The sequence below is a fragment of the Bos indicus genome, chromosome 3 (genome assembly GCF_029378745.1).
Source record: "Bos indicus isolate NIAB-ARS_2022 breed Sahiwal x Tharparkar chromosome 3, NIAB-ARS_B.indTharparkar_mat_pri_1.0, whole genome shotgun sequence".
Lineage (NCBI taxonomy): Eukaryota > Metazoa > Chordata > Mammalia > Artiodactyla > Bovidae > Bos > Bos indicus.
This window is the reverse complement of record NC_091762.1, coordinates 11492176-11564264: the sequence shown is the minus strand read 5'-3', so window position 1 is coordinate 11564264 and position 72089 is coordinate 11492176. Positions and strand designations below refer to the sequence as shown.

Genomic DNA, 72089 nt, shown 5'->3' with positions numbered 1-72089 from the left:
CAATCTTGAGTTCATCTTGTGCTTCATCCAGCCTGGCATTTCCCATGATGTACTCTGAATATAAGTTAAATAGGCAGGGTGACACTATACAGCCTTGCGTACTCCTTTCCCAATTTGTAACCAGTCTGTTGTTCAATGTCCAGTTCTAACTATTGCTTCTTGACCTGCATACAGATTTCTCAGGAGGCAGGTGAGGTGATTTGGTATTCCCATCTCTTTAAGAATTTTCCACATCTTGCTGTGATCCGTGCATCAAAGTCTTTGGCATAGTCAATAAAGCAGAAGTAGATGTTTTTCTGTAACTCTCTTGTTTTTTCAATGATCTACTGGATGTTGAGAATTTCATCTCTGTTTCCTCTGCCTTTTCTAAATCTAGCTTGAACATCTGGAAGTTCACAGTTCATGTACTGTTGAAGTCTGATTTGGAGAATTTTGAACATTACTTTGCTAGAGTGTGAGATAAGTGCAATTGAGTGGTAGTTTGAGCATTCTTTGGCATTGCCTTTCTTTGGGATTGGAATGAAAACTGACCTTTTTCAGGCCATGACCTGAGAACAATAGCTGCTTTTATTTATTTTTTTTCTGCGTCTATTGAGATTATCTTGAAGTTTTATCTTCTATTAATAAAAGATAAAACTTCAAGATAATCTCAATAGACACAGAAAAAAAATTTTTTATTATTTATTAATAATGTATTACATTGATTGAATTTCACATGTTAAAGCAATCTTATATTCCTGGGTTAAATTGCACTTGATCAAGATGTATATTCCTTATACACTGCTGCATTTGTTTTGCTAATAATTGAGAAATTTTGTGTTTGTGTCCATACAAATGCTGTTTTATAGTTTCCTTGTCATGTCTTTTCCTGGTTTTGACATTAACATAATACAGACCTCTTACAATGAGTTGAAAAATATTTCTTTCATTTTCATTTTTTTGAAAAGTTTGTGAAGGTTTCATGCTAATTCTTTGGGCATTTGGTAGAATTCACCATTAAACATTCTAAACTTTTTTTTTTTTTAACTTTGTGGGTAGTTTTTTGATTAGTAATTCACTTTATTGTTGTCATTTTAGATCTATTCATATGTGCTATTTTTCTTAAATCTATTTTAGAAATTTGTGTCTTTCTAGGAATTTGTCCACTTCATTTATAGGTCATATAATTGGTTTAGATAAAAATTTTAAAGTATTTCCTTACAATCCTTTTAAATTTCTTAAGGTCAATAGTAATGTTCCCTTTTCCATTCCTGATTTTAGTAATTTGATATTTTCACTTTTTTTCCTTTGCCAGTCTAACTAAAGATTTGTTAATTTTGTTGACACTTTTAAAAGGATTTAACTTTTTTTTTCAAGTTTATCTGTTGTGTTTCTGCTCTCTAGTTCATTAATTTAATTGATTTTTTCCTAATCTTTAGTATTTCTTGTAGTTCAGCCTTTCTAGGGACAATTTGTCTCAATATTTATTCATCTGTGAATAAATTCCTTTGTTTGAAAAGTTACTTTGAAGTATAAATAAGGCAGAGATTCTTAGTTGGTGAAGTATAAGCAAGGTAGAATTGTTGGTTGGAAATCCTTTCCTGTCCAACTGCCTTGTAATCCCCATGGATTCTTATAGTAAATAAGGTTTTAATCTTATTGAGAATCCATTGTATGCAATGATTTGCTTCTTTCTTCCTGCTTTATAAGATTCTGTCTTTTGGCTCTTAATAGTTTGATTATCATATGTTTAGATATGAATCTCTTCGAGTTTATCTTACTTGGAGTTTGTTTAGCTTCCTGAATGTATTGATTCATGTATTTCTTCAAATTTGAAATGCTTTTGGCTTTATTTCTCCAAGTGTCTTTTTCTCCCCCTTCCTTCTTTCCTCTTCTTATGAGATTCTAATTATCAATATTTAGTGCTATTCTTGATAATGTCACAGGGATCTCTGGAGTGAAGTTTATTTTTATTTATTATATTTTTATCTCTCTTCCTCATACTGGATATTCTCAATTAGCTTATCTTTGAGTTTATTGATTCTTCTGCCAGCTCAATATACTGTTGTGAGTCTTTTAGTGAATTTTTAATGCCAGTTATTGGATTATTCAACTTCAGAGTTTTGACTTAGTTTTATTTATTTATTTTATTATTTATTTATTTTTTTTTTACTTTACAATATTGTATTGATTTTGCCATACATCAACATGCATCGGCCACGGGTGTACACGTGTTCCCCATCCTGAACCCCCCTCCCACCTCCCTCCCCATACCATCCCTCTGGGTCATCCCAGTGCACCAGCCCCAAGCATCCTGTATCCTACATCAAATCTGGACTGGCCATTTGTTTCTTATTTATATTATACATGTTTTAATGCCATTCTCCCAAATAATCCCCCCTTCCCTCTCCCACAGAGTCCAAAAGACTGTTCTATACATCTGTGTCTCTTTTGCTGTCTCGCATACAGGGTTGTCATTACCATCTTTCTAAATCCCATATATATGCGTTAGTATATTGCATTGGTGTTTTTCTTTCTGGCTTACTTCACTCTGTATAATCAGCTCCAATTTCATCCACCTCATTAGAACTGATTCAAATGTATTATTTTTAATGGCTGAGTAATACTCCATTGTGTATATGTACCACAGCTTTCTTATGCATTCATCTGCTGATGGACATTTAGGTTGCTTCCATGTCCTGGCTATTATAAACAGTGCTGTGGTGAACATTGGGGTACACGTGTCTCTTTCAATTCTGGTTTCCTGGGTGTGTATGCCCAGCAGTGGGATTGCTGGGTCGTATGGCAGTTCTATTTCCAGTTTTTTAAGGAATCTCCACACTGTTCTCCATAGTGGCTGTACTAGTTTGCATTCCCACCAACAGTGTAAGAGGGTTCCCTTTTCTCCACACCGTCTCCAACATTTATTGCTTGTAGACTTTTGGATCGCAGCCATTCTGACTGGCGTGAAATGGTACCTCATTGTGGTTTTGATTTGCATTGCTCTGATAATGAGTGATATTGAGCATCTTTTCATGTGTTTGTTAGCCATCTGTATGTCTTCTTTGGAGAAACATCTATTTAGTTCTTTGGCCCATTTTTTGATTGGGTCGTTTATTTTTCTGGAATTGAGCTTCAGGAGTTGCTTGTATATTTTTGAGATTAGTCCTTTGTCAGTTGCTTCATTTGCTATAATTTTCTCCCATTCTGAAGGCTGTCTTTTCACCTTGCTTAGAGTTTCCTTTGTTGTGCAGAAGCTTTTAATTTTAATTAGATCCCATTTGTTTATTTTTTGCTTTTATTTTTGACTTAGTTTTAAAAAATAATTCTAAACTCTTTTTTTGATATTTTATATCAAAGCCAGTATCATGACTTCTTTTAATTCTTAAGCATATTTATAATATATAATTTAAAATATTTGTCTATGAAGCTCCATATTCATGCTTTTTAAGAAACAATTTCTAGTTACTACTTTTTTTCTGTGCAGGTCAAACTTTATGTTTCTTTGCATGTCTCATATTTGATATTGTTGTTGCTGAAAACTGGATATTTTAAATTTGGTAACTCTGTATTTCATACCCCTCTTTCAGAGAAGAAGGTAGAATGATTATGTGACTGGCTGGCATAAGCATAGCTGAGAAACTAGCCACTCAAGTGGTTTCCATTAGTCATATCTGTACCTTTCTGGTTATAAGTACATGGTTGTAGATATGTCTTCTTATTGACATATCAGATTTTCAAGGAGGAGAGCATATTGATGAAGAAGTGCATGAGCATGGCTAATCTAGAATCTGCCTGAACTACAACAGTGATAAACAAGCTCCCTGCCAGGATGAGAAGACAGATGCACTGGGTGTCCCCAAGAATGAAAGAGTTCACAGGGGTCCTGTGGTAATGAAATCAGCAAAGAAGAAAATTTAGAAGTCCACATGTGGATGACATAAACCATGATTCTTAGGAAGGATGGAAAAAGTGAGATTAGCCACTTCAATATTCTTTTCTTCAGAAATTTTGCCAAATTCAAAAGTATAGAATATATGACACCGAAAATAACTTTCACATTATTAAACTAAGTCATCTCACTTTTTAAAAGAGGAACTGTAGACCAAAAGGCAGAAGTGGTTTGCATAACATCACAGCCCATTGCTGACAGAGTTGGAGTCCAAGTTTCCTGATTTACTGTCCAGCACGATTTTGATTGTGCAGAATGTGACACCAGCATCTTAGACCACAGGATATTTTCCCACATACCCCACAAGGAATCAAAACAGATAAGAAATTTTTATGCTCTTCTTACAGTCCAAATGAAATATCCTATGACTTTAAATCATCCATATATATCATATCCCCTGTATCCAATCATCAGTTGTATTTAGCTATGGGAAAAGGAGACATATTTTTCTGAAATATGACAGATAAGTTCCTTCATAGAGCCTCTCTGGAATTCAGGAATGCTGTAAAGGCTGAATGTTATATGGGCTGAAGGAAGAAGAGGTGAGACAAGAAAGAAATGTGAACACTCTGGGAAGAATCCCTCAAAGTCCAGAATGATAGGGCACCACAGTAGGCACAGTGCATTCTGAGTAAATATTCCCAGAAGGAATTATGTACTAGGAAGTCTCTAAAGTGTGTATGCGCCTATTTGTGTGAATTGATGAAATCATGACTCTCTAATGTTGGTATGAAGGGCAATACTATAACATAAAACACATTCTCTTTAGGAATTGGCTTTCTAAACTTGCTTTGCCACTAACTCAAAATGAAAATTGAGCCTGGCCATTGTTCCTGTCTTTACCTCAACTTGTTCTCATCTAAAATGAATTTTGAATAGATGTCCTACAAATCCCCTTATAGTCTTAGTAGTCTGTGGTCTTCTAAAGTTACTGAAAAATATTTTAAGGATGAGGATGGAGAAAGGAGATCTATCCTAATGTCCCAAGAGCTTTCTTCCTACATCTAACAGACCTCACATAGGAAAGGTCAAAGTCCTCTCTTAGTCCTCTTCTTCAGCTCCTCTCATCTGTGCTACACCATACCTGACCATTACCTGACTGCAGGTGCCATTAAGTCTTATAGCTTCTTTTTCAGTGTCCTTTTATCTCTAGTACACTCCCCTACAAATAACTTTTGTTGCTAGAAATTTTGGCTTCCCAGGGGCTCTTTGCTGTGTTTCCTGGGGTTGCTGGGTATTGCTAGGACACAGCAGAAGTCCTTCTGGGACAGAAAGTTGGGCACAGGAAAGCAAATCAGAGTAGCGCTATTTCTCAAACAACTTTTCTCAACTCTGCAACCCTGATCATAGGGCTCTCGAATTCAATCTCAGGAACATTGTGTCCTCTGGACAGCTAGAATTTTTGCAAATTCCATACAGCTTTCTATGGTAAAAGATAACTCACTTTGCGTAAATGCACATTTTAAGAGTCACACATTGAGTACTTAAGAAGTGAGCTTCATCTTTAAAAAAATTCCTGCAAGAATGCAGCTCTTTTTCTGATTACCACTACATCCAAAGACAAAGAAGAAGCCACAAAGAGATGGCAGGAGGGGTGCAATCATGATAAAATCAAATCTTTTCATACCAGGTAGATGACTCACAGATTGGAAAATAAGTATACCAAAGAAGTTCTTCCATGGGAGTGAAAGTTCTGAACCCCATGTTGATCTTCATAGCCTGAGGGCATGACAACAGAAAGAGGAGTCCCCAGAGAATCTGGCTTTGAAGGACAGTGGGGATTGACTGCAGAAATTGTGCAAGACCGGAGGAAACAGAAACTGTACCCTTGGAAGATGTACACAGGGTCTCATACCCACCAGGACCCAGGGAATAAAGCAGTAAGTTCATAAGAAATTAGGTCAGAATTCCCATTTAGTATTGGAGGGTGCCCTGTAAAGATCAGGGGCAGCTGTGGCTCACTGTGAGAGCAGGGACACTGGCAGCAGAGGTTCTGTTGAGAATTCACTGGCATGGGTTCTCTAGGAGGCTGCCATTTTCTCACCAAGACCTGACCCCAACCAACAGCTTGTAAGCTCCGGTGCTGGGATGCCTCAGACCAAACAAGCAACAGGGCAGAAACACACCCAGAAGTAGACAGGAAGCTTAAAGTATTCCTGAATAAACTGCTGCCTGATAATAAACATAACCCCAGGCATGGCCTGCCTACCATAAGGACAAGACCTATCTCCACCCACAATGAGTGGGTACATCCCTCCCACCAGGAAACCTGCATAAATCTCATAGATAGCCTCATTCATCAGAGGACAGGCAGCAGAATTTAGAAGAACTACAACCCTGCAGGCTTCTGAAAGAATCTGTAATCATAGAAAGTTACACAAAATGAGACAGACAGCAGAGGAACATGTCCCAGATGAAGAAACAATATAAAACTGCAGAAAAACAACTAAGTGTAGTAGAGATAGGCAATCTACCTGGAAAAGAAATCAGAGTGATGATAATAAAGATGATTCAAGATCTCAGAAAAAGAATAGAGGCATCAATCAAGAATATACAAAAATGTTTAATAACCACATAGAAGAACTAAAGAGCAAATGAACAGGGATGAACAGTATAATAAATGAAATGAAAAACACACTTAGAAGGAGTCAATAGTAGAAGAACTGAGGCAGAACAGATAAGTGTCCTAGAAGACAGAATGGTGGAAATCATTGCCACTAAACAGAATAAAGAAACAAGAATGAAAAGAAATGAGGACAGACTAAGAGACCTCTGAGACAACATTATTCATACCAACATTTGCATTATAGGGGTCCCAGAAGAAAAGATAAAGAGAAAGGACCTGAGAAAATATTTGAAGAGATAACAGCTGAAAATTTTCCTAGTATGGGAATGGAAGCAGTCGCCCTAGTCCAGGAAATGCAGAGAGTCCCAGGCAAGAAACCCAAAGTAGAAAGCACTGAGACACATAATAATAAAATTGAAAAAAGTTGAAGACAAAGAAAAAATATTAAAACAACAAGGGAAAAGCAGCAAATAGCATACAAGAGAACTCTCATAAGGTTATCAGCTTATTTTTCAACAGAAATTCTACAGGCCAGAATGGAGTGGCGATATTTTTAAAGTGATGACAGGGAAGGTACTATTAATACAACCATGAATACTCTACCCAGCAAGACTCTCATTAGATTCAAAAAAGAAAACAAAACTTTTACAAACAAAAAAGCTAAGAAAATTTAACACCGCCAGACCAGAATTGAAACAATGCTAGAGGGAATTATCTAGGAGGAAAAGAAAAGGCCACAACTAGAAACAAGAAAATTCTGAATGGAAAAGCTCACCAGTAAAGGCAAACATATGTACACAAATATCATATCAAAACCAGTAATGGTAAGAAGTGGATAGCACAAATGTAAGCTATTGGAAATGTATTTGAAATTAAAAGGCCAGTAACTTAAAACAATTCTATCTATATATAGACTGCTATATCAAATCCTCATGGTAATCACAAACTGAAAATCTACAATAGATACACAGAAAAGAAAAAGGAAACCAAGCACAGCACTAATGTTAGTTATCAAATTACAACAGAAGAGAACAAAAGATAAAGGGAAGAAAAAATATCAACAAAAGCCAATCCAAAAACTAAAAAATTAAAACAACATCATTTCAGTTCAGTTCAGTTCAGTCTCTCAGTCGTGTCCAACTCTTTGCGACCCCATGAATTGCAGCACCCTAGGCCTCCCTGTCCATCACCAACTCCCAGAGTTCACTCAAACTCACCTCCATTGAGTCGGTGATGCCATTCAGCCATCTCATCCTCTGTTGTCCCCTTCTCCTACTGCCCCCGACCCTTCCCAGCATCAGAGTCTTTTCCAATGAGTCAACTCTTCACATGAGGTGGCCAGAGTACTGGAGTTTCAGCTTTAGCATCATTCCTTCCAAAGAACACCCAGGACTGGTCTCCTTTAGAATGGACTGGTTGGATCTCCTTGCAGTCCAAGGGACTCTCAAGAGTCTTCTCTAACACCACAGTTCAAAAGCCTCAATTCTTCAGCACTCAGCTTTCTTCACAGTCCAACTCTCACATCCATATATGACTACTGGAAAAACCATAGCCTTGACTAAGTGGACTTTTGTTGGCAAAGTAATGTCTCTGCTTTTGAATATGCTATCTAGGTTGGTCATAACTTTCCTTCCAAGGAGTAAGTGTCTTTTAATTTCATGGCTGCAGTGATTTGGGAGCCCAAAAAAAATAAAGTCTGACACTGTTTCCACTGTTTCCCGTCTATTTCCCATGAAGTGATGGGACTGGATGCCATGATCTTCGTTTTCTGAATGTTGAGCTTTAAGCCAACTTTTTCACTCTCCACTTTCACTTTCATCAAGAGGCTTTTTAGTTCCTTTTCACTTTCTGCCATAAGGCTGGTGTCATCTGCATATCTGAGGTTTTTGATATTTCCTCGGGCGATCTTGATTCCAGCTTGTGCTTCTTCCAGCCATTACCTTAAATGTAAATGAATTACATGCTTCAACAAAAAAACATAGAGTGGCTGAATGGATACAAAAACAAACAAGATCTGTATATATGCTGTTTACAAGAGACCCACTGCAAATCAAGGGACACCAACAGACTGAAAGTGAAGAAATGGAAAAATGTCTTCCAAGGAAATGGAAATGAAAAGACAGCTGGAGTAGCAATAATCGTATCAGACAAAATAGACTTAAAAATGGAGACTACTATTAAGACACAAAGGAGGATACTGCATTGTTGAGGTCCTTTAATGGATTGGAACCTGGTGGTCTGGAGTCAACCGATAAGAAAGTAAAGGAGAGAGAAAGAGGCTGATATTCCTTGGTTTACACAGAAGGCAAATAAAGCCCCTGCACGGGGCTTGTTCTGTTCATGAAGGCCTCAGGCACCCTCTAGATGGGGTGAAGGCACAGAGCGCTTTCTCAAGAAGGTCTTAGAAGCCCAGGCAAGGAAATAGCCTGAGAGAGAGATAAAGAGAGAGAGAGAGAAAGAGAAGAGAAAAAGAAAGCAAGACACGGGAACCAAAGCTCTCATGGAGCAAAGGTGTTTTAATCAACATGGTGTGGGCATATATACTGTCTTACAACGTAGTTATTCTCAGATAAAGATTAAAATTCCAGACTTACAAAAATAGGTGATCCATATTAAAGAGAGAGGGTTGTAAATAATCACTTTTACCATATGGTTCATAAAAAGGAAGAGAGTACTTATCACCGTGTAGAAAAACTAACAAAGGAAATGCCTGGATTCCTCAGCCCCCGGGAGAGGCTTGCCTCTTCTCTTAATTCCTGAATATTCAGGAATTAATAAAGAACAGAGAATTCCTGACAGATCTAAAACAGCACACAGGAAACCTCCTGTTAAATGCTTTCTGACACTGCATAATGATCAAGGGATCAATCCAAGAAGATATAACAATTTTTGATATTCATGCATGCACACAACATAGAAACACCTCCCAGTTTATAAGACAAAAACTAAAACCATACAAGGAGATATGGATAGTAACACAATAATAGCCGGGAATATTAACGCCCTGGATTCATCAATGGACAAATCAACCAGACAGAAAATCAGTAAGGAAACACAGGCCTTAAATGACACTTTAAACCAAATGGACTTAATTGATATTTATAGAGCATTGCATCCAAAAGCAGCTGAATATACATTTTTCTCAATGGCACATGGAACATTCTCCAGGATTGATCACATGATGAGCCAGAAAGCAAGCTTTCATAAATTTAAGAAAATTGAAATCATATCAAGCATTTTTTCTGACCACAGCACTCTGAGATGAGATTAGAAATCAGATACAAAGAAAAATACTAAAACACACACACACACACATGTGGAGGCTAAACAATTGGCCACTAAACATCCAATGGATCACTGAAGAAATCAAAGAGAAAAAAAAGTACCCAGAGACAGATAAAATCAAAAGCATGACAATCCAAAACCTATGGGACACAGAAAAAAACAGTTCTAAGAGGGAAGACTATAGCAATACAATCTTACCTCAGGAAACAAGAAAAATCCCAAACAAACAAGTTAACGTTCCTCCTAAAGTAACTAGAGAAAGAAGAACAAACCAAACCCTAAGTTAGCAGAAGGAAAGAAATTATGAAGATTAGAACAGAAATAAATGAAATAGAGATGAAGAAAACTGTAGAAAAGGTTAATGAAACTAAGTCAGTTCTTTGAAAAGATAAACAAAGTTAATAAACTTTTACCCAGACTTATCAAGAAAATGGAGAGGACTCAAATCAATGTTAGTCACAAAAAGGATAAGTTACGATGGATACCACAGAAATACAAAGGATTATAAGAGACTACTATATTATCACAAGCAACTATAGCCAACAAATTGTTCAACCTGGAAAGAATGGACAAATTCTTAGGAAGATACCACCTTCCAAAACCCAAACAGAAAGAAATAGAAAATACGAAAATTCAAATCACAAGCACTTAAATTGAAACAGTGATTTAAAAACTTCCAATGAACAAAAGTCCAGGATCAGATGGTTTCACAGGAAAATTCTATAAAACATTTAGAAAAGAGTTAACATTTATTCTTCTAAAGCTGTTTTGAAAAATCTAAGAGGAAGGAACACTCCTAAACTCATTCTGAGGCCACAATCACACTGATTTCAAAATCAGATACATAAAGCACCAAAAAAAAAAAAAAAAAAAAAAAGGAAATCATAGGCCAATATCATTAATAATAACCCTGGAGAAGGAAATGACAACCCACTCCAGTATTCTTGCCTGGAAAATCCCGTGGACAGAGGAGTCTGGCAGGCTATGGTCCATGGGGTCATAAGAGTCCAACACGACTTAGTGACTAAACAACCACCACCATCATTAATAACCATAGATGCAATACTTCTCCACAAAATACTAGCTAGCCAAATTTGACAATATATTAAAAGAATCAGACACTATGATCAAATAGGAATCATCCAAGAGATGCAAATATTCTTCAATAACTCTAAATCAGTGTGGTATACAACATTAGCAAAAGTGAAGTGAAAGTCATTCAGTCATGTCCAACTCTTTGCAACCCCATGGACTATACAGTCCATGGAATTCTTCAGGCCAGGATACTGGAGTGGGTAGCTGTTCCCTTCTCCGCGGGATTCCAACCCAAAGATCGAACCCAGGTCTCCAGCATTGCAGGTGGATTCTTTACCAGCTGAGCCACAAGGGAAGCCCCCATATTAACAAACTGAGTAATAAAAATTATATGACTGTACTTCCCTAGTGGTCCAGTGGTTAAGAATCCTCCTGACAATGCAGGGGACACAGGTTCAATTCCTGTTCCAGGAAGATTCCACATGCAACTAAACCCATGTGCCACAAATACTGAGCCCTTCCTCTAGAGCCTGCTAGCTACAACTACTGAGCCCATGCACGACAACAACTGAGCCCACAGGCCGAGACTCCATGCTCTGCAACAGCAGAAGCCACTGCAGTGAGAAGCCCACACACTGCAACTAGAGAGTAGCCTTCACTCACCACAACTAAAGAAAGCCCTCATGCAGCAATGAAGACCCAGTGCTGTGAAAAATAAATAATTAACATTTAAATATTAAAAAAAAATCATGGCATCTCAATAGATGCAGAAAAAGCTTTGACAAAATCCAACACCTGTTTATGATTAAAAAAAAAAAAATCTCTTTCAAGAAGTGGGCATAGAAGAAACATACCTCAGCACAGTAAAGGCCAGATAGGACAAGCATATAGCTAACATCATACTCAACAGTGACAAACTGAAAGCATTTCCTCTATGATCAGGAACAAAGTAAGGAATTCCACTCTCACCACTTTTATTCAATATAGTTTTTGAACTCCTAGTCATAGCAATCAGTGAAGAAAAAGAAGTGAAAGGAATCCAAAGTGAAAAGAAGAAGCAAAACTGTCACTTTGCAGATGACATACTATAAATAGAAAATTCTAATAACACTACCAGAAAAGTACTAGAGCTCATCAAACAATTTGGTAAAATTTCAGGATACAAAATTAATGCATAGAAATTTCTAGCATTCTTATATGCTGACAATGAAAGATGAGAAAGAGAAATTAAGGAATCCCATTTACCATCATATCAAAAAGGATAAAATACTTAGGAATAAACCTACCTAAGGTGACAAAAGACCTGTACTCCAAGAACTATATGACACTGATGGAAAAAATCAAAGATGACATGAACAGATAGAAAGATACAGTATATATAAAGATATACTTAGATTTTAATAATAAATATTGTTGAAATAACTATACTATCCAAGGCAATCTACAAATTCAATGCAATCCCTATCAAATTGCCAATGGATTATTTCAAAACAAAAAATATTAAGTTTGTAGGGAAACACAAAAGACCTTGAATAGCCAAAACAATCTTAAGAAATAAAAAGGGAGCTGGAGGAATCAGCCGCCCTGACTTCAGACTATACTACAAGGCCACAGTCATCGAAATGGTATGGTACCGGCACAAAATCATATAGATCAATTAAACAAGGTGGAAAATCCAGAAAGAAACCCATGCACCCATGGTCAATTAATCTGCAATGATGGAGGAAAGACATTTAATGAAGAAAAGACAGTCTCTTTAATAAGTTTTGCGGGAAGAACTTGGCAGCTACATGTAAAAAAATGAAATTAGAGCATTCTCTAATACTCACAAAAAATAAACTTAAAATGTATTAAAGACCTGAATGTAAGACTCAATAATATAAAACCCATAGAGGACAACATAGGCAGAATACTCTGCTGTAAATTTCAGCAGTATCTTCTTGGATCTGTCTCCTAGAGACATGTAAATAAAGATAAAAATAAACAAAAGGGACTTAATTAAAAGCTTTTGCACAGCAAAAAACAAAACAAAACAAAAAAAACATAAACAAAATGAAAAGACAACCTACAGAATGGGAGAAAATATTTGCAAGTGATGTGACCCACAGGATTTAATCTCCAAACTATGCAAATAACTCACATAGCTTAATACCAAAGAAACAAACAACCCATTCGAAAAATGGACAGAAGATCTAAATAGACATTTCTCCAAAGAAGGCATACAGTGTATGGAATGGCCAAACAACACATGAAAAGACACTCAGCATTACTAAGAATGGGAAATTATTTGAATTGCTAGAGAAATTCAAATAAATACAGTGTGGTATGTATCACCTCACCAGTCAGAATGACCATAATCCAATAGTCCACAAATAATAAATGCTGAGTAGGATGTGGAGAAAAAGAAGTTATCCTATGTGTTGCTAAGAATGTAAACTGGTACAGCTACTATGGAAAACAGCATGTAGATTCTTTAAAAACTGAAAATAGAGCTATCATACAGTTCTGCAATCTTACTTCTGGATATTTACTCAGAAGAAAACCATAATTTGTAAAGATACATGCACCCTAATGTTAATTCAGCACTATTTAGAACAACTGAGATGGAAGTTACTTAAATGTCCACTGACAGATGATTGGATAAAGATGATGTGGTTTATTTATGCAGTGATAAAGTGTTCACTCATTAAAAATGTATGAAATAGTGCCATTTGTAGCAACATGGATGGACTGAGAGATTTTTGTATTAAGTGAAGTAAACCAGACAAAAATAATATAATGTGATATTGCTCATATGTGGAATCTAAAAAAACGATGCAAGACACTTATTTACAAAACAGATGCAGACTCATGGTCTTAGAGAATGACAAGGGGCAAAGGGTTGGGGCAAGAAACATATTGGAGTTTGGGACTGAAATGCACACACTACTCTATTTAAAGTAGATAACCACCAAGGACCTACTATGTAGCACATGGAATTCTCTGTTCACTACTCTATAATAACCTAAATAGGAAAATAATTTGAAAAAGAAGAGGTATATGTAAATGCATAACTGACTAATTTTGCTGTACACTAAAACTAACACAATATTGTTAATTAACAACTTTAATATAAAATAATTTTAAAAAAATAAAAAAAAGACACAATTATTGTGGCTGCACCATAGTAGTGTAAGATATTATTACTTATAAATATATAAGCAGACCTGAAGCTAACTGTGGCTCAGATCATGAGCTCCTTCATGAAAAATTCAGGCTTAAATTGAAGGAAGAAGGGAAAACCAATAGACCATTCAGATATGACCTAAATCAAATCCCTTATACTATACAGCCTAGATGATGTACAGAGTCAAGGGATTCGATCTGATGGAGTGCCTGAAGAACTGTGGACAGAGGTTTGTAACATTGTACAAGACACAGTGACCAAAACAATCCCAAATTAAAAGAAGTGCAAGAAGGCAAAGTCTGAGAAGCCTTTACAAACAACTGAGGAAAGAAAGACAAGATGCAAAAGACAAGGGAGAGAGGGAAAGATATACCCAAGTAAGTGCAGAGTTCCAGAAAATAGCAAGGAGAGATAAGAAGGCTTTCTTAAATGAACAATGAAAAGAAATAGAGAAAAACAATAGAACAGGAAAGACTAGAGATTTCTTCAAGAAAATTGGAGATATCAAGGGAACATTTCATGAAAGGATGGGAACGATAAAGGACAGAAATTGTTATCACCTAATAGAAGAGAAGAGGTTTAGATCTATACAAGAAAATCTTGAAAATGAAAGTCACTCAGTCATGTCTGACTCTTTGCAACCCCATGGACTATGCAGTCCATGGAATTCTCCAGGCCAGTACTGGAGTGGGTAGCCTTTCCCTTCTCAGGGGGATCTTCCCAACCCAGGGATTCAACCCAGGTCTCCTGCATTGCAGGTATATTCTTTACCAGCTGAGCCACAAGGGAAATCCCAAAATCCTGGAGTAGGTAGCCTATCCCTTTTCCAGCGGATCTTCCCCATCCAGGAATTTAACCAGGATCTCCTGCAGTGAAGGCGGATTCTATACAAACTGAGCTATGAAGGAAGTCCTTTAAAGACCTGGATAATCACAAAATTGCCACTCACCTAGAGCCAGACATTCTGAAGTGTGAAGTCAAGTGGGCCTCAGGAAGCATTACTAAGAACAAAGCTTGTGGAGGTGATGGAATTCCATAGAAATTAAATAGGATTTTAGTTATTTAAAATTCGTAAGACCAGAAACTATAAAACTCCTAGAGGAGAACATAGGCAAAACACTTTCCGACATACATTACAGCAGGATCCTCTATGACCCACCTCCCAGAATATTGGAAATAAAAGCAAAAATAAACAAATGGGACCTAATTAAACTTAAAAGCTTCTGCACAACAAAGGAAACTCTAAGCAAGGTGAAAAGGCAGCCTTCAGAATGGGAGAAAATGATAGCAAATGAAGCAACTGACAAACAACTAATCTCAAAAATATACAAGCAACTCCTACAGCTCAACTCCAGAAAAATAAATGACCCAATCAAAAAATGGGCCAAAGAACTAAATAGACATTTCTCAAAAGAAGACATACAGATGGATAACAAACACATGAAAAGATGCTCAACATCACTCATTATCAGAGAAATGCAAATCAAAACCACTATGTGGTACCATTTCACACCAGTCAGAATGGCTGCGATCCAAAAGTCTACAAGCAATAAATGCTGGAGAGGGTGTGGAGAAAAGGGAACCCTCTTACACTGTTGGTGAGAATGCAAACTAGTACAGCCACTATGGAGAACAGTGTGGAGATTCCTTAAGAAACTGGAAATAGAACTGCCTTATGATCCAGCAATCCCACTGCTGGGCATACACACTGAGGAAACCAGAAGGGAAAGAGACACGTGTACCCCAATGTTCATCGCAGCACTGTTTATCATAGCCAGGACATGGAAGCAACCTAGATGTCCATCAGCAGATGAATGGATAAGAAAGCTGTGGTACATATACACAATGGAGTATTACTCAGCCATTAAAAAGAATACATTTGAATCAGTTCTAATGAGGTAGATGAAACTGGAGCCTATTATACAGAGTGAAGTAAGCCAGAAAGAAAAACACCAATACAGTATACTAACGCATATATATGGGATTTAGAAAGATTGTAACAATAACCCTGTATATGAGACAGCAAAAGAGACACAGATGTATAGAACAGTCTTATGGACTCTGTGGGAGAGGGAGAGGGTGGGAAGATTCGGGAGAATGGCATTGAAACATGTATAATATCATGTATGAAACGAGTCGCCAGTCCAGGTTCAATGCAGGATACTGGATGCTTGGGGCTGGTGCACTGGGACGACCCAGAGGGAAGGTATGGGGAGGGAGGAGGGAGGAGGGTTCAGGATGGGGAACACATGTATACCTGTGGCGGATTCATTTCAATATTTGGCAAAACTAATACAATATTGTAAAGTTTAAAAATAAAATAAAATTTAAAAAATAAATAAATTAATTAAAATTCTAAAAGTTGATGCTGCTAAAATGCTACACTGAACATGTCAGCAAAATTGGAAAACTCAGCAATGGCCACAGGACTGGGAAATGTAAGTTTCCATCCCAATCCGAAAGAAGGGCAAGGCCAAAGAGTATTCAAACTACTGTACAATTGTTCTCATTTCACTACTAGCAAGGTTATGCTCAAAATCCTTCAAGCTAGGCTTCAGCAGTACATGAAACAAGAACTTGCAGATGTACAAGCTGGGTTTCAAAGAGACAGAGGAACCAGAGACCAAATTACCAACATCCATTCAATCATAGAAAAAGCAAGGGAGTTCCAGAAAAATATCTAATTCTGCTTCATTGACTACACTAAAGCCTTTGACTGTGTGGATCATGACAAATTATGGAAAATTCTTAAAGACATGGGAGTATCAGACCATCTTATCTATCTCCTGAGAAACATGTATGCTGGTCAATAAGTAACAATTAGAACTGGGCATGGAAGAAAGGACTGGTTCAAAATTGGAAAAGGAGTATGTGAAGGCTGTATATTGTCACCCTGTTTATTTAACTTATATGCAGAGTACATCATGCAGAAGGCCAGGTAGGATGAATCACAAGCTGGAATCAAGATTGTCAGGAGAAATATCAATAATGTAAGATGTGCAGATGATACCACGCTAAAGGCAGAAAGTGAAGAGGGACTATATGGCCTTTTATTAAGGGTGAAAGAGGAAAGTGAGAAAGCTGGTGCATTGCTGATCCTGTTCACAGCGTCAATTGTCTCATTGAGTCTACTGTGCACACAGTTTGCTGAAACCATGGTAGGCAAGGTGCAAGTTAAGAGGCTGGAAGAAAATGCAAGGAGCCATAGGAACTGAAACGTGTTTATTCTCTCCTGGCTGGCACAGCAGCTGTATCTGCAGATATAACATAACACAACACAAAACTTCAGGGTTTTTCCTTATTGTTCAGTCTCTTAGTCATGTACGACTTTTTGCAACCACATGGAATGTAGCATGCCAGGCTTCCTTGTCCTTAACCATCTCCCAGAACTTGCTCAAACTTATGTCCATTGAGTCGGTGATGACATCCAATCATCTCACCCTCTGTGGTCCCTTTCTCCTCCTGCCTTCAATCTTTTCCAGCATCAGGGTCTTTGTGAAAAAGTAGGCTCTTCTCATCAGGTGGCCAAAGTATTGGAGCTTCAGCTTTAGCATCAGTACTTCCAATGAACATTTAGGATTGGTTTCCTTTAGGATTGACTGGTTTGTTCTCCTTGCAATCCAAGGGACTCTCAAAAGTCTTCACCAACACCACAGTTCAAGAGCATCAATTCTTCAGTGCTCAGCCTTCTTTATGGTCCAACTCTCACATTCACACATGACTACTGGAAAAACCACAGCTTTGACTATACAGAGCTTTGTCTGCAAAGTAATATCTCTGCTTTTTAATATGCTATCTAGATTGGTCATAGCTTTTCTTCCAAGGAGCAAGTGTCATTTAATTTCATGGCTGCAGTCACCATCTGCAGTGATTTTGGAGCCCAAGAAAATAAAGTCTGCCACTATTTCCATTGTTTCCCCTTCTATTTGACATGAAGTGATGGGACCAGATGCCATGGTCTTAGTTTCTTGAATGTTGAATTTTAAGCCAGCTTTTTCACTCTCCTCTTTCACCTTCATCAAGAGGCTCTTGGGTTCCTCTTTGCTTTCTGCCATAAGGGTGTGTCATCTACATATCTGAGGTTATTGATCTTTTTCTCAGCAAATTTGATTCCAGCTTGTGCTTCATCCAGCCCAGCATTTTTCGTGATGTACTCTGCATAGAAGTAAATAACCAGGGTGGCAATATACAGCCTTCATATACTCCTTTTCTGAGTTGGAACCAGTCCATTGTTCCATGTCTGGTTCTAACTGTAGCTTCTTGACCTGCATACAGATTTCTCAGGAGGGAGGTAAGGTGTTCTAGTATTCCCAGCTCTTTAAGAATTTTCCACATCTTGTTGTGATCCACACAATCAAAGGCTTTAGCATAGTCAATGAAGTAGAAATAGATGTTTTTTTCTGAATTCTCTTGCTTTTTCTATGATCCAACAGATGTTGGTAATTTGATGTCTCTTTCCTCTGCCTTTTCTAAATCAGTTTGAATATCCTGAAGTTTAAGAACATCTGGAAGAGCTTTTCTAGGTGAAGCTTATAGATACAGAACAAAAGTAGCCCATGGCCAAGTGACTACTTCCTGACCTGCATGGGAATTGCTATAAGTGATCTCAGTTGTTATACAACCGTGTGAAATCATTGGTTACAGAAAATGAGGTGAGAGGCTGCCAGAGAGACTGACTGGCGCCATCTTGTTAATTTCCCCACAGCTGACCTGAAACTCAACATTCAAAAAACTAAGATCATGGCATCAGATCCCGTCACTCCATGCAAATAGAAGGGGAAAAAGTGGAAGTGGGGACAGATTTTACTTTCTTGGGTTCAAAAATTACTGCAGACAGTGACTGCAACCATGAAATTAAAGGTCTTTCCTCCTTGAAAGGAAAGCTATGACAAACGTAGGCAGCATATTAAAAAACAGAGACATCACTTTACAAACAAAGTCTGTATACTCAAAGCTATGGTTTTGTCAGTAGTCATGTACAGATGTGGGAGCTGGTCCATAAAGAAGGCTGAGTGCTGAAAAATTGATGTTTTCGAACTGTGGCACTGTAGAAGACTTGAGAGTCCCTTGGACTGTAAGGAGATCTAACCAGTCAATCTTAAAGGAAATCAACCCTGAATATTCATTGGAAGCACTGTTGATGAAGCTGAATCTCCAATAGTTTGGCTACTTGATATGAAGAGCCCATTCTTTGGAGAAGACCCTGATTCTGGGAAAGAGTGAAGGCAAAAGGGGAAGGGGGCTGCTGAGGAGGAAATGGTTAGATAGCGTTACCAACTCAATGGACATGAATTTGAGCAAACTTTGGGAGAGAGTAGAGAATGCAGGAGCCCAGCATGCTACAGTCTATGGGGCTGCAGAGTCGGATGTGAATTTGTGACTAAACAACAACATAAATATATTTTCTCATATACTAATGGATGTAATTAGTCTTATTGTGGTGATCCTTTCACTTAACACAAAAAGATCAAATCATTATGGTGTATGCTGTGCTATGCTTAGTTGCTTAGTCATGTCTGAGTCTGTGCAACCTGGTGGACTGTAGCCCAGGCTCCTCTGCCCATAGGGATTCCCCAGGCAAGAATATTGGAGGGTTGCCATGACCTCCTCCAGAGGATTTTTCCAATCTAGGGAATAAACCCAGGTCTCCTGCATTATAGGTGAATTATTTACCATCTGAGCCACCAGGGAAGCCCATTATGCTGTATTCCTGAAACTAATATAATAGTTTATGTGTACTATACCTCAACAAAAGATATTTTCTCACCTTAAAAAAAAAGTAGTAGACTTAGCAGGCCAGTGGAAGTGAGTACTGAATTTTTAATTTAGGGGAATAGTGTAGACTTCATGAAAGCTGGGAGTACTCCTTACCTCATGAAAGTTGATTTTGCACAATTAGGTCAAAAGGAGATGTCTAACTTGAATTGTTTGTGAAGCATGTTAAACTAAGCTTTCTTAAGGAAAGAAATTCCCACTGCAGAAATGTATATGAGAAATCTTTGAAGTGACAGTGAATTAACGTTTGGTGGTGGTGGTTTAGTTGCTCAGTCGTGTCCGACTCTTGCAACCCCATGACCTGTAGCCTTCCAGGCTCCTCTGTCCATGGAATTCTCCAGGCAAGAATACTGGAGTGGGCTGCTATTTTCTTCTCCAGGCAATCTTCCTGACCCAGGGATCAAACCCCGGTCTTCTGCATTGCAGGCAGATTCTTTACCAACTGAGCTATGAGGGAAGTCCTGAGTTAACATTTATATAGTACCTAAGGTTCTATTATTCCCCTCATTGTACAGATTAGGAAACTGAGTCACCAGGAAGTTAAGTGTGGTGGGTAGGGCTCCACAGCAAGAAACTTTTAGAATTAATATTCCCAGTCATACAGGGAACAATTCCATGTTCTAACCACTAAACTGCTTAGCTTCTGCCTAAATTAAGTGTTGAACATTCAACATGTGTTATTTCATCTGACCTTTAGGAGCCTTTGTTGCAGATTTTTTAAAAGACAAAATTGAGGTCAGAGAGTAGTTACTGTCTTTTCTTGTCCAGGATAATAGAGTCAAAAAATAGAAAAACTTAAATTTGGACCAAAACCTTTTCCTCTCTGTCCTGAATATTCAGATCGTTTCCATCTGAATGTAGTTCAGATCCTACTTTATTTAAGAACAGTTGCAATCATGTAACAAAACTTGCTAAGCAGGAAGGAATGTGGGCAGTTACTCACTCCCTACTCTCATTTGGCAGAAGGACAGAAGAAGGCTGAGGAAGACTTGCCAGGGTTACCCAGCCCACTAGAGTGGATCTGGGGTTGAACTCATGTTCAGGAACTTTTCTAATTTCATTTTTACACATGCATAGTTAGAAACATTTTTATAAAAATATTCCTGATTCATAGAATGGCCTGTGTCTGCAAGCTCTGGTCTTGTCTTAGTCCCTAATGAGCTGTTCATCTTTGGTAGCTCATGTCACCTCCTTTGCCCTTAGTTCTCTCATCTGAAAAAGTGAGAAAGCAGAACTGAGTCATCTCAGCAGAGGAACTTGTTGTGGAGACAGGGTAGAGTGCAGGGCACAGGGAGTGGCCAGGGCTTTGGGTCTCCCCATTTCCACTTTCTATTTCAGCCTGTTTTCTACTTCGTTTTATATATGGTAGATTCTATATATCTACCACATGTTTACCACCAACAAATTAGTAGTAATAACAATAATACTATCTACTGAATGCCTACTATAGTGAGTATGTAAATTTACATTTCTGAGGAGACTGAGGATCCCGCTAGCCTGAGATCACAGCAAAAATGATGGATTTAGTGTTTGTACATAGGTGAGGGGGAAGGAAAGGGACATTTTATATAAAGGACTAATATAGGTTAGGTATGGACAATGGGTTCAATAATTAGTATCCATCTAGAATGGTAAACGTATTCTAATGCTATATGTTTGTTTGAAAATATAGGATTAGAGATGATTTCTTGGTGTCTTCTTTGATATTTCAAGAATGCTGGGTCTGCTTCTTGCTAGGGCTACACAGAAATTGCTGGACTAATGTGAAGAAGGAAAGAGCATTCCTCATTCCAGGATACCTGCTTACCTGTGTCAAACATAGACAGGGGTGTATTCTGAACAGATAGTATAATTCAGTACCCTCATCAAAAGAGTCAACAAGACTAGTCAGCATTTGGATTGAGGACCAGGAACCAAGGACTGAATAACTGTGTAACTTAACTAAAAACTTCTACCAGTGGTGAGGGGCAGAGCAGACGGTTAAATTAGGATGGAGTCTGAGACCCCTGACACAGTAATGAAACTTCTGTTTCTGCTCTGTTTCACGTAGAAACTGGGTACTTTAAGAGTCTAAGGATGAATCTCTTAGTAGATCCAGAAGCCACAGTTCAATGAAAGGAAAATCAGAATAATGGTGAATTTTAACATTTTCTGAACCTATGATCTCTAATATGTAACCCATTTATCTCCTCTTGTATGCCTTTCTCTCCATCCATTCTAGATGGATACTAATTATTGAACCCATTGTCCCTACCTATCCTATATTAGTCGTTTATATAAAATATCCCCTTCTCTCCCCCTCACCTATGTACAAACACTAGATCCATCATTGTTGCTGTGATCTCAGGCTAGTGGGATCTTCAGTCTTCTCAGAAATGTAAATTTACATACTCACTATAGTGGGCATTCAATAAATAGGATTATTGCTATTACTACTAAATTGGTGGTAGTAAACATAAGTATATCAAATTGTTGTGTTGAACAAAATGTTTATTTGGGTCTTCCTGTAACATCTTTTGGAAAAATATTGAACAAACTTTTTGGCCAAACCAATAAATTAATGATGCTTGGTCTCAATGGGCTGAAGCATAAAGCAATTTTGAATGTCATTTCACCTGTCACTAATAAGGACTAGAAATCCCCCTACCAGTGAAGTCAGTCTCTGTTTCAGGTAGGATTTTAGAACACCAGGGTCCTACTTGAAAAACAGAGGATAATAACACGTATCCTGTCCTGTCTTGCCTCAGTGGGGAGGTGCTGCTGAAGTGTGATAGTGCTTAGTGAATATGAAAGAGCTGTACCATGGTATGGGGTCTGTAGGAATTCTGTATATGGAAAGGAGTCCAGACTGCATGGACACCTCTGCTTAGAGGGCTGACAGTACAAGATAAGCCTGTAAATCTTTGAGAAGTGTGTCTAAAACAAGTCAGATTTTCTCCTCCTTCTCATTTAGATCTCAGGCAGTGATACTGAACTTCCATTTCCTTAGACAGCCCAGGCTTGTCCTCCCAGCTCCCTTTGCTCAAGTGGAGGAGCTTTAGTCCACCACTGAATTATTACTGCCCCAACCCCTTGTTTGAAGGACCTGGAATACCAAGATATTCCATAGGGAAGCATGAGAGTCAGATCTGTGCAGCTAAGGAAATCCTTCCACAAAACTTTTCTTCTGAGCAACTCAGGGGAACAGAGCAATGTGCTAACACGTTTGTTAACAAGAAGTCCAACAAGCTGTTTAGTTGAGCTGGGGAAACCAAAGGGTGAATCCAGGGAACTGTTCCCAGGAGAGGCTGTGCCTATGTAATGAAGCAGAACCTCAACTTCAGTGATTATCAAACTTCAGTGATTATCATTTTCTCTGCAGTGGCCTCTCTCTGCCTGAGTTGAGGAGCAGGGAGCTTTGGGGAGGTCCCAGCTTTCTCCTCATGCCTCCCTCAATTAGTACTAATTGGGAACATAAGAATGCAGAGCAGGATGCAAAAAAAGCAACCCTAGAAAACTGTTCTCCTAGGAGTCCTTTCCCCAGGCCTGTGGGAGATACCAGCCTCGCAGCTCTGCCTCAGCCATGCAGAATTGCATCTATTCCCTATGTTCATAGGAGGCCCTGTGGATGTAGAGCGGGAGTCAGGAGGTCTGAGCTTTAATCGAGGTTCTGCCACTAACTCTCACCCAAAGTGGGTCACACACCTTTCCTGAGCTGTATATATTTTTTAGATTCTAGGTATTTTTGCCAGAAGAATCTTTGCCACAGGAAGTTTTCCTGCACAACTAATTGGCCATAAGACAATTTTGCCATAAGAAAAGAACATAGTGAAAAAGATAAAAAGAAGATAATGAAATATGAAAACAATAAAATTGTAAAAATATTTCATTGTGAAAAGTAAAAGTACAAAAATATCTGAAAACAAATTGATGTAGCTTCATAGTTATAGTTGTATTAGGGTATGTCTTAGAGGAAGCGGTGATATTTCCTTTCTCAAAGTCAATATTAAGGACTCAGGATCTAATACTGGATGTAAGTTGTTTATGATATATATATATATATAAATCCGCCATAAGTCACTTTCAATTTCCCTGGAAATAAAACAAACAGAGGAGGAATGCGGCTGTTTCTTATCAATATATGTAGTGCATATAGTTGCAAGCATATATCTAGATTACATTTAAATTTTCCATCATATGTCCAGTCCTAATATTTCACCAAATTATCTCAGCTGGATTCTGTGCCAAACACCAAAATTTTGTCTACACCATGTTCTCCACTATAAAATAGCAAAAAATAAGCACCATTTTCAAGAACCATATTCATCAGGAATCATATGGTTATTTTTTTGAGACAGGAGAAATCTTATTCTTTTGCTTCCAACTTCAAATGTTGCTTGATACATTTGGTAAATACAGCACTCAAGAACAAGTAATTTTATCTAAATTAGCTAAAGAATTGATAATTAATGCTATTGAAGACTGTGGTGAATTATAGTTTTTTATCTTTAATGCCCAAATTGGTGTATGAACAACTTGTTGTGTGGTGAAACTACTTGCAGAAAAAGTGTTTACAGTGAAAATACTAGATACATTTTTAAAAATATATATGTATCAAGAAAAAAACTGAAAGCAATCCATTCTTGTGTGCCACTGGTGTTCTTTCCACTTTATACGAAAGCAAGTAGCCATGCTTCAGTTGTGTGTTTGGCCCTTTCAGTATTAGACAATCATTCTACAAGAGCTTTTCCTCTCTTTGAGATGTCATGCAGCACAGTTGGTGTCCAGTTTCTGTCCTCAGTACACAAGGAGAGTGATAGATGAGGTGTATTAAAGTGAGCAGAGTTTGCATTTTACCTGGTGCGCACGAGTGGGGTCTTTTCAGAGCTTTGGTGGCTCTCCCGTGTTTCCTATTACCCATGGATTTTCCCTAAGCCTTCCTATCACATTATAAATAACAGTTCATCTAAAGAGCCACTTTTCTTTCAATATCAGTAACATTTGCCTACATAAGTTTTCATTTATTTGTGTTTTATTTATTACAGGGCTGCTATTTTCATAATGTACATGAACAATGTCACAGAACTTTTTTAATTTTTTGGAATAATTATAAGTATCAGTAAAGGAATTGAAAGACAGGATTGCATTTAATAGATAAAATGTTTAGGCAATAATTGAACAAAAGAATCCTGGCATATTTCTAACACTAATGGCAATTTACCTTTGGTATTTATTTTCAGTAGTAAAGACCCAGCTTGAATGTAAATTTTGTATAGTGTAAGTATGAAGAACATAGTGCAACTGTACAGGTAGTCACCAGTTATTGTGATATAATAAATAATTGGGCTATTTTGATGAAGAAAACTTTGTTCATTTGTTTCTACTTTCTAATAGAGAAATTGCCACGATTCCTCTGCTTTTTGACATTTCGTATGACTTTTTTCGGGTGGGAATAAAAAGCTGTGAAATTGTTCAACCTACTTTGTAACCAAAGAAGCAAAGCTGTGTAATGGAGTTTTTTTTTTTTTTTTTTTTATAATGCACATTCTTTATGTATTTTTATTTAGTGTTTTCTCGGTCACAATTTTCTTTGCCGTCTAGCATGATATGCATGACCTATAATCTTTGAACCACTTTCGTACCTCATGTTTTTATCCAGCACTCTTATTGTAATATGTACTAGTCTGTGAACAACGTCAAATAAAAAAGAACGAACAGGTAGTGTGGTGGAGCTGAGCTAGTGTATTATACACTAGTTGTAAAAATAAAAATGAAGTGAGCCATCTTTTTTTCATTTAAAATGGTGTTTTGAATTTCGTATGCAGAAAACGTTTTGTTACATTGCAGATTTTAATGTATTTAATAAATGCAACATGCAGATTAAAAAAATATATATATATATGTAAAATATAGAGATTTAATTTTATGATTAAAAATCCAATTTTATGATTGATTTATTTTATCTTTAATTTTGTGAAGTATCATAAATGATTTGTTTTTTGTTCTGATATACAGGATAACAGCATAAAGAAACAAGACTGTAGTTTCCTTACTTGTACTTAAGGGGAAAAAGTCTACTGAGTATGAAAAAAGCAAAGGGAGAATAAGATCAATATATGCCCCAAGAGACAGCTCACCTCCAAAAAAAAGGGGTGTATTCTGTGTTGTCACACTTATTTGCTCTTTCAGAACATTTAAAACATCATTTTCTTTTTAGGAAGAACAGCATTTCTTCTTAAGAAAAAAAAAAAAAAAGATCAGTTCTGATCACCTGCCTGTGAGTTCATCTCTGCTTTTCTCATACCCGTAGACATGTATGCTACTTATGTCTCATGACTCTGAGTGTACTGAAAAATTGGAACTGCAAGTGAAATTTTTCAGTGTTGATAATACCATAGAAGAACATGCAGTCAGAAAACCTTGGGTTTAAACTCTAATTCCACAAATCAGCAGTTGTAAATTTTAGTTCAGTTTATCAAACCCCTTTTCCCCTCATTTTTAAAACTGAAAAAGTTAATAATACCTACTTTAAGGTTGTTGGGAGAATAGAGATAATTTCTGCTGGCAGATAAGAGGTGCTATAAGAATAAAACTCAACCTTGCTGATTTCTATTATTATCAGCATTATCATTGCACATCTAGTACCTAATAGGACCAAAGAGATAACTCGTAAATCTATAAGAAAAATAGTTATTTGAAGAATTCAACAAAAGGCTAAAAATCCCCAATGAGGTTTAATTCTGTGTCTCCCCAATGAGGTTTAATTCTGTGGCTCTTCAGAAGTCCTGCAATCACTCACAGACTGAACTGATTAAAAGTAGTCAGAAACACTTCTGAAACTGACTCAACTCATTAGTTATCTTTGAGAATCTGAAGTTTTCTGACTAGGGGCAAGCAGATCAGAGCATTTCTTTTAGTCATAATCTAAAATGGGATCATATCTAGAAACATATGGGACCTCAATTATTGCATACTAGACTTAATAAGTTATTTGGAAAAATCAGGGTGCATGACAAAGTTCCCTAATCAAAGCCGGGTACAGTGAGGAGATTCAGTTAATGTTAAACTTCTATCTTCTCCTTTAGAAATGTGAGACTACAAGAATCCTTATCACAGTGTGATCACTTTTCATCTCACAGTACTCACAGTACTGCTTATAAGTTCTGGTCTTCCTGTATGTTCTATTGAAAATACATATTTAATTGACTTTAAATACCAGAAAACAGTTTTTTAAAGACAATGTGTAGAGCAGTTTTTGGAGAAGGCAATGGCACCCCACTCCGGTACTCTCACCTGGAAAATCCCATGGATGGAGGAGCCTGGTAGGCTGAAGTCCATGGGGTCGCTAAGACTCGGACACGACTGAGTGACTTCACTTTCATGCATTGGAGAAGGAAATGGCAACCCACTCAAGTGTTCTTGCCTGGAGAATCCCAGGGATGGGGGAGCCTGGTGGGTTGCTGTCTATGAGGTCACACAGAGTCGGTGCGACTTAGCAGCAGCAGAGCAGTTTTAGGTTCACAGTAAAATTGAGTAGAAATCACAGGCTACCTTATAGCTCCTGCCCCAACAGGTGCACTGCCTCCCAGATCATCAACATCCCCCACCAGACTGATACATTTGTTACAATTGATGAACCTACACTGACACCTCACTATCACCAAAATTCATAAGTTACATCATTATCACCAAAGTACAACAAAGGTGTATATTCTATGGGTTTGGACAAATATGGAATGATATATATCCACCATGACAGTATATTTTAGTATAGTTTCACTTCCCTAAGAATACAACTGCTGCAACTCTTTGTCTCCTACTGCCTAGACCCTAGCAACCACTGATTGTTTACTGTCTACATACTTGATTCTTCCCTAAGAATGATGGAGAATTGGTGTCAGTTTATACTGTTTCTTCAAAGCAATCATAAGGAATTCTGAAAAAGCTAATAAAGCAACCAATAAGAAGTCAGAGATGTGAATGAGGTGGGGTGAGGGTAAGAAAGAGGAAGAGAATAGTTGAGAAGATATTCAAAAAGGCAAAAGGAGGACTGTGTGACAGAGAAGAGCAGGGGCATGAGAACATTAGCTAGGTCGCTGGGAAGACATTTAGTTTCACAGTTTTATTATATGAATGAAGGGAAAAGTGACTTCTATCCACTGACTTTTCAGTGCCATATAAAGCTTGGTCCATAGAAGTTAGACTAGGGGAAGGTAAACAGGATGGAATCTGGTGACAGGAAGAGAAGCTGGAAGTCAGATAGGACAGTCAGAACTGGAAGGGTAATGAGCATCTGAGTAGGTGGCCCAGGGTTTAGGGAAGGAGCAGATTTTTCTTTTTTCAGATGTTGACTAAAGGGAAGTTTTGCCTGTTGGTAGGAGAAGGAAGTCAGAATAGAGGTATTGTGGGGTAGGTTTGTTTAGAACAGAAATCAAAGACTGACGTTTCTGAGAGAAAGAACATCTGCAAGTGAGATGCTGTTTCTGCAAATTGCATTGCTCCTGTCTCTTCTCCCATGTGGTGACAGTGAGAATGGTAAGAATTCTGTTCAAAAAGACATGTGTGTGTATGTATGCGCGTGTGTGTGTGTGCATGCATGCAGCCGGGCACATCCACCTGTTTGAGCTTGTGTGTGTGAATGTGTGGTATGCATGTGTGTATAGAGTGGTTTCCCCAACCTAGAGATCGAGAATATCAGCCTAGTTTCATTCCAGTATCACTGACTCCAGGTCCACGGCTCTTTTGAAGGTTGTCTACTATGTATGGGTCTGTGGGGCTGCCAAATGTTTGCTGAGGTATCTTGCTTTTCCCCTAAATTCTGGGTTTCCTGTCTTTGGCACCTTTCTTTCTCTGTTTTCTCTCCTTTCCAGTGCCCCTTCTCATTCTCTTTGTTCTTTTCCTAGACTTCCAGGAGCCAATCACTTTCAAAATCATTCGGATCTCATCATTTTATAGCCAATTCTTTGCACAAAATCTGGGCTCAGCTTGGTTGGATGAGTTGCAGACTCATGCCTGGGACAACAACTCTGACAGAGTCATTTACCTGCGTCCTTGGTCCAAAGGCAACTTCAGTAATGAGGAGTTGATGGACGTGGAAAATGTACTTCATACATTCTTCATTAGACTTGGTCAGGTACTTCACAACCATGCCAGCCAATGGCAGCTTCAATGTAAGTTCAGTTCCCTCAATGGGGGTTGGTGATATGGTGCAAGTTATGATGTGTGTGTGTGTCTCAGTGAGTTTCTTCTTTCTCTAATAAGCAGCCTCCATCAATTCTGAGCCTTACCAGGCACTCTCATCTTCCTCATTCCTTAATTCACTTATTAAAGTGTGATTTTATCCCCCATTCAATCGCTTTAGTGATCAGTCTGTATATTCACTATAACTTACAGCGTTCTACTTATCCTACATTATTATAATCCCAAATCTCTCACACTAAGTCCTTCCTTTTTTTTTAACCCACATAGTTTACAATGCCTTCTTCAAATACTTTGCCCCTCATGCCATTCATCTCTTTCTGCATCTCCAACCAGTTCCCAATCTCTGAACTTCCAATCAAACTAAATTTTACTCTATTCCCTCAAATTTTGTAAAATCCTCCCTTATGCTTCTATCATATTTTAATTACTCATTTTATTTTATTTTTCCTACTCCTTCTTTCTTCTAATTTAGAACTTTTCTTCCCCAGATCCCTTTGAACTGCAGATAGCAGGTGGCTGTGAGATGCACATCAGAGATGCCTCAGTAGGCTTTGTGCGAATCGGTTATCAAGGATCAGACTTCCTAAGCTTCCAGAAAGATGTATGGGTACCCTCTCCAGAGGGTGGAATTAGTGCTCAGTTTGTCTGCACACTATTCAATTTGTACCGAGGCACCCAGGAAATAATACACAAGCTGCTCAGTGACACCTGCCCACGTTTCCTCTTGAGTCTTCTTGATGCAGGAAAGGCATATCTCCAGAGACAAGGTCAGACCTGCACCCTTCCTCCACAAATTTTCTGTTCTAAAAATCATACCTTCTCATTTTGCTAACAAAGAGCCAAGTGGGGGAGGTGATAACGTTTGACAGATTGCTAACAGTGGGAAAAGTATGTCCATCTAAACTGACATGAAACTTTGAACCTCTGAATCTGCATTAGAGTCCTCATCTGACTATCTTCCCTGTCGTCTGCAGTACGACCAGAGGCCTGGCTGTCCCCGGGCCCCAGTCCTGGCCCTGGCCAACTGATGCTGGTTTGTCACGTCTCTGGCTTCTACCCAAAGCCCATTTGGGTGATGTGGATGCGGGGTGAGCAGGAGCAACAGGGCACTCAGAGAAGTGACGTCTTGCCTAACGCTGATGGGACATGGTATCTTCGGGTTTCCTTGGATGTGGAAGCCAGTGAGGCATCTGGCCTGAGTTGCCGGGTGAGGCACAGCAGTCTAGGAGGCCAGGACATCATCCTCTACTGGGGTGAGGAAAAACTGGGGCCCCGCCGGGATGGGAATAGGTGGTCCTCAAGCAGACTAAGAGAGTCAGGTGAAAAATTGGGGATTCTAGGCAGTCCAGACCCAAAAGGAATAAAAATAAGAAATATGGGAGTTGAAAACGAGAGCCCCATAGATATAGGAAAGGAGGTTAGATGGAGTCATCTCTGAGGAGGGATAAGAGAGGAAATAGGGAAGAAGGAGATTGTTGAGGCAGACACTTGAATAACAAAGGGAAAGCATGGAAGTGCAGCAAAACAGTGAGTGGGTTCGAGAAGACACCCTTGTGTGCACCCCGCCCACAGATCATCACAGCTCCACTGCCTGGATCATCTTGGCAATGATTGTGCCCCTGGTCCTCCTGGCAGGTCTTGCATTTTGGCTTAGGAAGAGCTGGTGAGTTCTTTGTGTCCTGCCTTCCCCCCAGTTCCCATGTGTCTGCCCGCCTGTTTTTCTCTCTCTTCTCATTCTTCTCCTCCCAGCCCCTTTCCTTCTTTCCCCTCATTTCTCACCTCCACCTCATGTAGAATGACTTCAATCTCTGTTCCCATCAGGACTTGCTGTAAACCTTCAAACACACTTCTCCCTTTGGAAAGAGGTCCCAGCAGCCCAGGAACCTAGGACGCATGATGATGGTTTTTCCACTCTATTTGTACAACTTCTTTAGATGCTGCTTTTTTCCTGCTGAATGATCAGCTGTTAATACAAGCAATAACAAGTGTAATTTTGCCAGATTTGTTGTTCTAACCTAGGTTTGGGACTTAAAAATTCATAATTTAAATTCTGAATGGAATACAGTCCTAGGATCCTTCACATACTCAAATGTCAATGGATCATTAGGCTTATTTCAGATGTCACTTCATCCAAAGGGCCTTTCCTGATTCACCAGTGAAAGCTGTCTCTGCCTCGTCTGAATTCCCAGCAAAATTTAACTGGACTTTGGTAAATCTCCTCCTCACTTCAGATCCTTTGTGGCCACTGTCTAGTTCTCTTTCTCCCTTCAAGTTTTTAAGCTCTTGAGAACAAAGTTCACAAAATGTCTTACCTGTGTGTGATATGTTCTCCATAAAAATCTGTGTTAAATTTATTTCAATGTTATAGCCTTTTAAACTTCTATTTCTTTCCTGCTATTTTGTAGTAGTTGAGACATCTGATGCTCTTCTGACTAAAGTCCTTCTCACTTGACCAAGAAATTTCAAAAATTTCTAGTTCCTTAGCGATTTCTCTGAGCTCCTGAGGAAAAACAGAGTTTTGCCTCTGACAATTCTAATTATTTAACTCTACAGACCTATTGGGATGAAGTGTTGCTCCAAGTATTCTAAACAGAAAGAGGAAGGCAGAATATAGACCCTTATTTTCAGGGTGGTTCATGGATGAGAACCAGAATTATCATCTTGGAAATTGTTATAAATATTGGGTCTTGGATCTCTTCTTAGACATCATGAATCATAATTTGCATTTTAGCAAAATCAGAAGGGGTTCATAGTTGCCTTTAAATTCCAGGAGCACTTACATGAGTGATGCCTGAGAAGTACTGGTGGGAGTATTTCCCTGAAGAGAAAAGAAAAGTCAAGCAAAAAGAACAAGAGTATTGATCCTCAGGACTGAGGATCAAGGCAAGAGTCTTGATCAAGGCAAGGAGATTACATAAAACATATTCTTGTTATTCATGATGTTGTGTTAAATTTACAGGAAATGCTGATTTAGTGAAAATTGAGCCATTGCTTCTAGGGCAAATGCAGGGTTTGGTTCCAATGAGCTTCTGGTCACAATATTTTTCATCAGCTAATAAATACATAGCTTTATGTGTGATTCTGCAAATATATATATTTCAAAATAATCTATTAATTATATACAGTATTTCTTAATGATAAAATACCAGCCAAGTGTTTAATCTTTTCTTGGTCTTGGGTAACACTATCATAAATTTCTTTGACTTTCAGCCATACCACTGTGCTGTCCACTATACTTTTAAAAACAACAACAAAAAAAAGGAAACAAACAAAAATCAGTCACACCTCAAGAATCCACAAATCTAGCTCTTTCCCCATCTCTTCAGGAGCTTCATCATAACATTGTAGATGTTACTTTAATGCTTTCTGGAGTGGCTCCACTTACTAATCAATAAATTTCCTTCCGTTTTCCTGGATTTACTGCACTGTTGATTCATTAACACTGAACTCATGGCTCACAATCCTACAATGTGCACTTGAACAAAACTTTATCTACATGTGTGTTTTCTTCATAAGACATGTCCCAACCTTTCTGTGCTTAGGAACACCAGACAACACTTCAACATTTTGCCTTAGGACTGTTTTAAACAGCAACATCACCATCAAAGAGCACAGATGCACAGGAAATGTGGCCTAAGTAGATGGTGGAAAGCATATGTTTACAGTTTTAGACCTGAAAAATGCAGGGAGTCACCTTTCTCGTCTGGGAACTTGTGAGGCAGGTGGTATTTCGTACCACTCTGCACACATCCATGAATGACTGTGAAAGCATTGTGAGTATTTATTTGAGCATTAAAAATAAATTTTAGCAGACAGATAAATAAGCACATGCAGAATTGGTGAATAGTGAAGATAGACTCTTTATGACTAATAAGCGAAATTGGCAGTGTGAGTTGAGAAAGCCATGGAGAGACTTCAGTTATTTTAGGATTTATTGATCAATTCAACAAATAATTATTAAGCACTTATCTTGCATCAGGAGCAAATTGAGCATAAAGTAGTAGGGGAGAGAAATATCACCACTGTGTTCTGAGCTGAAAATTTTTGCCTTGCTAGTTTGTATGTCTTTTTGGGAAAAATATCTGTTTAGGTCTTCTTCCTATTTTTTTGTAAATTGGATTGTTTAATGATACTGAGTTGTATGAAATGTTTGTGTATTCTGATTAACCCCTCACTGGGTCATGTCATTTGCAAATAAGCGCTCCCATTTAGGGTAGGTTGTCTTTTCATTTTGTTCATGGTTTCCTGTTCTGTGCAAAAACTTTTGTTTAATTCGGTCCTGTCTGTTTATTTTTGCCTTAGTTTCCATTGTCTCAGGAAACAAAGGAAATATTGCTGCAGTTTATGTCAAAGAGTGTTCAGCCTGTTTTTTTCTAGGAGTTTTATGGGTTTTTGTCTCATATTTAGGTCTCATTCCATTTTATTTTTGTGTATGATGTGAGACAATATTCTAATTCCATTTTATTTACATTTATCTAGCTTTCCAAGTACCACTTATTATAGAGGCTTCCTTTTCCTTATTGTATATTCTTGCTTCCTTTGGAGTAGATTAATTGACCATGGGTTTAATTCTGGGGTCTCTATTCTGTGCCATTGATCTTTGTGTCTCTTTTTCTATCAATATCGTATTGTTTTGATTACCATAGCTTTGTAATGTATTCTGAAGTCAAGAGGGCTTCTATGGTGACTCAGACAGTAAAGAATCTGCCTGCAATGTAGGAGACCGGGGTTCAGTCCCTGGGTTGGGAAGATCCCCTGGAGAAGGAAATGGCAACCCACTCTAGTATTCTTGCCTAGAGAATCCCAAGGACAGAGGAGCCTGGCAGGCTCCATACAGTCCACATGGTTGCAAAGAGTTGGACACAACTGAGTGACTGATGCTTTCACTTTCACTTCACTGAAATCAAGGAGCATAAATACCTCCAGCTCTTTGTCAAGACTGTTTTGGCTATTTGAGGTCTTTTGTGCTATGATTCATAGGGTCGCAAAGAGCTGGACACAACTGAGCGACTGAACTGAACTGAACTGACTGGTGTTTTCATACTTGAAATTATTTGTTCTAGTTTCATGAAAAAATTCCATTGGTACTTTATAGAGATTGCATTGAAATTGTGCAGTGCCTTGGGTAGTGTGGTCATTTTACCAATATTAATTTTTCCAAGCAATAAACATGGTATATTCTCCTATCTGGTTGTGTTGTTTACAATTACTTTCATCAGAAACAGCATCACATTTTATAATAACATACAGAAACATAAGAATGTGGGGAAGAGAAGAGAATGGGGATAAGTCAATCAATCAAGCCATTTACAGAGGAAGTCTGCTCAGACCAAATGATATCCATGAATCACAAATGGAGAATAATTCAACAATGCACTAATGATTCTAAAGGCAAAATACAACACAACAAAACAACAGTTGGAAAATGTTTAATGATGCTGTATAGAATAGAGACTGAATTCGTATTTGCTCAGTTGCTAAGTTGTGTCTGACTCTTTGTGACCCCATGAACTGAAGCATGCCAGGCCTCCCTGTCCTTCACCATCCCCCAGAGTTTGCTCAAACTCATGTCCATTGAGTTGGTGATGCCATTCAACCATCTTATTCTCTGTTGCCCTCTTCTCCTTTTGTCTTCAATCTTTTCCAGAGCCAGGATCTTTTCCAACGAGTGGGATCTTTGCATCAGGTGGCCAAAGTATTGGAGCTTCAGCTTCAGCATCGGTCCTTCCAATGAACATTCAGGGTTGATTTCCTTTACGATTTACTGGTTTGATCTCCTTGCTAGTCAGGCATCTCTCAAGAGTCCTCTCCAGCACCACATTTTGAATTAGGATAATGGGTTTCCTAATAGGCAGTATCTTAATAGGGAAAACAAACACAAAACTACGCAATATTGTTAGTTTTATAGCAAACTCCCTGGTGGCTCAGATGGTAAAGTGTCTCCCTGGAGTGCAGGAGACCTGGGTTCGATTCCTGGGTCGGGAATATCCCCTGGAGAAGGAAATGGAAACCCACTCCAGTATTCTTGCCTGGAGAATTCCAGGGACAGAGGAACCTGGTAGAGTCCATGGGATCACAAAGAGTTGGACACGACTGAGAGACTGCACTTCATGCAATAGTTTGCATAGTTTTATAGCAAAACTATGCAATAAAATACTTTTATATCTACGAAAAGTATTGAAATATCTGCGACCTCAAGACTCTCTGATTTAAAATGTTAAGGTTTTTGCAATCATTAAAGTTATAAATGGGGGTTCCTTGGTAGCTCAGATGATAAAGAATACACCTGCCAATGCTGGAGACCTGAGTTCGAACCCTGGGTTGGGAAGATCCCCTGGTGGAGTGAATGGATACCCACGCCAGTATTCTTGCCTAGAGAATTTCATGGACAGAGGAGCCTGGCAGGCTAGAGTCCGTGGGGTGGCAAAGAGTAGGACATGACTGAGCAACTAGCACTTTCACACTTTCACAAAAGCTCTAGATAGGGATACATTTCTATATTTTACCACTTGGTGACAGTAGAGATTAAAACAAAGCTTCAGCTACTTAATACTGGAATTTTCAGAAGGCCTCCAAATCATACTACTTAAATTCACAGTAACTTGTTAGCTCTAAAAATAATTAAAAATTACTTATAAAACTTGCACATAATATTGAAAGTATGTCAGCTATAATATGGAAATAGAATCCAAGGGAATATGTGGCCGGTAAAACAAGCTAACCCCAAGAAGGATTAACTTATAAAAGAAAGTGTCATGGTACCCTATGCATAGGCTATATGTGGGTCATGGATTATTAGAGGACTACAAGATGAGTGAGACTGATCAATTACATAGTCACAGAGTCTAGAAGAAACAGACAAATATGTTGTTCAGTAAAGACAGCTCTTCCTGGTCCTGAGGCCTCAAGGAAATTTCTTTTGTCAGTTTCCATAGAGAAGAAACTGTTTGGTTCAGGGAACAATATTCTTAGGAAAGTTCTTTCAGTAAACTTCATGAGGTTCACAGGCCTGTTGGTTTGTAGTCTCAAAGTAGGGGGAGCATATCAGTCTAAAATACATTAAAAATTAAATGGAGAAAATAACTCTATGCAGCACATAGGATCTGGTTCACCTGTGCAGTTCTTTGATGCTCTGGAAAATTCAATAGAAGATCTTACATAACCTACAGAAATGAGTAGACTGTAAGTCTTCCATAAATATTGTTTATGTAGAAATAATTTGAATCTTTTTAAGCAACAGAGACTTTTAGATTGTTACTCGAATATATACCATATGTATGACAGTTTTATATAATCTGATAAATGCAGAGTAGTAACTTTAATCAGTGGAGTTGTAGGTGGAATTTGCAATTGGCAATTTCTTGTAACTTTTGGAGATCACTCATGGCCTGTTGTTTGAATCTCAAGTTTGCTCCCAGGAGGCTGGTAGTACTTGTAGCAAGGACCAAGATTCTTCTCAAGATATAATTTGGCTCTGCTCTAATATAAAGGCACTTGTTGGCCTACCTGCAACTCTGTCCATTCCCAATGCACAGCAATTTCCACTTCAGAGAGAATACTAGACAGAACTTGAGAAAGGGAAATATTTAAAATGAGGATGAGCCTTAATTTTGATCTAAAGTGTCCTAAGTAAAACATCCATGGTCTTTGAAAAAGTGATCTATATCCAGATGACCTATTTAAGTCAAATTGTTAACTTATGTCCCTAAATTGACAGTTGAATTGCCAAATGGTGCTATATGGCAAAGACCACTGATTTTTTTCATGAAATCTATTTTGCACTTCCTCCAGAATAAATCAACTGCTTAATCATTAGCTGGACAGAATAAAATTATATATCTCACCACCTTTTTAACTGGTTGTGGTTATGTGACTGTGCTCTCAAGTCAATGCAATTTGACAACTTTTGCAAAGGGATCTGAAGTATTGGAAGGTGGTGAGTGTGCTCAGCTTTTTCCTTTCTCTTTATTGTCAGCATAATATGGGTTTGATGGATGGACCTCTGGCATCCGTTTCAGAGAATGGGATTGCCTTTGGAGTGAGGCTCAGGCATGGTAAAGGACAAAACAAAACAAAGCAAAACAAAAATACCCACCAAAAAAAAAAAAAAACCCTCAAAGCAAAAGAGGAAACTGGAACCAACTCTGTAACAATGAAATGACATAACAAATCTGAATTGGTTACTTCTAGTCTTTTCACAAGAGAAATTTATCTTTTTTTTTTTTTTAAATATCTGTATCTTTTAAAAGATATTTCTTCCATTTTAATTTTCTGTTACTTGGAGTCAAATTTGATCCTAACTAATCCAGAATGTTAGCTAAATATCAATTTAAAGTTAATAATTTTGGTTTATGAAAGGTTTACCTATAACTCTTTACTTTTTTTTCATTGTATTGACACATATGCATTATTTATTTTTTGCTAAGAGTAAATAAAAATTTTGACAATAGCACCCATGTTATTTGTATATAAGTTCATTTTTATCTATAAATTTTCTAAGGCAAGGAAGCAAATGCAATCATCATCTGAAATTTATATGAAATTGCTATTTACATGTGCACCCATGGCTGATTCATGTCTATGTACGGCAAAAACCACCACAGTATTGTAAAGTAATTATTCTCCAATTAAAAATTAATTAATTTGAAAAAAGAAATCATAGTAAACTTCTAGGAAAATGATAGAGTGAAATATTTAATAATTCATTTCACTGAGATAAATCCAAAGTACAAAAAGTAATTTTTCTACATCGAATCTACTAGGGAGGTTTAACTTACACACAAAAACCAAAGAAGATCTATAAGATACATAGAAAGTTGGGGTAAAATTTTACCATACATTCTCACTCATTTTGAATAAAATGAAAGGTTGGTGTCTGTAGTTTAGAAGAATAAATTCAATGCAGGAAAGAATTAACAAAGGCTTCTGGAACCTTTGTTGTAACTATAGAGAAAAAATTCTTGTGAAAATGAAGAATAAATTAATATATGAAAGATCATCCTTAGTCTTGCTATGTTGTTTCATGTCTAAGTGCTTTGCTGATGCTGGTTTCCCTACCCAGGCTGCATTCTATCTACCAAGGTCTATTGCGGAAACTTACATTCAACATTTAATGGTCAATGTAAATATCACCCTTTCAGTGGGACCTTAACAAGATGACAGAGTAAAAGGACCTTGAGTTCATCCCCTGTCAGGAGCACATCAAAATCACAACTAACTGCTGAACAACCATCAGTAAAAAAGACTACCGAACCTACCAAAAAAGATATTCTATATCCAAAAACATAAAGAAGAAACCCAACAAAATGGTAGGGAGGGCATCCTTGTGACATAATCAAATGCCACACTTCCCAAGTGGAAAACCTACAACCTGGAGAACAATTATATCACAGAAGTTCTCCTTCAGGATAGAGAGCATTAAGTTCCACATCAGGATGCCCAGCCTGGGGATCTGGCCTTGGGAGGAAGAGGCTCCAGAGGATTTGGTTTTGAAGGCTAGTGGGGCTTGAATGCAGGTGCTCCATAGGAAACAGAAACTTTACTCTTGAAGGGTGAATGCAAGGTCTCATGCATACCAGGACCCAAGGGAAAAAGCAATGGCTTTATAGGGGCCCAGGCCAGACCTGCCAACTGGTTTTAGAGGGTCTCATGGGGAGGTGGGGGCAGCTGTGGCCCAGTGTGGGGACAAAGACGCTGGTGGTGGAGGTACTGAAGAATATTCATCTGTGAGCTTTCCTGGAAGCCACCATTTTGGCGTTAAGACTTGGCCCCACCCAACAGCCTTTAGGTTCCATTGCTGAGATGTCTCAGGCCAAACAATCAACATGAGAGAAACACAGCTTCATCCATCAGCAGACAGGCTGCTTATAGACTTCCTGAGCCCATGGCACTTCTAGCCTTGCCGCTTGATGCAGCCCTGCCCACCAGAGGGCAAAGACTCACCTCGATTCACCAATGGGTAGGCACCAGTCCCTCCCATGAGGAAACCTGCAAAAGTGTCTAGACCAGCCTCACACACCTTAGGGCAGACATCAGAAACAAAACCCCTACAAACCAGCAACCTGCAGAACCAAGTTCTGCGAACACAGATCAGAACTTTCCTTGGCATCAGCTGGTACCTGGCCCTTGGGTGATGAAAGGATAGTGTACTTATGGAACATATAATGCATCTGTTATAGAAGACCACTTCTCCCAGGTCAAGAAACATAATTAACCTTCCACAGATATTAAAATGCAAGTAGAAATTTAGACAAAAAGAGATGGAAGGAAGAATATCCTACAAATAAAAATACTCTATGCAACAAGACTCTCATTCAGATTTTACAGAAAAAGTAAAAGCATACATGCAAAATCTAAAAGAATTTGGCACCACCAAACAAGCTTTACAACAAATGCTAAAAGAACTTCTATAAGCAGAAAAGAAAAGGCCACAATTAGAAACAAAATAGTTATGAAATGGGAAACCTCACGGAAAAGGCAAACATACAGTAAAGATAGAAAATCATCTACACACAAATATTTAAACCAGTAACTGTGAGAAGGGAGGGTACAAATGCAGGATGTTTGAAATGCACTTGAAATTAAGAGATCAGCAACTTAAAACAACCATATGTGTGTATGTGTGTGTACATAAAATAAATGGGGGCTCTGGGGCTACTATGTCAAAACCTCATGGTAACTACAAATCAAAAATCTATAATAGACAAACACACAAAAGAAAAAGGAATCCAAATGCAACACTAAAGATAGTCATCAAATTGCAAGAGAAGAGGACTAAAGAGTAAGGTAGAAAAAAGACCTATAAAAAAAAAAATACAAAACAGTCATCAAACTGGCAATAAAAACATACTTATTGATAATCACCTTAAATATAAGTGGATTAGATACTTCAACCAAAATTCATAGACTGGCTGAATGGATAAAAACACAAGGCTTGTATATACACAAGAGACCCACTTCAGATCTAGAGACACAAACTGACTGAAAGTGAGGACATAGAAAAAGATATTCCATGTAAATGGAAATCAGAAAGCTGGAGTAGCAATACTTAGATAAAATAGACTTTAAAATAAAGACTATTACAAGAGACAAAGAATGACACTGCATAAGCGCCGAAGAATTGATGCTTTTGAACTGTGGTGTTGGAGAAGACTCTTAAGAGTCCCATGGACTGCAAGGAGATCCAACCAGTCCATTCTGAAGGAGATCAGCCCTGGGATTTCTTTGGAAGGAATGATGCTAAAGCTGAAACTCTAGTACTTTGGCCACCTCATGCGAAGAGTTGACTCGTTGGAAAAGACTCTGATGCTGGGAGGGATTGGAGGCAGGAGGAGAAGGGGACGACAGAGGATGAGATGGCTGGATGGCATCACTGACTCGATGGACGTGAATCTGAGTGAACTCCAGAAGTTGGTGATGGACAGGGAGGCCTAGCATGCTGCAATTCATGGGGTCGTGAAGAGTCGGACACGACTGAGCGACTGAACTGAACTGAATGATCAAGGAATCAATCCAAGAAGAAGATATAGCAATTGCAAATATATATCTACCCAGCATAGGTGCACCACAATATATGAGGCAAATATTAACAGACCTAAAAGGAGAAATTGGCAGTAACATAATAATAGTGGGTGACATTAACATGCTTTGCCCATTAATAGACAGAGCATCCAGACAGAAAGGAGATACATGCCTTAAAGAGCATATTAGAATAGATAGACTCTACTGATATTTATTGAGCATTCTATCCAAAAGCAGCAGAATACACTTTCTTCTCAAGAGCACATGGAACATTCTCCAGGACTGATCACATGCTGGGCCATGAAACAAACCTCAGTAAAGCTAAGAAAATTGAAATCATATCAAGGATCTTTTCTGATTGCTATAAAAATAATTGATCACAATGCTATGAGATTAGAAATCAACTACAAAAAGAATCCCTACAAAAACACAGGCATGTGGACACTAAACAAAGGGCATCTAAACAACCAATGAAATCAAAAAGAAATTCAAAAAGTTTCTAAAGACAAAGGAAAATAAGAACTTGATGACATAAAACCTATCAGTTCAGTTCAGTTCAGTTCAGTTGCTCAGTTATGTCTGACTCTTTGCGACTCCATGAATCGAGCATGCCAGGCCTCCCTGTCCATCACCAACTCCTGGAGTTCACTCAAACTCACATCCATTGAGTCTGTGATGCCATCCAGCCATCTCATCCTCTGTGGTCCCCTTCTCCTCCTGCCCCCAATCCCTCCAGCATCAGAGCCTTTTCCAATGAGTCAACTCTTTGCGTGAGGTGGCCAAAGTATTGGAATTTCAGCTTCAACATCAGTCCTTCCAATGAACACCCAGGACTGATCTCCTTTAGGATGGACTAGTTGGATCTCCTTGAAGTCCAAGGGATTCTCAAGAATCTTCTCCAACACCACAGTTCAAAAGCATCAATTCTTTGGGGCTCAGCTTTCTTTATAGTCCAAATCTCACATCCATACATGACCACTGGAAAAACCATAGCCTTGACTAGACAGACCTTTGTTGGCAAAGTAATGTCTACAGAGTTACAAACTTAACATCCAGAATGAGTGTTTTTATTCTTTGTAAAAATTTACCAACAGTCGTTTGACCCGTGCTTACTTTATTCTTATCATATAATTTATAAAATATTTTTTCTATGCCTTGGTGAATTTTCATAATTCTTTCTAAGTTTGAATCAGGTTCCAACATTTTATACTTGTTTTCAGTTTTGGGGAGTATCTCTGAAATTTCCTTAAAACTGAAGTCTTCCACAGGCATAACTTCATTTGAGACACGTTCATCAATTTTATAACAACCATTCTCCTCATTTATGTTGATAAGTTCCTCTATCTGGGTTCATATCTATAATTTCTCAACCAGTGGCAATATCCATCTTCTTCAGGCCAGCTATTTCTTCAATGACTTCGTTAACATTCAGTTCAAATCTCATTTCCAGCATTTTCATTTTTATATTTGTTGGTCAATTCATTGTTTTATTATTATTCATTTAATATGTCACAGAATTTATTATTGAAATACAAGGAAACAATCAAGCATACCCTTTGATGTCTGTTCATGGAAAGGAATAATACTCAATGATAAACTTTGTGAAGGGTTGTGATTTGTCAGTGATATCATTAGTTATTGATTGCATGCTTATTTATTATTTCCATAGTGATTATTTCAATAGTGATTATGGATTATTTAGTTATTTCCATAGTGATTCATAGTGATTTGTCAGTGATATCATTAGTTATTGATTGCATGCTTATTTATTATTCCATAGTGATTATTTCCATAGTGATTATGGATTATTTAGTTATTTCCATAGTGATTCATGAAACTAAAAATTAGTAATTTTGTACTTTACTTACATTTAATATAATGTGGCAACTGAAATTTGAGCCATGCTGTTGGGGAATTGGTGTTATTTAAAGAAACCCTGGTAACTAAAATTTGTGTGTATTGAAAGTGTGCGAAACAAGCATTACCTATATTAGACAAAAGAAGACTGCATTATCTGTGGATCCCTAAATTTTCCTTGTTTTTTTGCTTCTGCCAAGTGACCAGCTTAGAGCCACTTCTTTGTTGTTGTTGTAAGATAGCTAAGACTTATAAGACATGAGAGAAATGACAGTAAACTTCAGGTTTTTTAAAAGTTGACAAATACCAGAAATATATTATTCAGAAAAATAAGATAATTTTGAAATTAACATAGACATACCTCTAATAGTATATCCCCTACATGTTTAGCTACATGCTTTTTGATTGCCTTTTATGATAGCAATTTGTTATATCATTTTCTCCAGGAAACGAAAAGATCATTCAGTCTGTCTCTAGCATAAATTGATCAGATTTGTTTTTCTTTTTTATTGATTGTTTAGAACTCCTTTTTCGTTTCACAATTTATTGCTACCAATGTAAATTTTAAAATTTGTTTTAAGACTATGTTTTAGAGCAGTTTTTAGGGATACAAGGAAATTGAGAGGAAAGTGTACAATTTGCCCATACATACTCATTTCCTCACCATCATCAACATCACTTTCAATATGGCGCTTTTTTTTTTTTACCAAGGATAATCTACATTGACACATCATAATCACCCAAAGTCCACAGCTTACCTCAGAATTCACTCTTGGTGTTGTATATTGCATGGGTTTGGATAAATGTATCCTTCATTTAATATTGTAAAGAGAATTTTCACTGTCATAAAAATTCTCTGCACTCTATTCATCCTTTCTTGCCTAGAACCACTTATTAATATTAGTTTCCTGAGTTGGGCATTTCAAATTGAGTGAATATTATTCAATGTTAAATTCATGTGAAGGAAAACCTGCGATCATGTTTTTTCTAAGAATAATTTAAAAAAAAATTCTAGCTAGAGCATAAAGTAACCACAAGATTTCTTTTTATCTTCCTGTTTAGTAGGGTGGGTTTTTTTTTCTGGTCCAGTCTTACTGAGGATGTAATAGAAAATCTAATCAATGAATATAGCAAAGTTGCAGGATATAAAATCAACACACAGAAATCCCTTGCATTCCTATACACTAATAATGAGAAAATAGAAAGAGAAATTAAGGAAACAATTCCATTCACCTTTGCAATGAAAAGAATAAAATACTTAGGAATATATCTACCTAAAGAAACTAAAGACCTATACATAGAAAACTATAAAACACTGGTGAAAGAAATCAAAGAGGACACTAATAGATGGAGAAATATATCATGTTCATGGATTGGAAGAATCAATATAGTGAAAATGAGTATACCACCCAAAGCAATTTATAGATTCAATGCAATCCCTATCAAGCTACCAATGGTATTCTTCACAGAGCTAGAACAAATAATTTCACAATTTGTATGGAAATACAAAAAACCTCGAATAGCCAAAGCAATCTTGAGAAAGAAGAATGGAACTGGAGGAATCAACCTACCTGACTTCAGGCTCTACTACAAAGCCACAGTCATCAAGACAGTATGGTACTGGCACAAAGACAGAAATATAGATCAATGGAACAAAATAGAAAGCCCAGAGATAAATCCACGCACCTATGGACACCTTATCTTTGACAAAGGAGATAAAGATATACAATGGATTAAAGACAATCTCCTTAACAAGTGGTGCTGGGAAAACTGGTCAACCACTTGTCAAAGAAAGAAACTAGAGCACTTTCTAACACCATACACAAAAATAAACTCAAAATGGATTAAAGATCTAAATGTAAGACCAGAAACTATAAAACTCCTAGAGGAGAACATAGGCAAAACACTCTCCAACATACATCACAGCAGGATCCTGTATGACCCACCTCCCAGAATATTGGAAATAAAAGCAAAAATAAACAAATGGGACCTAATTAAACTTAAAAGCTTCTGCACAACAAAGGAAACTATAAGCAAGGTGAAAAGACAGCCTTCAGAATGGGAGAAAATAATAGCAAATGAAGCAACTGACAAACAACTAATCTCAAAAATATACAAGCGACTCCAACAGCTCAATTCCAGAAAAACAAACGGCCCAATCAAAAAAATGGGCCAAAGAATTAAATAGACATTTCTCCAAAGAAGACACACAGATGGCTAACAAACACATGAAAAGATGCTCAACATCACTCATTATCAGAGAAATGCAAATCAAAACCACTATGAGGTACCATTTCATGCCAGTCAGAATGGCTGCAATCCATAAGTCTACAAGCAATAAATACTGGAGAGGGTGTGGAGAAAAGGGAACCCTCTTACACTGTTGGTGGGAATGCAAACTAGTACAGCCACTATGGAGAACAGTGTGGAGATTCCTTAAAAATCTGGAAATAGAACTGCCTTATGATCCAGCAATCCCACTGCTGGGCATAGACACCAAGGAAACCAGAATTGAAAGAGACACGTGTACCCCACTGTTCATCGCAGCACTGTTTATAATAGCCAGGACATGGAAGCAACCTAGATGTCCATCAGCAGATAAATGGATAAGAAAGCTGTGGAACATATACACAATGGAGTATTACTCAGCCATTAAAAAGAATACATTTGAATCAGTTCTAATGAGGTGGGTGAAACTGGAGCCTATTATACAGAGTGAAGTAAGCCAGAAAGAAAAACACCAATACAGTATACTAACGCATATATATGGAATTTAGAAAGATGGTAACAATAACCCAGTGTACGAGACAGCAAAAGAGACACTGATGTATAGAACAGTCTTTTGGACTCTGTGGGAAGGGAGAGGGTGGGATGATTTGGGAGAATGGCATTGAAACATGTATAATATCATATATGAAACGAGTCGCCAGTCCAGGTTCGATGCATGATACCAGATGCTTCGGGCTGGTGCACTGGGATGACCCAGAGGGAAGGTACAGGGAAGGAGGAGGGAGGAGGGTTCAGGATGGGGAACACGTGTATACCTGTGGCAGATTCATGTAGATATATGGCAAAACCAATACAATATTGTAAAGTTAAAAAATAAAAAATAATAATAAAATTATTAAAAACAAATAGACAATCTCATGCCCAACTTGTATCTTTTTTTTGGAGGTCTCAAGACTACCTCATCATCTGTATGGCTAGTGTAGCCAAAGCCCTTGGGAATCAACCCTTGACAACACTCTGGGAAGTTCAAGTGTTAATGTTCACTTTCAGCTCTAATTTTCAATGTCTCATTTGATTGTTTTCTGAACAATTTCTTTAATCTTATGAGGTGAGCATATGTTGAATAAATAATTTATAAAACTATAGTTTGTCCAGAATATCTACATTTTTATAGTAGTTTTTGTTGTTGTTGTTATTCTTTCCTGGCTTCAATCTTGCAAAAAAAGCATCTTACTTGTCATGCACATATTTAAGCATGGAAATTGAAGGGTCAAGTGATGTGGAAATACTCTAGGCTTTCAAATTTAACTGAGGTGGTGAGCAGAGTTTAGAAAGAATGGATAGGGAAATTAGGGAGGAGTGCTGATAAAATAGAGATGGGACCCTAGGCACTCAGATTAAAGGTAAATAGAGAACATTATGGAGTCATAATAAAGTAAGTAAGAAATGAGGACCAGGAGGCAGAGCTGGAAAAACTATGTAAATAAAGATGAATATGAACACAGACCAACTCAAAGAATGTTAAAATTGAAACAGAACTGGAGAATATAAAATTATTTTAGTCCAATCATTTTACAGTGGGAGAAACTGAGACCGAAGACAGTAATCAATGCATTCTAGTAAGGGGTTTATCCTAGATCTCAGGATGGGACTTTTCACTGCTGCAGATATGAGAGGCAGGAGGACCCAGAACAGAAGCTGAGACTGCTGCTGGGAACCAGGAAGGGGAGAGAATCACATGAAGAAGTGCTGATGGGGAAATGAAACTTCAGGGAAAGGCATGTGACTCTGAGAAATAGTGGGGTTTCTTGAGCAGGAAAGTGGGCAGAGGGTGAAGTTTCTGCTGGCAGAGAGGGGATGATGGAGTAGAGTGTGACACTGTGGGGTGGACACATGCCAGTGGAGTGCTGAGGACAGTGATCCCTAGCAGGGAACCACTTGCTGACATGAGCTTGGTGGAGGGCCAGGTAAGAGCCCAGGCAAAGGTGAGCGTGAGCACATCTATAACCTGAGCACCAATAGAGTGAGAAGAGGGAGCCTGGGGAAGGTGGGTGGCAGAGGAAGAGCACTGACACCCCCAGAAAAGGCAGGGCCCTCAGACAGGCTGGATTCTAATCAGGAGATGTTCCAGCCATCTCAGGTTATTCTTTGGGGATCATGTGTATCTAGAGGGCCTATATAACCACCTCTTTCTCTCCCTATTGGAGATTTTCAGGCTCTTGGATCTCTGTTAATAATTGTTCACTGGTACAAAATGTTCACTGGTACAAATTTCCCTTCTCACAAATCCTACTTCTTCCACTTCCTCCAACCTTTTTCTTGGGGAATGATATATTAAAATATGAGCCTTTGTGTATAATACTGGCATATGTAGGAGTTTGGATTATTTTTCATGAAGGCAATTGAAGTATTTTAATTATGAGTTTGACAAGATCAGGTGTGCATTTTACATAGCAACTCTGAATCAGAGTGCTGAACAGAGAGGGAGAGGATTTGGATTGCATTGTCTAGATAAGGGATTATGGCAATGACGTGAGTCACACATGATGAAAGTACGGACTAAATGATAGTAGGGTTAGAGATAAAGAGGCAGATTTTACAGATTATGGAGAGAAATGCAGTGGTGACTGTGAGGAGTCAGTCAGGAGAGAGAGGTTTGCAAAGAGTGTGCATTACTAGTTTTCTGTTCAGATTGACTGAATATTATTATCATGGAATTGGATGACACCTTCTAATTCCTCTGAAGGAGAATTCCTTAAATATTTTTTAATTTCTTTTCTCAGTCCTATTCTTTCTTATGAAAATAAGAAATAGAATTAGTTCACTGGTGAGTCTAGGAAAGAAACTGGGTCTGTGATATGTCTCAACAGCTTCTTCCTGCCCTTTGCCTCTGGAGTCAAGCTGCTCTCACAAGTGTCAGTTCTGGTTTCCTCCTTCATCCCTTGACTCAACCAGACCCTTGGGGAGGGTTTGCTTAGAGGCTTTCTAGCACTTCTTGGACTAGGTAAGTGTATTAGTCTGCCTGGGCTGCAGAGGAAAACACACAGCCTGGGTGGCTTCAACCACAGACATACTTTCTCACAGTTCACGAGACTAGCAATACAAGAGAACTTGATTTCTTGTGAAGGCTCTCTTTCTGGCTTGCTTGTAGATAGCCACCTTCCTGATATGTCTTCAGATGACCTTTACTCAGTGCATGTGAGGAGAGACAGAGAGAGAGAGGGAGAAAGGAGGAAGAGGGAACTCACTCTGTGTCTTTTCATATAAGACCCCACTCTTAAGACCTCATTTAACTCTACTTTCTTAGAGTCATTATCTCCAAGTATAACCACTTTGGGGGTAGGGGTTTCAACATGTGAGTTTAGAGGGGACACAAATAATCCATTTATAAGAGTAAATAAGTCTACTTCATTTGGTTTTCAATACCAGCAACATTACTTGGATTATACAGTTAAGGGAAATCATCTAGAAGATTTATCAGAAGTGAAGTTGACAATTTGATCCATATATCAATTGCTCTCTATCTTTATCTCATTTGGATTTGAATTCAGGAGATAGGAAAGGATAGTAGTTACTGGGCTCTATAATATTGACTCCCTTAAAATATCATCTCTTCTTCTACTCAGTTACTTTAAGTCTATGTCCATAGTCCAACAACCATTATGATTCATTTCATGCACCTAGGAATGTTGTTCTTTCCCCTCCCTCACATGAGTTCCTCTTCACCCTCCCCTAACCTATACCATGAACCTCACTTATCATTTACCCTCCAACTTATTCAAATCAAACCCTCAGTTCTTGGCATTTGTCCCTTATGCCCTTTTCCCAATCCCACCAATTCTTCCCTTCCCTGTTCCTGATTGAATATATCATTGACTCACCCTTATACACTTATAAAACCATCTCTTTCTCTACATTTTAAAAAATAAGTCTCAGGTTCCCATATAGTTCCTCTCATTTTTTTCATTAATTTCTCTTTCTTCTTCCTCCCTCTTCCCAGATCCCTTTGAATTACAGGTGAGAGTTGACTGTGAGCTGCATTCTAGGGAAACCACAAAAGGGTTTTTTCAGGCAGCTTATCAAGGGTCAGATTTCTTGAGTTTCCAAACCATGTCATGGGTACCATCTCCAGAGGGTAAGGGTGGGGCCCAGAGTGTCTGTGATCTAATCAATCAGCATGAAGGCATCAAGGAAACAGTGCATAAACTCATCAGCAACATCTGTCCCCAATTTCTCTTGGGTCTCCTCAATGCAGGCAAGATGTATCTCTAGAGGCAAGGTTGGTACAGCCCCCTTTCTAAGATCTTTCTATATAAGTCTTGTTCCTTTCTACCATTCCTTTCAAAATTACGAAGGGATAGTTCAAGAGGGAGAGGGGTTGCTGAGCAAAAGTTCCTAGAGGAACTTTAATATTACTGTGGATATTTTGTCCCTAAACTGTCTGTTAGAGTCCTCATATGAATATTTTTAATGCCTTTTCTGGTGAGACCAGAGGCTTGGCTGACGAGTAGCCCCATCCTTGGGTCAAGTCAGCTACTGCTAGCTTGTCACGTCTCTGGCTTCTACCCAAAGCCTGTTTTGGTGACATGGATGTGGGGTGAACAGGAGCAGCCAGGAACTTAGCAGGGTCATGTTCTGCCCAATGTTGATGGGATCTTCACATGATCATGCATGTGGAGGCTGAGGAGGCAACTGGCTTTTCTTGCCAGGTGAGGCATAGCAGTCTAGGAGACCAGGACATCTTTCTCTACTGGGATAAATAAGATGGAATTTTTAAGTGTGCAAAGGTGATTCTTGAGCCTAGAAATCAGGGCAAAAGAAAGTTTGATGATGGCAGAACTAAGTGAGAGAGATATTAAGAAGGAATTAATAGAGATGATTACAGAAATGCAGAAATGGAATATGAGGGACACTCAGATATAAGAGCTTAGTGGGGAGATGAAGAATCCTTCCCAAAAAGTATGAGAATAAAGTGGCTAAATAAGATAATTGATGGGACTTATGCCTAGTTTGTATGCTAAGGCAGGCAAATCAATAGATAGGGCAAAATTGGCAGTGGGTTTATTATGACATCTAGGTGTCTCTCTAATATTCACAGGGCATCATCTTTCCATGAACTTGATATCATTGGCAGTGATCGTGCCCCTAATCTTTTGATGATCCTTGCATTATGGATTAGGAAGCACTGGTGAGTTTTTTGTATTTCTCCTCTCTTTGCAATTTCTTATTTTATGTTCCATTTCATTTTTACTTCTCTTAGCTTTCTTCTCTTGACCTCTCTCCTCTTCCTCAACCACTATTTCCATCTTATTTAGAATTTCTCCCCATTTCTCTTGTTTCACAGTTCATATCAAGACATCCCACGAGATTCTTCACCATGCCTTACCAATCTGAATGAGTACCCAACAGCCCAGAAGCCTAAGAGAACATAGTGATGCCACTGTTTCTCTTCTCCATTTTTTTTTCTGCTTCTACTTTATAATAATTTGTTAATGCAAGCTATTTTAATTTCTGTAACTCTGCATGGAATACCTTCCTTGTAATCTAAATTTTCTTAGTAGTACTCAACCTTCAAAGCCCATTTCTGATGCCATATCCTCCAGAAGGCTTCCCTGATCCATAAGGAGGAAGGAGTCTCTCCCTGGTCTGAATCCAGACAGTGCTTCAGCTGTGCTCTGCTACAAGTATACATTACTTCTTTCCCTGAATTACAGCTACTTAGGTCTTTGTACATCTTCTAATATTTAAGCTCCTTTGGGACAATGGTCATGACAAAGTTGACTTTCTTACATGCAAAGTGCTCAATGAAAATCAAACCAAGACAAAGCAACCTTATCCAAATTGGATTTGTTGTCATATTGACAGACTTCTCATTATAGTCATTTCTGACATCATTGTTGTTATTTGAAACTCTGATGGTCCCCGTCTTGTTTAAATCCTTTTTTTTTCCCTCTTTTTTAATGTGGGCAAGAAATTCCATACTTCTTTAGTTAACCTCACTTTCTATCTAAACTCTTATAGAAAAAATATAACTTTGCCCTTTGTCACACTTATTTTCTAAATACATTTAGTCAGCTCTTTCAAACTTATTCCAAACACAAGGAGAGAAAGAGTGCAGGCCATGTACGAAGGGCAATGGGCCAAATATATCACTGAATGGTTAAGGCAAGAGCAAGAGGGATGAGGATAGGATCAAAGCAAAGGATGTATATGGAAGGCAAGTCCCCCAGAGAGTGGTTCTGAGATATCCCTGCCTAGATGTTGGTTCCTTTAAGTTTCATTCACTGCATGAGTGTAAGTCACTGAGTCATATCCAACTCTTTGTGACCCCACAGACTGTGGCCCACCAGGCTCCTCTGTCCCTGGGATTTTCCAGGCAAAAATACTGGAGTGGGTTGCCATTCCCTTCTCCAGGGGATCTTCCCAACCCAGGGATTGAATCTAGGTCTCCTACATTGCAGGCTGATTCTTTACCGTCTGAGCCACCAGGGAAGATTTCATTCACTAATCAAGTAATATTTGTTAAGCTCTGAATACAAGACAATCATTCAACTCATAAACTGGCGGGGGAGAAAGCAACCAAGGTTATTCCTACTTTCTTGAAGTTTGCAAAGTTTACTTTCTAAACCTGTGCCCTTTTTACTGGTCACATTTTTTTTTTTTTTCTGCTTCATTATAAAAATTGAATTAACAATGGATGTATAATTTATGTAAAATAAAATACATCTATTTTAGATGTGCATGCCCATTATTTTGAAAAATATATAAACCTATGTAAACATGATCACAATCAAGATAAGAAACATTTCCATTACCCCAATACTCCTCAAATCTATTTGCACTTAAACCATTACCAACTATGTATTATTGTAGCTACTTCATGTCTTACGCTAGTTGTTTAGATTTGTCCTTTCTGTAATTTTATGAAAATGGAACAAACTGTATATGCTCTTTGTAGCTGTCATTTTTTCCCACCTAGCTTGTGGTTATGTCATCTATGTTGCTTATCAGTGCACTAGTATCTATCCTTTTTTATTGTTCAATATGCTCAATAGAATTCCATGTATGAATATGATATTCATACATGAAATTATATGTGTGTGTGTGTGTGTGTGTGTGTTATCCATCCACTGTTTGGCTGTTGGTTTGTTTCTAGTCTGAGGTTCTTTTAATAAAGTCACCATTATTGTTTCTATTTGATTCTTGCATTTTTAGTTTGTTTCTTTATTTACATGCTTGGGCTAATTCTGTCAATTTTGGCTGCCTTGCAGTTTGTAGCCACTGATGTCTCATTAAAGAAAATAGGTCTCATTGCAAGTGGAATATTACTCAGAAATAAAAAGGGAAGAATTTGAGTCAGTCGTAATGAGGTGGATGAACCTAGAGCCTGTTAAAAAGAGTGAAGTAAGTCAGAAAGAGTAAAACAAACACAGCATATTAATGCATATATATGGGATCTAGAAAAATGGTGGGATCTAGAAAAATGGTGCCGATGAACCTATTTCCAGCACAGGAACAGAGATGTAGATGTAGAAAACAGACATGTGGACACATCAGGGTAGGGGGAGCAAGGGGAGGGTGTGATGAATTGTGAGAGTAGCATTAACATATATACACTACCATGAGGAAAATATATGGCTACTGGGAAAATGCTGTATAACACAGGAAGTCAAGCCTGGTGTTCTGTGATAACCTAGTTGGGGGGAATGGAAGGGGAGAGAGAGGCTCAAGAGGGAGGGAATTATATATATATATAATTATGGCTGATTCACATTGTTGTACAACAGAAATTAACACAACATTATAAAGCAGCTGTGTTCTGTGTGCTTTGTCATGTGATTTTTCAGACAAGAATACTAGAGTGGGTTGCCATTCCTCCTCCAGGGGATCTTCCCAATCTGAGGCGTGAACCTGTATCTCCTGTGTCTCCTGCACTGGCAGTTGGATTCTTACTGCTGGCGCCACCTAAAAATAGACAACAGCAAAAAAGCAGTAAATCTATAAAAATAACATCAGAAAAAATGAAATCCAAAAACATGCGGTGTGGATGGAAGGGCCAATAAGGCAAAAATACAATGGGTTTGCCAATCAGTCTGTTTCAGAAGCTTGTCTTTCTGTGTCCAAATGACTGGAGAGGCAGGTAAATTTTTGCTGGAAAAATGTTTCTTACAAATCATTTAAGATTCTTTACAATTTCAAGAATCCATGAATCCTAGACAAAATTAAGCCAATCAGGTTTCTGAGTTAAAACTCATTTCCAGGTTTTGGATAAGATTGGATAGGGGATGACAATTTCATTGGTGAATAGACAGTAAAGGACTGTTATGGGTGCAAGCAGAAGGAACTCGATAAATGAGCAAATGCATAAACAAGTAAATCAAAGTATTCTTGTCTTTTTTAGATGCATTATTAATGTTTATTGCTTGGTTAATATCAGAGCATTAAAAAAAAACAAAAACACAGTAACATCATGGCCTGCTCATTTGCTTCAGGTTCCTCTGCCTGGTTTAGCATCTTTAGGTATTGTGACCACCACTCAGACTGTATAAGCTGGCACACAGAAGCAGCCCTCAGGCAGCAATTAGATAACAGCTCACTTGAGCAGCTGACCTGTATTTTGGTGGATGGACCTTTGTTGCTCTTAGGTCTGCAGAAATCTTACCTCTAGATTCAAGGTGTGTTTTCTATGCTTTAGGGATATAATTTTAGGATATTTGTTGTTAAATACAAGAAATTGTTGTTAGGAATTTAGAGCAATAGGAGGTAAAATTTCACCTTTTCATTCTTACCCTCTCATTCTACTTTTCACCAGTATAGGCAGGACCTTGTCTTGGAGGCATGAGACATCTGAAAGAGGAGTCTTTACAGTATTGGTGTGGAATGGCTTGTGGAAAACAGTGGAAAAATAGTGGTAAAACTGGTGAAGTCTGAACAAATTTGTACTTTAATGATAATGTAAATTTATTAGTTTTGGCAAATTTACCAGAGTTTTGTAGGGTGGAGAAGGCAATGGCACCCCACTCCAGTACTCTTGCCTGGAAAATCCCATGGGCGGAGGAGCCTGGTAGGCTGCAGTCCATGGGGTCGCGAAGAGTCGGACACGACTGAGCAACTTCACTTTCACTTTTCACTTTCATGCATTGGAGAAGGAAATGGCAGCCCGCTCCAGTGTTCTTGCCTGGAGAATCCCAGGGACGGGGGAGCCTGGTGAGCTGCCGTCTATGGGGTCGCAAAGAGTTGGACAAGACTGAAGTGACTTAGCAGTAGCAGCAACATTATGGGAAACGGTAGAAGTTTCCAAACTATCTCACACCTTTTCATTAAACCTAAAATTATTAAGAAAAAAAATTTTAATCCTATAAAGTGTATTAAAAAGTGAGTGAGTGAGTGAAGTCGCTCAGTTGTGTCTGACTCTTTGCCACCCCATGGACTGCAGCCTATCAGGCTCCTCCATCCATGGGATTTTCCAAACAATAGTACTGGAGTGGGTTGCCATTTCCAAAGTTAATAAAGTATATGAACTGTTAAGAAAGCCTACACAAGTGTGTTCCACAGGAAATAGCACTTACTCTGTGGGTCTACATATTATGGTATAAACTAAGAAGAGCAAAAAAGAAATTCCATGGGGTAGAAGTGAAAGAAAAATTTAAATTAGAAATACATGGAAGAGCCGAATTAATATGAATTAAAAATATAAAGTATTAAATATTCTATTCAAATATTTTCCCTCAAAAACCTCCATGAGCCTGTTAAGAAGAGTCAGTTATCCTGGCTGGAGAGTCTCAGAGAAAAGGTACCCAGGCTAATGAAAAGTCAGCCTATGCAATGGCCACTTCATCTTCTGCTGTACTTCAAAGCAGTGCAAAGAATTAGGAAAGAGTAACCTTTAGCCATAGAATAAAGCTATCATGGACTGGGTAGTGTATATAAAGAAGGGTAGGGTGATGTGATGGAGATTTCAGACTTCTTAAATGAAGCCTTGTAGGCAGCATGTAAATGTGTTCAGCCTAGGCTCAACAACATCTACAGGATTCGGACATGAGAGAAAAGTCCAGTTTATCTGGGAGCTGGACAAATTTAAAAGACAAAAAGCCATAGGGATGTGGATAGAATTGAAAAGCTATTATTTTGTTTAAACACTAGGATTGTTCTTTCCAAAATTAAACTAAACATTGTGCCATTAAATCACAGAATAGAATATTTCCATCATGCAGATAATTTTGTTATATAGCACTATTCTAAGATGTAGTTAGCATAACTCAAAACTCCTTAAGATACATCACAAGTGAGGAGAAAGATATGGATTTTCATTTGGAATTAGCACTTTGAAGGCCTCAGAGCATACTGTATACTGCTTTTGAGTGTGTGGACTCATTTCAGGTCAGTTTAGCTATGACTGTAAGGGCCCATGACACTCAATGACTGAGGCCACAGAAGATAGGGCCGGGAAACTTGTTCACAGGTTTTTAAAAAGTAGGTGCTAAATGTACTCATTGGTAGGATCATGGAAGCGTCACAAAGGTGCTCTTAGAAATAATTATTTAAGACTTTGGAGATTCTGAAGATAATCCAATAATATGTAAGGGCAATGATAAGAGCAACCTGGATTAGTATGGAAAGAGACCTTTTTGTACCCTGTTACTGTGGCTACCTGGAACAACATTGGCTTCATAAACTCACATGAGTGAAATTGTTATCTAAATGGAAATCTCCTTGAAAAAGAATGAGACCTCAGAGAGAAAGTGCCACTGAACTTTAGAATTAGATTTGGAAGGAAAAGAGTTGAAATATATAAACCTCCTGAAAATCAGCTACAGGAAGGAATTGACTGTGTGGGTGGACTTGGAAGATTAAAGAACTGCTGAATAGGTGAATGAAGTTAGAAACAGCCCAACTGTTTGATTATGTTGGACAGTCTGGATATCTTCTCTCCTTTTTCCTGCACTTTTGAAGAAAGAACAATATGTTCAAATTGAAAGATGAGATTCTGTTGGTTGACTATTGAATGTTTGTAGTTATAATAGGAATTAATGGTACTTTATACCTTTGGTTAACATTTTATTAAATTGGCACTGCTTAATCTAATATCTTTAAATTGTAACTCAAACTTCTTTGGAGGAAATACAGGAAGGTCACCTGATGATTACAGAGTTTTCAATAGTAGCAAATTGAACACTCCTCTCATTTATACAAATGTATTAAAAAATCAGTTCTAGGTGATTTCCCCCCACCATTTTCATACTTAGAAAGATTACATTATCTAAAGCTAATTAGATAATATTTTATCTAATTGCTTCCAGTTAATTTTCTTCTTGCCACATGTTTCCAGTTAATTTTAAGTTTTGGCAAGAAGGTTAACAAAATAGGGATCTGTGACTGTAATTGTGGGACAGCCCCAGAGTGCAGCAGAGGAGGGGGGGTTTCTTCTTAAAGAGACTGGTCACAAACAGTAAGTACTTGTAGTCAAAATTCATGTGTGCAAACTAAGTCACTTCTTTCGTGTCCAACTCTGTGTGACCCTATGGACTGTAGCCTGCCAGGTGCCTCTGCCCAAGGGATTCTCCAGACAAGAATATTGGAGTGGGTTGCCATGCCATCCTGCAGGGGATCTTCCCAACCCAGGGATCAAACCTACATCTCTAGACTCAACTGCATTGGCAGATGGGTTCTTTATCACTAAAGCTACCTGGGAAGCCCTTGGTCAAAACTGGTTAGGCTCAAATGAAATTTTGTGGAGCAAGGAGAGAGTAGTCATACCATAATATATATCAAAAAATTAAAATTATAGTTATTTTTCCTTTAGAATTTATCTTCTATATGGTTTGAATTTAGAATAAGTCTTTTGTGATTTTGTTAATTATTTTGGGGCTTCTATCAGAAATTTCTTTCTGCTTTGCTCAGTTATTTCATTGCTGAGACTTGCAGTTTCAGTAACCTCAAAATTGAAAACTGATGCTTGGTTATTTTCACCTATGTAACAGTGTTTCTTGTGTAATAATCAAATTATTTTCCTCTGTAACTTTCTTTCTTTTTCTTTTTTTTTTTTTTTTTTTGCTTAATTTTACTTGTAAATGATTTTAAAATTCTTCAAGGTAGTAGAGTTACTTGTAGTATGTTTTGAATCTTTTGACTATATATTTTTTGTAGGGTAGTATGTATTCTTTGTAATATCTATCTTTGTCTATAATCCACAATGGTGTCATGAAACCAAGTAGAATTATAAGCATTTTATAGCTTAAAATGTATTTGTAGAGAAAAAGAAATATTGAAAATATGTAACTTAGACATATACTCAGGAAGCAAGTAAAAGAACCATAAAATGAATCAAAATATGAGGAAGAAAGGACGTATAAAGGCTATATCATTAAAATAGAAATTAAAGCATTTATGATAGAAACTACCAAATTAGAAACAGACAGCTTTTCTGAAAAAAATAAAATATAAAAGTAAACTGGAAGGAATGATAAAAAAGATACTGCACAAATAAAGAACACTGGGGTTTAATAAGTGGGTGCTAATGGATATAATTAAGAATGAAAATAAGAGAAAACTATGTACAACCTCATTTAGGTCATTTGAAATAAAAGTAAGATGGAAATTTTTATTGAAAATTATAAATGAGTCAAATAAGACTCATAAGAAAAATAAATTTAAAGGATATCATTTGCCATAAAAATTGAAACTGGTGGTAAACTTGCTGACTAATCCAAAAGACCTTAAGCACTTAATGATGCCCAGTTTCAAGATATACAAAATAATGGAAAACTATTGAAGTCATTTTATGAGGCTAGAATATCACAACACGAAAAACTTAGCAACACAAAAAGAACACTTAAAGACAAAATAAACAGATAAACCAAACACCCAGTAGTTATTATTCAACTTCACTTAGGAATTGAAGAAAACTTAGATATACCAATAGCATTTTTACTACGAGTACAAGAACAACTTAAATAATACATTTGAATCAGTTCTAATGAGGTGGGTGAAACTGGAGCCTATTATACACAGTGAAGTAAGCCAGAAAGAAAAACACCAATACAGTATACTAACGCATATATATGGAATTTAGAAAGATGGTAACGATAACCCTGTATGTGAGACAGCAAAAGAAACACAGATGTATAGAACAGTCTTTTGGACTCTGTGGGAGAGGGAGAGGGTGGGATGATTTGGGAGAATGGCATTGAAACATGTATAATATCATATATGAAATGAATCGCCAGTCCAGGTTCAGTGCATGATACTGGATGCTTGGGGCTGGTGCACTGGGATGACCCAGAGGGATCGTACGGGGAGGGAGGATGGAGGGGGTTCAAGATGGGGAACATGTGTACACCCATGGCAGATTCATGCTGATGTATGGCAAAACCAATACAATATTGTAAAGTAATTAACTTCCAATTAAAATAAATAAATTTATATTAAAAAAAGAACAACTTAAAATTAGAAAATCCATTTATATGATCATAAATGGATTAAAGGGGCAAAAATGAAACATCTGATCATCTCACTACTTGCCATATAAAACTCTCAATAAAATTAAACATTCATTGATGAAAAAAATATTAGTTATTTTGGAATTAAAGAAAACCTCCTTGGTATTGTTTAGTTTAGCTATAACCAACCTATGGCAGTTATTCAGAGTAGCAAAAATTTGAAGATTTACCATTCCAATTCATGCAGGAGAGTGAGCCAATATTTATTGTGCACTTAGCAAAGCTTTCAGGCACATCTTTCTCCTCAGTTTACATTGCAAAATTTTCTCAGGGATATTTAAACAAAAGAGGAGGACACATGGGAGAGAAAAGAGAGAAATGCAAACACAGCTTTCAGATTTCCATGATGAGCCTGTGGCAATTTGTCATCCCTTAGTTTACCTGAGGTAAGGGGAGTGTTGTTGCAGAGATCAGAGGACCTCGTTCCTTTTATTTATCTTGCATATACATGCACTGCTGTCCATTTTCAGAAGAGTTAAACAGCTGAGGGGGCGTCTGAGAAGATTTACTAAACTTTTGCTTCCCTAGTAGCTCAGATGGTAAAGCATCTGCCTGCAATGCAGGAGATCCGGGTTCAAGCCTGGGTCAGGAAGATCCTCTGAAGCAGGAACTGGCAACCCACTCCAGTATTCTTGCCTGGAGAATTTCAAGGACAGAGAAGCCTGGCGGGCTACAGTCCATGGGGTCACAAAGAGTTGGGCACAATCGAGCGACTAACACACACACACACACACCATTGCAATTAGAGAAAAGACAATGGTTTTTGCTATTGCCATTGCTATCCAAAGTGATACTAAAGCTGCACATTCTAGTCCAGTAAGTAAATATAAAAAAAGATATAAAGGACTTTATTTTCATAAGATATAATTTTCTCTACAGGAAAATTAAACAATAGAGAAATTAACTTAAAAGGAACATAATTCAGCAATATATCCGGAAAAAATATCAACATACTAAATCAATATAATACTAAACTAAAAAGCAAGAGAGTTCCAGAAAAACATCTATTTCTGCTTTATTGACTATGCCAAAGCCTTTGACTGTGTGGATCACAATAAACTGTGGAAAATTCTGAAAGACATGGGAATACCAGACCACCTGATCTGCATCTTGAGAAAGCTATATGCAGGTCAGGAAGCATCAGTTAGAACTGGACATGGAACAACAGACTGGCTCCAAATAGGAAAAGGAGTACGTCAAGGCTATATATTGTCACCCTGCTTATTTAACTTCTATGCAGAGTACATCATGAGAAGTGCTGGGCTGGAAGAAGCACAAGCTGGAATCAAGATTGCTGAGAGAAATATCAACAACTTCAGATATGCAGATGACATCACCCTTATGGCAGAAAGTAAAGAGGAACTAAAAAGCCTCTTGATGAAAGTGAAAGAGAAGAGTGAAAAAATTGGCTTAAAGCTCAACATTCAGAAAACTAAGATCATGGCATCTGGTCTCATCTACACAGTAAAGAAGTGGAAAAGGCGTCTTAACAATTAATCATTACAGGTGAGTACACACAATAACCAATCACAAATAAAGTTCAGAAGTATATTTCAACATGATGAATTACTCAAATATTAAAAAAAAAAAGAGAACTAGCTAAGCAAATTAAATGTTTATATCCTAAGAGACATGTATTTTAGATGTCTCTACTAACTGTATTAAATACTAAGTCCTTTTGTTTAATAACTGTAATAAATCCCACAATATATTAATTTTACTAATGCTTACCTGGTTGCTTGGTGGCTCAGATGGAAAAGAATCTCCCTGCAATGTAGGAGACCAGGGTTAGATCCCTGGGTTGGGAAGATCCCCTGAAGAAGGGAATGGCAACCCACTCCAATATTCTTTCCTGGAGAATCCCATGGGCAGAGAAGCCTGGCAGGCTATAGTCCATGGGGTCACAAATGGTCAGACAGGACTGTGCAACTAACACTTTCACTTTCAATTTACCTACTAAGTAAATATATTACAATGATAGTATAATAGTTCAGGTAATTAAGCTCTTCACAGATTATAAATATATATATATATAATTTCTGGAAAGACATGATATTTTAAAAAAATTAAAAAGATAAGACCTAAAAATTTTGGGGTAAAATGATCAGAATTTTATTCCTAAATATACTCAGGTTAATCTTCATTACTTTAATTCTTATCCTTATTCATATTTTTAGTTTTAACCATTTTCTAACTCCATTTTTATTTTGCAAGATATATAAATAAAAATTAAAATACTATCATTTTTTAAAAAGAGAAATACACAAATAAATATAGTTTTTATAAAGTCCCATTAAGTTTTCCTCTAGGGGCTTGCTTTCCTAGTATTTCATTGATTTTTTTTTCAACTTCACATATTCTAGGCTTTGTAATTAGTTGTTTACTTAATGCCTACATACAGAAGGGTTGCGAGGGTTTGATATTTGAATGTATTCATGTTATTACTGAAATGGCTTTAAGCCAGTAAAAATTTTAAGGAGTTTTCTCATCCACGCACAAAGGCCTCATTGGACTTTAAAATGAGGAGGTGAAGGCACAGACAATATTTCAGTTTTGAATGTTGTGGGTACACTAAATATTTGTGAAACAGGAGGGAAGGGGGCAGGGCATGACCTTTAAAATAGTGACATAACCCAAGGACATGACATAAACTGATGAAAACCAAATAGGACCAACCTGTATATTGTCACTCTGCTTATTTAACTTACATGCAGAACATCATGCAATATGCTGGGCTTGATGAATCACAAGCTGAAGTCAAAATTGCTGGGAGAAATAGTCACCTCAGATATGCAGATGATACCACTCTAGTGGCAGAAAGTGAAGAGGAACTAAAGAGACTCTTTATAAGGGTGAAAGAGGAGAGTGAAAAAGTTGGCTTGACACTCAACATTCAAAAAGGTAACACAATGTCATCTGGTCCAATCACTTCATGGCAAATAGAAGGGGGAAAAGTGGAAACAGTGGACTGCAAGGAGATCAAAAAGGTCAATCCTAAAGGAAATCAACCCAGTATATTCATTGGAAGGACTGATGCTGAAGCTGAAACTCCAGTATGTTGGCCACCTGATATGAAGAGCTGACTCATTGGAAAAGATCCTCATGCTGGGAAAGACTGAAGGCAAACGGGGAAGGGGACAACAGAGGATGGGATAGTTAGTGTCACCAAGTTAATGGACATGAATTTGAGCAACTTGGAGTTAGTGGAGGACAGAGGAGCCTGGAGTGTTGCAGTCTATGAGATTGCAAAGAGTTGGACATGACTTAGCAACTGAACAAGGTCTAAGATGGCAAATAGTCAACTTCTTCTGTCTTTAGCCTCAGTATAGGCTCACTGTAACACATCAGCATGCTAAATAATGCAATAGGTGCCACGAGAGTTTCAAGATCAACTATAAAGATCAAAAAGTGTGCAGTGGTCCAATTTATAGAAATTCACACCCCTTCCCCAAAATAGCTGGAATACTCCTCCCACTCATTGATCTATGAAATTACTTGCCCCTATAAAAACTGACAATCCCATACTTGGGGGTTACTTTCACCCTCTGAGATGGCCCACACTCTATGCAATCTGTTTCTGTCTAAATAAATCCACCTCTTATCTATCATTTTGTCCCTCTGAATTCTTTCTTCAATGAGACATCAAGAACCTGAGTTGTTACTGAGTCTAAGCTCTCTGCTTCTGCACAATAGGTCAATAGATTGGAGACAAAGAATACTTTATTCAGAAAGCAGGCTGACTGAGAAGATGGCAGACAAATGTCTCAAAATAACCATCTCCTTGGGGTTTGGCTGTCAGATTCTTTCATAGAGAAAAATGGAGGATGGGCTAAAGAAGTAAAGTAAAAAATTCATTATCTTGCAAATCTCTCCTGGATTGGCCAATCTCAGGGAGAGGATGTGTTAATCTTTTCTTTCTTGCAGCTGGTCACAGGTGGGCAGAGTCAAGTTATTTCCCTGTGAGTTGAAAAAAGGCACTTTAGTTTAAGAGTCAGGTGGAAGGGCAGGGTTCCCTATTATGTATGCCTATAATAACAAAAGCAATGACAAGCAAAAGTTAAAATCAAAGAAACTGATCCAACATGGAGTGAGAAATGACTCTTCCTGCAACAGAGCTTCATTAAGACCTGAGACCAAGTGTGATCTCAGTTATGGGTCCAAGTTCTGCTGGGAGCCAGCATGAGGAACTCCTCCTGTGGCAAAGGTCATGAGGAAGGAGGCTCAGGATACGCAAAGGCAGAATTGAGCCTCATGAGTTCCCCTGGAAATTCTCGAGCATCTACCCTCCAAACCAGAGTCTGCCTACTTTACTGCTTTGTGCTCTCACATACACCTCTGACTTTACGGGGAGCTGTCCCCCACCACCTCTCTCTGAAAAAGAGTTAACTTACAGCTCCAGTTAATAAAGTTCCTGGGCATGACAAGAGTGTTTTTGTTCACAACCGTGAGAGGCATGAGATGTTCTAAACTGTCTAAATACATATTCCTTTGAGCAGTTAAAAGATTGACTAGAAATTGTATTGGTGAGAGGTTTTTCACTTGTTGGGCCAATGTTTGCTGCTAAGTTTCCATATCCCTTACCTACTGTGTCCCTGGCAGTGTATTGATTAATATAATTGGTGTATAGGAATGTAAGTAGTAGCTTTAATGTTTGTAACCTTGGACCCTTGAGTTAATTCTTTTCTTGTTATAGCCCACCACACCTTTGCCGTATAGGAATGCAACTTTATCTAATGCTGTATAGGAATGCAACTTTATCTAATCAACTTTATCTAATTCGGAGGGTGGCACCTGACTTTAGAATAATCACCTTTAGAGAAAAATAAGTTTTCTGAAAAAAGGATCTTAAAATGTTGACAGGCCTCTGGGCCAGAAGATGATGTAAATCACCTAAACTTTTGCATATGATAAATTTGCAGGAAGAAAGCCTGGCTTACTGCCGACTCTACCCCTTCCCCCATTATCCTCTGTGCACAACTTAAGAAAATAAAGTGCGGGCCTTGTTCACCGAAGCTTGGTTTCCCCGTGTCGTTCTTTCTCTCACCTTCTGGCTGAACTCCCATCTGGAACGTGGAGGCTTGTCAAGCCTACTAATTATGCCTGGGCTTCTAAGATCTGACGGGGGAGGCCTTAGTGTCTCCTCTCCTTCGGGAGAATGGGAGGATGCCTGCAGCCTAAGTAGGTGATGCAAATTCCTTATTTTGGAATTTTATTAGCTTTCCACGTAAACCAAGTTATTCAGCCTCTTTTCTCTCCTGAATTTTCCTACTGAGCTTATTCTATTAATCTTTATGTCTCTAATTAATATTTAATTAAAGCTATAGTATCCAGTTTGCCGACGCCATCCCCGCTTCGAATTCCCTGGATCCAACGGGGCTGGACCCTGGCAAAGTTCCAACCTGAGTTATACAGTTTCATTTGGGATTACCTGAAACACAGAGCAATGCCAAAAAACAGAAGGAGACTAGGGAGCATTTGTTACATGTCTGCAGCAAAATAAGTACTGAAAACTGAGAGTAAATATTTAGAAACTTTTATTTCAACCTCAACAGAGCAATTTAATGTATGCTAATATAATAATAAAACAAGAAAAGTTCTTGTATTTCTTTTTTATTTTGTGTTTGAAATTACTCACTTCCATTATATTTTCCAAGATCTTTGGTACATAATAAAGTTGGGGGAAAATTGATCTTTTACCTTAGAAAGCTTGAGAAGAAGAGACATAGGTTATGTAGATTATGAGGAAGTGGGCATGGTCATATAAAAGACTGAAAATAAGGCGTGGAACATATAGGACTTTGCATGCCATGTTGCATTTTTTACATGTGATCTCATAAGAAATGAAAGGTTGTGCATTTAAAAATATGTTGGACATTTTAGAAAAAAAAAATCTCAAGCATGTGTTAAAATTTACCACTGTGCAATCAAGTAAATCAGCAATGTGATGAAATCATTAAAAACTGCAAGTTTCAGAGACTGTGCAGAATTAGAGTGATAAATTTCATTTCACGTAATTTAATTCCACAGTTTCATAGAAACATCATGCCCAGGTCCTTTTTTACACAAGATGTCTGTACGAGAATGATCTCTGATGCCAGTTATACAGACATTAGATCAGAATTAAAAAAAAAAAAAAAAGATGAAGCAAATGATAGAGATATAACTTTGTCTAACGTTGAAATAACATGTTTTCACTTCCTCCCCAACAACAAACATGAAAGTATAAAATTGTATGAAACAGAGATCTGAAAGGACACCAGTTCTGATTTTAATCATTGCCAGGGGATGTCCCTCCAGCCAAGCTGTAAAAAAAGCTGATGACCCAGTTCATCCATTTCTCTCTCTCTTTTTTTAAGTTAAAGTAAAAATTATTTATTTATTTTTCTTGGTAAGTCTTTTTATTTTAAATTTAGATGTGTGTACATGTCAATCCCAAACTTCCAATTTATTCCTCCCTCCAATCTTTGCCCCCTGGTAACCATAAATTCATTATCTATGCCTGTAAGTCTGTTTCTACTTTGTAAATAAGTCATGGGTACCATTTTTAATAGATTCTGCATATAAATGATATCATATGATATTTGCCTTTCTGTCTTACTTCACTTAGTATGATATCTCCCATCCATGTTGCTGCAGATGTCATTTTCATTCTTTTTAATGGATGAACAATATTCCACTGTATATATGTAGCACATCTTCTTTATGCTTTCATCTGTTGATGGACATTTAAGTTGCTTCCATGTCTTGGCTATTTTAAACAGTGCTGCAGTGAACGTTGAAGTGTGCGTATTCTTCTGAACCATGGTTTTCTCTGGACGTACGCCCAAGAGTGGGATTTCTGGGTCATATGGAACTCTATTTTTAGTTGTTTAAGAAACTTTCATACTGTTCTCCGTAGTGGCTGCACCACCAACAGTGTAGGAGGGCTCCCTTGTCTCCATACTCTATCCACCATTTATCTTTTTCAGATATTTTGATGATGATCATTCTAACTGTTGTGAGGTGATATCTCATTGCAGTTTTGATTTGCACTTCTCTAATAATCAGTGATGCTGAACATCTTTTCATATGCCTCTTGCCCCTTTGCATGTCTTCTTTGGAGAAATGTCTCTTTGGTCTTCTTCCTATTTTTAAATATTAATTCAATTTATTTTTATATTTTAAATCAGCTAACCCCTTTTCAGTCACATTGCTTGCAAATTTTTTCTCCAAATCTGTATGCTGTCTTTTCATTTTTATTTATAGTTTTCTCTGTTGTGCAAAAGCTTTTGAATTTCATTAGGTCCCTTGTTTATTTTTATTTTTATTTCAATTACTCCGTGAGATGGCTTTAAAAAAAATTGCTGTGATTTTGTCAAAGAGTGTTTTGCTTATTGTTTTCCTCTTAAAGTTTTAAAGTACCCAGTCTTATATTTAGCCTAAATAGTATATGTATGGTATGGTGTACAAATAAATGTAAGACCAGTTCATTCATTTCTTACATTGGGGATATTTTATTTTACTTTTTGACACTGAGGAGAGTTTTTGGTAATGATGAAATATAATGTTTTCATTTTAGAAAGTTAACTGGGTCTGATGTAGAGAATGGATTTAATGGGTCAATAAAGAGACATTTTCAGTGATTACTGTGTACACTGAGAAAGGACTAAAATAAAGTAAGGAAATAAAATTAACCCTGGCTGCACAATGTAACCTAAGTCAGAAGTTAAACAATGCATCACTGAAACAAAAAAGAAGCCAGTATGTATCAAAACAAACAAGTTACTTTCCATGGATTTTACCTTCACACTTCTTTGAAACTTGCCTGAAATTTTGTCAATAATTGCATTATCTGTGATGGAATTAAGGGGAGGTCAGTAACTGGGTCTGCTGCTGCTGCTAAGTCACTTCAGTCTTGTCCGATTCTGTGTGACCCCATAGACAGCAGCACACCAGGCTTCTCTGTCCCTGGGATTCTCCAGGCAAGAACACTGGAGTGGGTTGCCATTTCCTTCTCCAATGCATGCATGTATGCTAAATCGCTTCAGTCATGTCCAACTCTGCACGACCTTATGGACAGCAGCCCTTCAGGCTCCTCTGTCCACAGGATTCTCCAGGCAAGAATACTGGAGTGGGTTGCCATTTCCTTCTCCAATGCATGCATGTATGCTAAATCGCTTCAGTCATGTCCAACTCTGCACGACCCTATGGACAGCAGCCCTTCAGGCTCCTCTGTCCACAGGATTCTCCAGGCAAGAATACTGGAGTGGGTTGCCATTTCCTTCTCCCAAGTGTGTCTCAGGGAATGAATTTTAGAGTCTGAATTAAACTTTCAATTACAAGCAGCAGTCTTCAAATGAATTGCAAGTTCATGAGAAATTTTCTATCAATCTGAAGCTGAAAACATAATAGTTGCCTCTTTAAATTAGTCTGCCTGAAATTATTAAGTGTCTTAAGTGACCTATGCCAGAAATGTGGACCTATGTATAGAATGTGCTTACTTTGAAAACATTGTGGGGAGGGTGTTTAATGTCGAATTTTGGAGGGAAGATTCTCCAAATTATATTGCGTTAAAAGTAAACACCTGCAGTAAAAGAAACACTCATTGTCTCCATCTTGCTTTTGTTTTAGAAAATATAGCTCTCTGACACTCTTTACTTATTTAAAAAATAAGGCCATCTGGTATAGTAGCTTTATATTACCAAGACAAACACATAAAAACCAAAAATCAAAAGTCCTTTCTGAGAGTATATAAATAGGATCTATGAGTATGTGATATTTCTGTGGTGGTGAAGAAGCCATATACTTCTCTTTAGTGCCAAGATACTAGGTTAAGCTCAGATAATTTAGTTGTTGCTGGATTTCCCTGGTGGCTCAGATGGTAAAGCATCTGCCTACAGTGCAGGAGAGTGGGGTTCAATCCCTGGGTTGGGAAGATCTCCTGGAGAAAGAAATGGCAACCCACTCCAGTATTCTTGCCTGGAAAATCCCATGGATGGAGGAGCCTGGTAGGTTATAGCCCATGGGGTTGCAAAGAGTTGGACACAGCTGAGCAACTTATGACTGGGTGCCAAATATTTTTACAAGATGCAAGAGGATTACAGGAAGGAGATAAGAAGAGACTGTGAGGTCTGAAAGATTTGACCACACTATCAACAGACTTGACCTGGTTGACATATACATTCCATCCAGCAATAGCAGAAAGTGTATCCTTTTCAAGAGCACAAGGAACACTCACCAAGAAAAACCAAATTCTGGACCATTAAACAAATTTTTGTATATTTACAATGACTGAAAATTATATGAACAATGTTCTGTGATCACAGTTCAATTAAACAAGTGTTTTGCCAAAAGTTTTAACTTTTCATTTCAAGTTCAAAGGATTCATTAACAAAAGAAATCACTTATTATACACAAATAAGCAATTTCAATATTTAATGAAGAATTATCTAACTTGCTTTCAATATGTGATCATTAAACAAAAAGAGAAATAGAAACAGTAAAGAGTTACAGTACATATTACTTATTATTTAGGGATGTTAGTTACTCAGTTGTGTCTGATGCTTTGCGACCCCATGGACTATATAGCCTGCCAGACTCTGCATTGCAGGCAGATTCTTTACTGTCTGAGCCACCAGGGAAGCCCAACAGTACATATTAACACATCACCAAATTGGGTAGACAACATCCAGACTCAAACAGCACTGGGAAGTCCCCATGTAATAGCAATTTGGAGTCCCAGTTGGGAAAAAGTACCAGGTAATGCATCACTCCTAGGGCTTCCTAGGAGTGATTGGTTTTAAGTTAATTTTTTTTTTTTTTTTTTTACAGTGCTGTTTGTTTTGTCTTTGTCAACTATAAATTGGCACTTACCAAGAGCATTGCCAATGACTGAACAACAAAGGCATTTGTCATCTGCCTCTATGGAGACTGAACCCCATGCTGCTATAGCTGTTGACCTTCACCAACCCCTGAGGGAGTTCAGGGTGGAGTGAGGCACTCTGCTCCAGGGAATCTGGTGGGACAGGTCTTCATAGTTGTATGTGTTTAGTAACAGACTTTATGATCTACATCCTTGCATCTCCTCATATCTAGAGAAGCACTAAATCCCTTCATGGTGATACCAGATTCTCATGACTAACAAAAAACCTTTTGTAAAATGAGTGCTTCATGGTATCGAACTCCCACTTCACCAAAACCTTATATTGTCTTTCCCCCACTGCCGCTTTAGAGCAGTCTCTCAGAGCTTTCTGAGATGCTGCCTCCCAGGCTGCAGTCCTCATTTTGCCCCAAATATAACTTACTCACAACTCTCAAGTGGCATATCTTTTTTTAGTTGACATCATGAAAATCTTGAAATGTTGTCAAGCCCCAGGTGTGGTTGGACAAACCCCCTCCAGGGGATCAACAGTCCAAGTTCCATCCCCTACCTTATCTATGGAGCCACTCTGCTTTCACTCACAGCAGGCATGTAGTCAGGACAGTGTTCAGGCAGGTCATAAGTAAGGTCAGAGACATGCTTTGCTATCTTGTCTCTGAAGCCTGAACAAGATGATTTCCGTTTAATTTCCCTAACAACAGGAAGAAAAAAAGAGAGAGAGAGAATCATCATATATTTGGCAATAAGAAGTACTTCTAAACAATTCATGGTTCAAAGAAAAGTTGAAATAAAGATTGGACAATATTTTGAATTAAGCAAAATGAAAAGACACGTATGCAGATTTGTAGCATGCAGCTAACAGTGCATAAAGGAAAATTTATAGCTTAAATAATTATTAGAAAGGAGGAGCATCTAAAATCAATGATTTAAACTGTCACCTTAAGAAAGTAGAAAGAAAGAGCATATTAAATCCAGTGAACTTGAAAGAAGGGAATATTAAAGAAAAGGGTAAAAATGAATGGATAAAAATGTAAAGAGTTATATAAATCAATTAAATCAAAAGATAGTTCAAAAGATAAATAACACAGATAAACATCCAGCCAAATTGATAGAGAGAATATGCAAATTATGAATATCTGGAATGAAAGAGCAGGCATCTCTATTATCCATGAAGATTTTAAAAAGAGGATGAGGAAATATTGTGAATAACTATACCAATAAATATGAGAGTTGAGGTTAAATAAATAAAATCATTGAAAGTATGAGCAGAAGTTGCTATTTTTTATTTCAGACTAAAGAGATTTTAAATAAAAAAAAAATTGGGACAAGAGATAAAGAAGGTCTTTAAATAATAAGTTGGAAAATTCATCAAGAGAATATAACTATTGTAGATATTTATGTACCTAACATTGAAGCATCTAAATATATCAAGCAATTATTAATATATGAAGGCAGAATCACACAGCAACTGATAATATTAGGAGACTTCAGTACCCCACCTTTGACAATAAATAGATCATCTAGAATGCAACAACCCTGATGAACTTGGAGGACACTGTGTTAAGTGAAATAAACCAGCAAAATAAGGACAAATACTGCATGACGTTACTAAAATTTAAAATACCCAAATTCATAGAAACAAAATAAGATCGTGACTGCCAGGTGCTAGAGGGTGGGGGAAATGGGAAGATTCTGTTCAATGAGCAGAACATTTCAGTTTTACAAGATCAAAAAATTCTAGGGAGGGATCTGCTGTGTAACATTGTGCTTATAGATAACAAAACTGTTGCTGTTTAGTTGCTAAGTGGTATCCGACTCTTTATGACCCCATGCACTGTAGCCCACCAGGCTCCTCTGTCCATGGAATTTCCCAGCAAGAATATGGAGTAAGTTTCCATTTCCTTCTTCACAGGATCTTCCTGACCCAGGGATCAAACCCTTATCTCCTGCATTGGCAGGTGATTCTTTACCACTGAACTATTCTTTACCAAAAGTTAGATTTTATTGAATGTGTGTGTGTGTTTTTAATCAGAGTTTAAAAAAATGACACATGCATTAAAGGTGTTTCTATAAGTGCTTATTGTTTTCATCAGAGTACTGTTATTGATGGAGAAAGAAATGGCAACCCACTCCAGTACTCTTGCCTGGAGAATCCCATGGGCAGAGGAGCCTGGTAGACTACAGTCCAGGGGGTCGCGAAGAGTCAGACACGACTGAGCCACTTCACTTTCACTTTTCACTTTTATGCATTGGGGAAGGAAATGGCAACCCACTCCAGTGTTCTTGGCTGGAGAATCGCAGGGACGGGGGAGCCTGGTGGGCTGCCGACTATGCGGGCGCACAGCATTGGACACGACTGAAGCGACTTAGCAGCAGCAGCAGTGTTACTGAAGTGAATGCCTGTTTCCCACACTGCAGTGTGTATAATATACTATGTAGAGACACAAGTGTAAACAATGTTTCTAAGGATCATAGCTGTGCATATGAACCAGGACTGTGCTATTTCAGTGACAGATGTGTTCATCTTACTGTAATGCATGCAATAAATTATGTAAACACCCATATTTTAAGAAAGAGTATGCATGGTTGTGGGTCAGGAATTAAGATACTCTTTCTTTTCCTTTCTGTTTGAGTGTTAATTAGGCTCTAAACTTTTTCAAGGAATACAAAATCTATTTTGTTTTATAGGAGTGCTGCTACCCCCACTGTCTTGCTCTTTCCATTTGCATGAAATATCATCCCTTTCTTTTCAGTCTCTGAGTGTCTTTACTAAGTCTTTACTAAGTTCTCCATCATAACATGTGGATACAATCATGTCAGAACTAAATACTGGAGTCATAGTCATGGAGTGTTTAATTGATTCCATAATTGAGACATATATACTCACACTGTTGACAGAAATTCGTGACAGAATTATTATTGATGGTAGAATGCACAGTTGAGTTTGTGAACAAGTAATTACAGGAAAGACAGCTTCCTATATGGGCCCATGGGAACTTGAGTTTTCTACTCTCTCCTGCACTAGTAGACTATCAGTGGTCTAGAGTTATAAGATTTAACAAATATGAACAGAGGATGATGCTCAGGTATATCTGAATTCCAGATAAACTACAAATACAATTTTTTGTCACCCTGCTTATTTAATTTATATGCAGAGTACATCATGAGAAATGCTGGGCTGGAGGAAGCACAAGCTGGAATCCAGATAGCTGGGAGAAATATCAACAACCTCAGATATGCAGATGACACCATGCTTATGGCAGAAAGTGAAGAAGAACTAAAGATCGTCTTGATGAAATTGAAAGAAGAGAGTTAAAATGTTGGCTTAAAGCTCAACATTCAGAAAACAAAGATCATGGCATCCAGCCCCATCACTTCATGGTAGATAGATGGGGAAACAGTGGAAACAGTGGCTGACTTTATTTTTCTGGGTCCAAAATCACTGCAGATGGTGATTGCAGCCATGAAATTAAAAGATACTTACTCCTTGGAAAGAAAGTTATGATCAACTTAGACAGCATATTAAAAAGCAGAGACATTACTTTGCCAACAAAGGTCTGTCTAGTCAAGGCTATGGTTTTTCCAGTGGTCATGTATGGATATGAGAGTTGGACTATAAAGAAAGCTGGGTGCCAAATAATTGATGCTTTTGAGCTGTGGTGTTGGATAAGACTCTTGAGAGTTCCTTGGACTGCAAGGAGATCCAACCAGTCCATCCTAAAGATCAGTCCTGGGTGTTCATTGGAAGGACTGATGTTGAAGCTGAAACTCCAATACTTTGGCCACCTGATGCAAAGAGCTGACTCATTGGAAAAGACCCTGATGCTGGGAAAGATTGAGGGCAGGAGGAGAAGGGGATGACAGAGGATGAGATGGTTGGATGGCATCATCAACTCATTGGACAAGGGTTTGGGTGAACTCTGGGAGTTGGTGATGGACAGGGAGGCCTGGCGTGCTGTGGCTCATGGGGTCACAAAGAATCGGACACGACTGAGTGACTGAACTGAACTGAGTCTAAGTATCTCCCATGCAATATTTAAGGCATTCTTACAGTAAAACTGCCAGTTTTGTTCACTTGATTGTAAAATTAAGTTGTATCCTGTATTTTATATGGCAACCTCATACTGATTCCATAAGAAATAGAATTTGAATGTAGTCATTTTTGCACGAAAAAAGAAAAACCCTGG

The 72089-nt window shown here is 37.9% G+C and overlaps 1 protein-coding gene and 2 long non-coding RNA genes across 6 annotated transcripts; 2 read left to right on the top strand and 1 right to left on the bottom strand.

The window, feature by feature from the left end:
• The first annotated feature begins 27785 nt into the window (after positions 1-27785).
• Positions 27786-37936, top strand: LOC109578976 (T-cell surface glycoprotein CD1a-like). 4 transcript variants are annotated; one of them, XR_011565229.1, is made up of 7 exons: positions 27786-28272; positions 28641-28907; positions 29427-29705; positions 29913-30191; positions 30511-30601; positions 30760-31147; positions 31709-34124. XR_011565229.1 is itself a non-coding variant. In XM_070783950.1 (6 exons), coding segments are annotated over exons 1-6 (978 nt in total). In that variant the 5' UTR covers positions 27786-28211; the 3' UTR covers positions 34587-37936. The 4 variants fall into 4 exon arrangements, 3 of the variants coding, with proteins under 3 accessions (XP_070640051.1, XP_019843993.2, XP_019843988.2); XM_070783950.1 differs by lacking the exons at positions 30760-31147; positions 31709-34124 and adding an exon at positions 34586-37936; XM_019988434.2 differs by lacking the exon at positions 30760-31147.
• An 8420-nt stretch (positions 37937-46356) lies between these two features.
• On the top strand, positions 46357-51744 carry LOC109578965 (uncharacterized). The gene is made up of 3 exons (XR_002183757.2): positions 46357-46511; positions 49643-49732; positions 49889-51744. It is a non-coding gene; the product is annotated as an uncharacterized lncRNA (long non-coding RNA).
• Positions 51745-64883: 13139 nt separating this feature from the next.
• On the bottom strand, positions 64884-69457 carry LOC139181119 (uncharacterized). The gene is made up of 3 exons (XR_011565226.1): positions 69402-69457; positions 68453-68593; positions 64884-65167 (listed from the first exon to the last, which is right to left on the bottom strand). It is a non-coding gene; the product is annotated as an uncharacterized lncRNA (long non-coding RNA).
• Between the last annotated feature and the right edge of the window lie 2632 nt (positions 69458-72089).

Bases quoted from the DNA above. Each gene is read 5' to 3' on its own strand.
- LOC109578976 (XM_019988429.2), top strand. From the start codon at position 28,212: ATGCTGTTTCTGCAAATTGCATTGCTCCTGTCTCTTCTCCCATGTGGT. The intron at 28,908-29,426 runs GTAAGTTCAGTT...TTTCTTCCCCAG, and splicing joins CAGCCAATGGCAGCTTCAAT to ATCCCTTTGAACTGCAGATA. The intron at 29,706-29,912 runs GTCAGACCTGCA...TGTCGTCTGCAG, and splicing joins GGCATATCTCCAGAGACAAG to TACGACCAGAGGCCTGGCTG.